The sequence below is a fragment of the Aulostomus chinensis genome, chromosome 12 (genome assembly GCF_037954235.1).
Source record: "Aulostomus chinensis isolate RoL2024-O1b breed Wild chromosome 12, RoL_Achi_v1.0, whole genome shotgun sequence".
NCBI lineage: Eukaryota > Metazoa > Chordata > Actinopteri > Syngnathiformes > Aulostomidae > Aulostomus > Aulostomus chinensis.
The window spans coordinates 15,773,011-15,845,099 of NC_141331.1; the positions used below are offsets into that span (position 1 = coordinate 15,773,011).

The 72,089-nt window shown below is 42.7% G+C and overlaps 4 protein-coding genes across 4 annotated transcripts in view; 3 read left to right on the forward strand and 1 right to left on the reverse strand.

Annotated features, from left to right (window-relative positions):
- The window catches only part of gja5a (gap junction protein, alpha 5a), an 8,467-nt gene extending 842 nt beyond the window's left edge, over nt 1-7,625 (reverse strand). Inside the window, exons 1-2 of the mRNA XM_086220476.1 lie at nt 7,527-7,625; nt 1-1,937 (exon numbers count right to left, since the gene is read on the reverse strand). The exon at nt 1-1,937 is cut by the window's left edge and continues 842 nt beyond it. Of these exons, the coding sequence (XP_086076602.1) occupies nt 711-1,862 (1,152 nt within the window). The 5' untranslated portion in view covers nt 1,863-1,937; nt 7,527-7,625 and the 3' untranslated portion in view covers nt 1-710. The remainder of the gene's footprint in view (nt 1,938-7,526) is intronic.
- A 20,166-nt stretch (nt 7,626-27,791) lies between these two features.
- On the forward strand, nt 27,792-31,855 carry gja8a (gap junction protein alpha 8 paralog a). The gene is made up of 2 exons (XM_086220477.1): nt 27,792-27,943; nt 28,473-31,855. The coding sequence occupies exon 2, from the start codon at nt 28,488-28,490 to the stop codon at nt 29,754-29,756; it is 1,269 nt and encodes a 422-aa protein (XP_086076603.1). The 5' UTR covers nt 27,792-27,943; nt 28,473-28,487; the 3' UTR covers nt 29,757-31,855.
- A 6,917-nt stretch (nt 31,856-38,772) lies between these two features.
- On the forward strand, nt 38,773-59,603 carry fstl1b (follistatin-like 1b). Its single transcript, XM_086220478.1, has 11 exons — nt 38,773-38,891; nt 39,011-39,067; nt 50,854-50,955; nt 51,056-51,185; nt 52,822-52,854; nt 53,176-53,306; nt 54,744-54,862; nt 55,343-55,455; nt 56,368-56,478; nt 56,588-56,682; nt 58,206-59,603. The coding sequence occupies exons 2-11, from the start codon at nt 39,011-39,013 to the stop codon at nt 58,245-58,247; spliced, it is 933 nt and encodes a 310-aa protein (XP_086076604.1). The 5' UTR covers nt 38,773-38,891; the 3' UTR covers nt 58,248-59,603.
- Nucleotides 59,604-60,574: 971 nt separating this feature from the next.
- Nucleotides 60,575-72,089, forward strand: part of lrrc58b (leucine rich repeat containing 58b) — a 12,685-nt gene continuing 1,170 nt past the window's right edge. The window contains exons 1-4 of the mRNA XM_086220479.1: nt 60,575-61,290; nt 69,748-69,876; nt 70,002-70,279; nt 71,118-72,089. The exon at nt 71,118-72,089 is cut by the window's right edge and continues 1,170 nt beyond it. Of these exons, the coding sequence (XP_086076605.1) occupies nt 60,833-61,290; nt 69,748-69,876; nt 70,002-70,279; nt 71,118-71,311 (1,059 nt within the window). The 5' untranslated portion in view covers nt 60,575-60,832 and the 3' untranslated portion in view covers nt 71,312-72,089. The remainder of the gene's footprint in view (nt 61,291-69,747; nt 69,877-70,001; nt 70,280-71,117) is intronic.

The window sequence follows — 72,089 nt, forward strand, 5'->3', positions numbered from 1 at the left end:
CTCACACACGCTTTCTTTTTGGGTTTTTACACTTGAACTAAAAACATAAAATGTGCATTTGTCAGGCGTTACACCCGTAACCCTCTTCTGATTTCTCTTTGTCCGAGCAGGTTCCCAGACATCGTCTTTGTCAGAGGGCCCAAGCATATCGATGATTCACTCATTTGTCTCTGATGTGGACGCTTTGTCTGTCCCCTACAATCACATGTCAGAGATTGCATAGTACTTTGTAACCCCACCATTTATTCCACAACACTCCTACTTGCTCCTCTTTAAAGGGATAGTTCTGATTTTTTGAAATGGGGTTGCATGAGCTAATCATCCAGTCAATCAGTCATCAAGAGTCTTTCCTTCAGTAGATTTGGACCATCGTGTCTTCTGTGCAGAGAGGCTGAGGAGCAGAGCGATAAAGCGTAGGGTGTGAAAGGCCCGTCGGAAGGGAAAAGTAAAACTGGGAATACAGCATTAATGTAAACAGATGTTGATTTTTTTATGTGGGTGTTTAAAATGAGCTGCTGCCATAGTCTGTGTCTCTGCGTGAAAGACGCACTGACCATCTGCTGAAGGTAAGACCCTTCCTACGGATGACCACCCCATACAACCCTACTTTGATAAATCACAACAAACCCTTTCACGGATCTTTCTATCCCTTCTCTTTGGTTCTGAAGGTCCAGCCCTGCCCACATTAGCCACTCTCTCTGCTGTTGAATCTACACCGCCAGGTCATCCTGACGAACCCGACTGCTGCTGCCGCTTGTCTTGCTCAGGCGGCGTTTGTCCTTCACGAAGGCGGAGTGCAGCAGAGGTGATGGAGCGCAGCTATTGGGCAGCTCTGTGGGTGCCTGATTGTATCTCATCCTCAGAAAGTCCTCCTCATCCTCCAGGTTGTCACAGCTGTGATGTCGCTCGGTGGCCAAGTTGACCGAGTTCTGCTGCAGCGCCATCCTGTTGTTGAAGGGGTGAGAGGCCATGGAGGTCATTGGGTTCATAGGGCTCGGTGCAGCCAGGCACTGGCTGAAGTCAGGAGGAGGGGTGCAGGAGGCTGAGGGGAGCGGTGGGCTGTTGGGCTCCAAAGCTGTATTCATCGGCACCATCACAGCTTTGTGGTTGCTCCCTTTTTCCGCCTTTTCACGTATGCATCTTTTGGCGGTTTTCCAGCCCAGGTGGTAGAGCTCCAGCACGGAGAGCAGCAGGGACACACCGGCCACCACCAGCATGAAGATGATGAAGACGTTCTTCTCTGTAGGACGGGACATGTAGCAGTTGACAGGGTTGGGGCAGGGCCATGCTTTGCATAGGTACAACGCCTTGAGGAACACGCCATAGATCATGTACTGCACCACAATGAACGTCACCTCCATCACTGTTCGGATGATGATGCTCAGGACATACGTTTGAAGCAGCGCGCCCTTTAGGCGAACACGGTGAGTACCATCAGAATTCACCTCCCTCGCACTTTCCTTCTGCTGCAGGTACTCCTTCTCCTCCTCCAGGTCTCCCCCACCCTCCCCTCTTGCCTCCTTCTCCTCCTGCTCCAACCTCCGGCGCTTCTCCTCTCTGCGCACTGTGTGCATGGCGTGGCCCATGTAAATCAGGGATGGCGTGGAGACAAAGACAATCTGCAGCACCCAGTAACGGATGTGGGCAATGGGGAAGGCGCTGTCATAACACACATTGGTGCAACCAGGTTGTTGCGTGTCACACAGGAAATCGCTCTGCTCGTCCCCCCAGGAGGACTCGGCTGCCGTGCCCAGCACCAAGATTCGGAAGATGAAGAGGATGGTGAGCCAGACCTTCCCGACTGAGGTTGAGTGTTCCTGTACTTCCTCTAGGAAATTTCCCAGGAGACTCCAGTCCCCCATCACTGCTCAGGGGTCAAAACTCAGACACAACGACCGGAGAGGGAGGACAGAATGGGTACGGCAGAGGAGAAGTCACTGAGGAGGACAAAACAAGGGAGAAGGGGGACAAAAAGAACCACAGATGATCAGTCAGAATAGAAAGATTCCTGGCAATGAAATGACCTGAGTATGTGTGACAGGCATCATACACATAAAAATAGCTTCTCTGCCTGTGAATTGCTTAAGGACTGGACACCATGGCATGAGAAACATTTTCCCATGAGAGAGTGACAAAATGAAAAAGGAAGTTTGGGAAAACCAAATAACAAGGTTGTTTTAAGAAAAAATAAATTCCATTCCTACAATATCAAATTCCAATTTTTATATGTCGGACAGGAAGCGGGGTTAGAGAAGCACCACTGGGCAAGTCAAAGCGAGGAGAGTCCGTCCTTTTAATGCTGTGACATGGCCTCTGCTGCACATCTCGCCTGTGGCACATTTCACTCACAGTCCAGCATCCTCTTTACATTAAACCCTCCTAGAGGCACTGGATCTCAATCAGATTTCCACTCTGCTTTCAACCCTTTGACACCAACATCAGCGAGAGTTTGGCTGAGACCCAAACATGGCAGCGACAAAGTGGCATGTCTCGGTGGAAAATGACCCTATAAGGCGGTTGAGCGGACAGCTTTATGAATGCTATAAATGACCCCATCACCGAGAGGTTAAGAAAACCCATCAAAGCCCATCAAGGGGGCGACCTTCGGCACGTACGCGCTCTATGTATATACTTCCAGCTTGTACTATTCATTTAGAGATCAAAGGCAAATGAGTTACAGCATAACTCTGGAAGGGTTGTCAGGTTTTTCCAACAAGTTACTGCCCTACTTGGCAAGGTTCTAGAATACATATACATTGCTCAAAAAGCGTTAGAAATGATGCCATTTTTACGGGGTGTCAAAGGGTATGATGAAAAAAGAGAGCTCTTTCTTACCATGCGTCCTTTTCCTGAGAGTAAAAATGTTTCCATCTCCTCACTAAGATGCTGTGTACTCCACCCTACAAGGCTTTGAATTTGCCTGGCTGACACTGACACTGTGAGCGATGGTCTAAATGACCATGACCATCTGTCCCTCTGCCCCCCCCCCCCGTCTCTCTGTGAGGTATATATATGGCAATAGGACGGAAAACCAGAGTGTTGCGCTCTTTATCTTTAATATGTGTAGCATGGCAAGGTAGGAAATCTCTGAGAGAACATGTGGCAGAGGAAATGTTCAACCTTCATCCGAGCCTGAAGCTGATACACCAGTGTGGGAGAGTCTCTGGTCTGACACTGGTTTTCCAGTAAGGCGGTGAATACCTCTTAATGTCAGACCGGCCAGAGTTAGAGACCGTGTTGGATCACCAGTCGGTGCGGCAGACACACTCAGTGAACTGGCGCAAAGCCTCCCTTGGATGAAGTTGATGATCTTTAGTGGAAGTAAATCACAAACAGGCTGAGGAAGGGAGTCAGACTCCTGGCGGGACAATAGCAGGAGGTTGCACATTAAAAACGGCCATGTTCTTATCAGCTAACACTGACAACAGGCTTCCCTCACCTGCTAACGACACATCTCTGCCTGCGCTAATATCCGACTGAAAACACATTTTTATCAAACCTCGTTGGTAAGATCAACATGTTTTAATAGTCTTGTATTATTTAAAGGACCAGGGGAGTCTTTGGGGATGGATCAGAAATGCTGTTTTGGTTCGCCGTGTCATTATCCTGCCTGCCAGAGTTGTCTCCACAAAGTCTGAGATGTAGAAGACGGCCTCAAGGGTGTGAAATGACTCCGCTATGTTATGCACTTCATAAATGCAGTAGAAGTATAAAGTCATTTGAACGAGTACACACTTCAAAGTTATTCTCTTCTGTTGGTGGTGGGAATGGTATCCCTACTGTATGTGAAAGGCAGCAATCTCTTCCTTCAACTAGCTCTTCCTGTTCTCAGAGGAAGCAATCTCAAACAATATGATTTCCGACGGACAAAGGGAACAAGGTATTAAAAGCATGAGGCGGGGGGGGGGGGGGTTGAACTTGACTTAAAGGACCCTTTACTACTGGTGGTCTAACATACGTCTCTCGCTGGTGTTCTGGATGCCCAGTATGTGATATATTGTGCCCTATGCTGCGCTGCTTGCTCTGCCTGTACACCATCATGGCTGTCATATTTGTTTATAATCTCTGTGGCAGACTAATGGAGAAGTAATGGACAATCCGGTTATAAAGTATTTCGAGCAGATAGCTGTGCAAATTAGGTATAACTCACCCTTGAGTTTGTATGTCTCTGACGTCAAGCGTCATGGGTGTTCTCCCAGTGCTTGTGTGCGCGTCTGGTTTATTATGTACATCAAAGATAGGTGATATGATATATTGGGCTCACTCTGCAGCCAGGAACTATACTTAGAAGAACTGGACTAACGATGTGATAAATTAACAAACGCAGCATCTATACTTCCGGTTAAATGTGTGATTTGTTTACTGCGAAAGATCAGTTCTCTGACGCATCGGCTGCAACTCAGACATCGAATATTTCTGTGCAAATTAGATGCTGTTGCTGTGTCTGCAGCTGTCGGGCTAGGAAGTTCATTCAGAACGACTGAAATCCTGTAATAATTCAATGTTTTTCAGGTTGCTGTTGAGTTGCTGAACTCATCTCCCAGTAGCAGCCCCCTCTCACCCCTGCAGTGTACCAACCAGGCAGGAACAACAGGGGGCAGGGTTGATTTAAATTCCTCCGGCGATGTGCACCTTTCAGCAGCCCTGTTTGACAGATTCTGGATCCTCATAGAAGACCAGGATACACTGCCTGGTCCGCACTGTTCTCGTAAACATGACAGCGATTGCACGGTGGCTGTACATTTTCTTAGCCTGCTTCCCTTTAATGGGACATGTTTAAACTAACATTAGTGGCAGAAAAAAACCCCGTTGTGCTTTAAGTGCATTTGTGTTATTGTGTGTGTCTGAGAGGCTTTTCTGGAAATGAAGTAAAACACGCCGGCTTAAAAACACATCACATGACACGCTAATGTATCATTTTTTTGTCACAGAATAAAACACAGTTGAAAGAACTCATTCATTGCCTACTTTATTTGACATTTTCTAGTGCGACAAGTCTGCAGAGACCATCTAGATAATCACATGACCTTAGATAGAAAAAAAAAAACCTCTGTATTTGTGGTCAGACTTTACAAAACTTTTAAGAAAAAAAAACATTGACCCCCCCCCCCAATTTAAACTGATTATGAAAACATTAATTTCAACTGATAGATTCCTACTTTATCCACATTTGTTACTATTCCTAAATTGCAGTTTGAGCATTGCTGATGATCTGATATTTTACTGCGTCTCAACTGAATTTCCTCTTGAACGAGCGACTCAGTAACGACGTTAAAGCTCGCACAGGAAAAATAACGAGAATTTTACATTTTTCGTCCCCTCACAGTTCTTACAGGTACACTTTTTAACACATCTCTTTAACCTTGAAGGGCTTTCTTTGAGTGCTTTACTCTTTAAAAGAAACGCGTTTCTATCTATCACGGTGATTATTATCTCAGTTGGTTTGAAAATGTGGAACAGAATTCCTTTTTGGAAAAAAGCAAAATTAATCTCATGATATTCATAGATAAAGCTCAACTGTTTCAACTTCTAAACTGCCTCTGTTCTCCTCTCCCCCTTAACCCCCTTACACCATCTACAAACTGCACTGGTGTCTTTAGAGAAATAGTGTGAGGTCATTTTGTTCATCAGGTTGCAAATTAGCAGGAAAATCTCTTAATTTAAACAGAGTAAAGCCTTTAATGGGACCATTAAAATAAATCAGCTCTTCTAATTGAAGTGTGCTTCTGTGTATAACAATAAAATCCTGCTTGCATGGCTGTTGTGTGACATCAGTTTTATATGAGTTGCCTAACCGGGAGCACGTTTGCAGCTCTGAAATGACGAGCAACAAGCTGCTGCCGGGAGCTCGTCACCTAAAATATCTTTGTGCCGGTAATGGTTCACTTTGCGGGTGCAGAGTTGTGACAGCTCAACAATGTTTCAGCAGAACAGCTGAGCATGAAGATGCCACACAAATCTATCTATTCAGTCTCAATGGAAAAATGAAATGCTGCTTCAAGATTTTGGTTTAACCGTTTAGGCTCATAATAACTCATTGTACCAGTCAAAGTCAAAGTTTTAAACATGGATTTGGAACTTTAGCACGTGCTAAGAGTCGCCCCAGTGCAGCAGCTGTCTAGGTACAGGGCCGCAGGGGTGGCGCACATATTTCTCCCATGAGTGCCAGGATTATGATCAAGGATGAGCATGTGTAAGTTTAGCTGTATGGTTGGTGGGGTGAGTAGGGGAGAGGGTGACCTACAAAGATGAAGGGGGGTCTATTTCTCAGTCCACTGAGTCACCTGTTGCCACCATTTACTGGCCAGCACAGATCCAGGCTGCCGTTTATCAGTCGCACCAGCAGGAGCCGGCAGGCCGATGCGCTGCCTGCTACCTTACATGGCTCTTCATCAGCCCACTACTGTACACAGACCCACAGGCCGGTGATGATCTATTGTTTAGCTGCATATGGCATTACAGAAGAACCCTCAGGCCAGACAGCTGCGAGATGTTTCAGAGAGGAAACCTCTCACTGGCACTCCTGACTGGAATTCCACGATAACTGTTGTTTTGGGAGGATGTCAGATCAGACGGCAGGCTTGTTGTCCTCATTTTCTCTTTCGATTTTGCAAGTGATTTGAATATTTACCAGTCTACCAGATGAGTGAGCAAGCCTTTACACCAGTCACACCTGCATTTTGAATTTATTCCTGTGAAATAAAAAGGCTGGACGTTGGGATTTGCACGCGACAACTCTGAGTATTTTTCAGTTTTAATGTGGTTAAAAATACTGACAGCAGTCAAGATTACATGTCTTGGCTAAAGAAACACACACACACACACACACACACACACACACACACACACAAACACACGTTCAGCACAATGGCTGGTTTCATACACATCTTTTTCATCTGCCTTCTATCAGTAGAGTTGATTCATTGAGGCATATATATATAAAGATTAACAGCTTCATGAATTCCTGCCTTTGTTGAGACCAAAAACATTAAAATACGTCATTCAAAAACAGTAGCGGCTTCTCATGAGTGAATTTTGAAAGCTCTGTTGTGTGAAAAATAATTTGAACTCCCACTGATATGCACTGTATGTGTATATATACATGTATGAAATTACTCAAAGAAATTTTTGTCCCCAGGAGAACTTTTCTTGAAAGTCTGAAGACAGAATGTGCTCATTGCTGGTGGCTGTTTTTTCTTTATTTTTGTATTTTGTCTGCGCTGTCTTTTCCGTCTCATGGGAGCTGATGAGACAGGGAGAGGGAATATAGAGTAGAGAGAGAACGGGAAGGATGACAAGTGTACCTGCCTGGGATGACAGGATAGACCTGTCCCCCCTCCTCTTTACTGCTCCTCCTGTTTTCATCCTCCCAGACTCCACCTGACTGAGACGCTGATAATAATCACCTGTTATAGCTCATCTGATGTTAAATTCAGTGTCTTACCCGCTGTTCTGCTCTCAGACGACACGTGTGTGTATGTGTGTGTGTGCGTGTGTGTATGTGTTTGTGTGGGGGGGAGGCTCACCTTCAGCTCTCAGATGAGGTGGGGGCTCCTGAGTCAGTGAGGATGCTGCTGCGGCTCTCTGGGATTCTGAGCGAAGACTCGTTCCAACGCCAAACTGTTAGTCCACACAGGGGGCATGAGAAGAAAAGCAGGGGCATCACGAGTGAGTGTTTCCCCTCATGGCCCTCCCTTCTTTCTCTCCTCCTCCTCCCCCCTCCTCTTCCTACCCCCCCCCCCTTACATCCCTGGTGCTCTATTTTTCCTGGGAAGCATTCTTCGGCAACAGGAGGGGAAGTGGGATTGTTTTCTGGGATTAATGGCAATTCCGCTCAGAGTGAACTTCCAGAGTGGCTTTATTTACAGAAGGTTCCTTCACATTTAAAGCTCTGTTGTCAGTATTGTGTGCAGGACTAGACACAGTGAATTTTCAACAAAGCAATATTTAATAGGAAACTGATAAGATATAAAAACAATGGTATGCTACTTTATAATAGAAAAACTGACATGATAGATAAATGGAATTATCTTGCAGCAGTCACAACTGTTTTAAATAAGTCCAACTTTCCAGCGGCTGAAATGAAGTCCAGTAGACGCAATCTGATCCGGTCAGGTGCTTTCTGGAAATATCTGCTTGGCATCGCTCTCATTCTTCTGCTCAAAGCCTGACTGAAACTACTCAAGGTATGGATGCAAGTGAAGAATCCTTCCTCTTTCCTTCCTTCCTTCCTCTCCTCCTCTTTTCCACATTTGCTTTATTTTAGCCCGGGACGGTCTCCTTGCTCTCTCTGCAGCCTGCCTGCACTTATATATGTACGTATATAATGAGAAACTTTTCGGTTTGGTTCCTTTTTACTGCAGGGCCGGCGTGAACTCAAAGGCGTTCCGATTGTACTCGTGCAGAGAGACGACACGTCACTTACAGTATAGTAACAGACGTGTAATTATTCCTACGTCTTCTCTAAAAGAAATATCAGGTTTCCTTTAAATTCAGATTTTAATCTGCGTTAAAGGGAAATAAGGGATAGCCTGGCATGTTATGAAATATTTATATTTTAAGTGAGAGTTACTGCCCTCTCCGGATAAACTATGTTACTCTGTAAACTTTAGAGAAACCCACTAAACACCCACTAAATTTAATCTAAGACAGAATCACTTCACAAGTAGCTTCACGGTTAAACGAGGGGTTTGTTTTTAAAATGATATCATCTTATTTCGAGACTTCTTGAAAAGTACATAGAAATATAAAGGGATTCAAATGTCTATATGAGGGACATTTACAAACAAGCAGCAAAATATGCACTGAAGTGCCAGTATTCTCAAAAATGAGTCAGTTTAAAAGGATTTCTTTGTCTGTTTAAATAGACGCAACAGCCACCAGCATCCACGACACCAACTCGTGCAGAAATCAAACATTCAGTTAAAACAAGAAGGAAACAGTCTGAATTAACACAAACAACAAACGACTCAATGATGAATTCTTCTTAGTGCCGTGGTAGATTATTTTAATCGTCATAAGAAAAAAAAAAAAGTATGAGTTTTTCGGCGAGATGAGATTTTGCGTTTTGCCGTGCATCAGTTGCCTGTCTGACGCTGGTTAATCTTGTAGCAACTCATAGTCTTCAGTTTTTGAAGTTAAAAAAAGCACAGACAGCTCTAATGTTCGTACTTGTATCGCTACTTAGTACCTCATTAGTGTTGGGTACTTACTGTCAGTTCAGAACAACTGGAAAAAAACCCTCTCTCCTGTGTGCAGCATCAACACCTACGGATCACCCTATAAACAGTAAATATGAAGGATGATATAAAATGGTGAACGATCAGTGAAATACTGTTCAATATTTAACCAATTACCCAAATGATAATCTTCAAATCAGATCGGTAATTACCAGTATTGGTAAGTAAGTTAAAAAAAAACTTCTGCCAGCCGTAACAAACACTCGCCTCCTCGTCAGGTGAATACGTGTATTTATATTTCTGAAAAAGTCAAATTACTCTTCATAAATATAAAAAACAAGACTTTATCAGCATGTCTGTGACAGAAAACCTATACAGTGCAGTCAAAGAAGCACATCATTGGTCTTCGTGCAGCCAATGTCATGGCCTAATCAGTGGTCTGAATAGCTAAATTCACATATTAAACAACTGCTCCTTTGACAAGGGAGAAATGTTTGTTGCATGTATTAACAGTGGAAACTAAGAGACGAGGATCTCATGACAAACCCCATAACTCTGGCCAGGAGCTGACCCCACAATCCTCCCTCAAATGATTTCTCTGTTGAATGTATTATTATTATTATTATTATTATTTTCTCTCGCACGCACTCATAATAAATACATAACACCCCTTTCTTTCCCTGCATGTGAATACCCTTTGTGGGGTGTGTCAGCAGAGACTGATCCAGTATCTGGAGAAGGTTGCGGGTTCCAAAGTCGGTAGGATCTGCCTGTGAAGCGCTCGACATTCCCTCGGGACTCAGTCAGCCCAATAGCGCGGTGAAATGGAGAATTGGAAGGGATGGAAAAGCTGCTGCTAATTCCTAATTACGAAGCCTTCCATCGTCTAAAGGCTACTCCGACGTTTCCATTGTGCTGCTCATCAGGATGGATTTAGAAGTGGAACAGAGAAACAGGATGAAATGATTTGGAACAAAGACGTGATGTTCCACGACTTCACTTAATCTCATCACTTACAGCTCTTCAGCAGTGTCAGGACGAGGTCCGAACATGTGTGTGTGTGTGTGTGTGTGTGTGTGAGAGTGAGCGAGAGAGAGAGAGAGAGAGAGAGATAGTGAGACACAATAACTGCTTGTATTTATGTGTGTGTAAATGCAATACAAGTGTACTTGAGTGTTTGATGGAAAAAACCCACACTGCCAGGATGCATTAGTGTAACTCTTCCTCCAGTTGCCCAGCAGCCTGACCCCTAACTGCTCTTCAGTCCAGGCCTACCTCGCCGCACTTGATGGACACGTGCTCATTTGCACTCCAACTCATCTGTCCACTGCTGGCTGCTCGTCGTGGAGTGGAACTCCAGAGTGGGAACATTGAGCAGGCAAACTCAAGGTTGTTTTAGTGCAGGAGAACACATATATCCTCATGCATATTACTCACGACTGCAGGTCAGTGCCAACCTCGTGTAACGCACTGACAGGAATGAACCACAGCGTGGCCACGCTGCCGTCCATCACACGCCTTTACTGCTCTTCCTGTGCTCTTCTTATACATCAGCTAAGGGCTCTCGCGAATATGTTGCCGGATTAAATTCAGTTGAATAGAGAAATATATCATACATCTGTAACTACTGGCTCTATGAATGGTTATCAATAATTAATTCAACTGTTAATCATCTGTAATAAGCTATTAATAAGCACAAACTTGGTTTAAAAAAACAATAATCAGGAAATTATCAGTTTATTAGTTTTATTTGCAAAAAGCAATTGTTCCAATGGATTACAGAAAAATTCCAGTACAATTAAAATCAATGTGTGACTATATTTTACATTCTTTACATTCTTTTGAATTATTTTTCATTTTCATTTATTTATTTTATTCCATAAAATGATTTCCATCCATCCATTCATTTTCTACTGCTTATCCTGTTAAGGGTCGGGGGGGGGGGGGGGGCTGGAGCCTATCCCAGCTGCTTTCGTGCGAGAGGCAGGGTTCACCCTGGACAGGTCGCCGGTCCATCACAGGGCCAACACATAGAGACAGACAACCATTCACACTCACACTCACACCTACGGTCAATTTAGAGTATCAATCAGCCTCGTCCTCTCTTGATGTCTTTGGACTGTGGGAGGGAGCTGGAGTACCAGAGAGAACCCACACAGGAACAGGGAGAACATGGAGACTCACACAGAAAGATCCTGTGCTGGAGCCGGGACTCAAACCTGGAACCTTCTTGGTGTGAGGCGACAGTGCTGACCACTGCATCACCGTGATTCCTTATAATATTTTAATCATATTAAAATATATTTGTTTAATCAATATTTTTTGCATTTGTTTTTTGCATTTAAAATGACTTTTATCTGTTCTTGCAATGAACAAGTTTAGTCTACAACTAAAGGACTATTAGAGGGTCAGTAATGTTGTCCAAGGAAACGGCTTCTTGGTCAATGAAAGGACGGGGCTGCTGTTCTTCTTCTTCCTTTTCTTCCTCTTGTTCTTCTTCTTTATTTCATATATTGCAGACATCTGAGGAGATTCAAACCACCAATGCATCTTTCAATATCTTCGCATTTCCCTTCGCTGTTTCTTCTGGGATTTATTAATCATACAAAAAATAATAATAAATTCAATTAAGTTAAATTCTGATTGATAAGGCATCAATGACATTTATCTTATCATCTTTATTGAATGCCCTGTTAATATCAAACTAGCTTCTCTTTGCCTGTAGGGAATTCGAGCAGTAAGTGATTAGCTGAGCTGTTTACTCATTAAAGGGTGACAAAGCCGTGTGAGACAGGTGAGGGACAACAACAAGCTCAGATATATTTTTGACTCCTGTCATTCCAGACTCCATCTGTTCCTTGTGAGTCTACAGATTTAGACAGAGGCTATTCTTACCAGCTGATCTCTGACCTCACTACTGACTGAATTACTGTCCCAGACTCCAGTCATTGATGGTGAATCACATGTATACATATATATGGGTCACGCATGTATTATGGTTTGTGTCAAGGAGAATGGTTTCCTTGTTTATCTCTGTTTGTCTGTGTGCTCTAGGATATTTGGGATAATGTAAGTGAGGCTATGTAACCTTTGTTGAACTAGCAAACCATGAGGATCTACATCATTTCCCTCCCTTCGTCTGACATCATTCGTAATGACCTGATTGACCTCATGGAAAATATATTAAGTGACCTGGACACCACTTATCGCCTGGTGTTGGCAGATAATGTGCTGGAATTATATGGTGTCTCTGCAGAAGCAATACCGACGTAAAGGAAAAACAAGGAGCTGTGTGCTGGTAAGGACAGGTCCAACTTGGAACCCATCAGCTGAGTCTTATGACTTAGCCAGGAAACATCATCCAGTATTTCAGGGTTGTGGGGTAGCCAGCAGATATCTGAACACTTCCTTGTTCCGTCTCATTGTTTACAGTTGGTATTGCGACCCTGAGATGTTGGCATGGAGATGAAAGATGTTGAATACGGGTGGATTGTTTCAAAATTAGCCAGTTTACACTCTTTTAAAAGTTCATAACCACAACAGCAGCTTTGTTTATTCATCAGACTACAGCCAGTAGTCCAACCGCATACTTCGGCTCTCTTTTACTCTTCACATGGACTGTTGACGTGGATGCAACCACGGCCTGCTCAAACAAGATTGGTCAAAGCTGCTCAAATGGAAACCAAAAATCTTGCCTGATGCAACATTTTCTCTCTTGCAGACAGATTCTTTATTCATTCTGTGTTCTGTCCCTGTACTTACAGAATCGGTTTATAGAGATGAGGTCAGCTCGTCGCTGTGGAGGGTTCAGTCAGAACTCAGAGGTGTTCCTTTTGGTCTTCAGCTGTGCTCCTGAAGCCTGGATCCTGTTGAGTTTATTCTCGGACTGAGCTCCTGAAGTCCGAGTCTCTTACCTGACCAGGGTCTTCAAATACTGAAGACCTTTTTTATCTGGGTCACTATAGTCAAAATCTCTTAGTACCTCCAGCTATTCTAGGTTTAGGGTTAGGTTGATGACTCTGGGAGCTCTGACAATCTGGTGACTTGCTGACTCTCCAGGTACACTCAACTTACTCTCAGGGTACCAGTCTTGGTCCTGGTGAAGGACTGCTAGACATGGAGCTTCTCAGCTACAAATCTACTTGGAGGTCTAACTCTGACAAGACCCGAACTGTTATAGTGGTCAGTTTAAATCTCTCTTGCCTTGCGACATGGACTGAATGTTTACCTCTTTCAAAAATAGTCTTTATTTATCATTCACCCATCGTCTTTATTCTCTTAAGCCTGCAAAAGGGGTTGGAAGTTTAGGCTCTAGGGACAGTTTGAAATCTTGAATGACCCTCTTATGGCCACTCGTATGTTGTCCTCTGGCTCTTCTGGCCTGCTACGTTCAAGTGTGTGCTTCAAGAGTACTTCCTGGTCTCACAGCCAACTCCTCGCATATCGGAGGCCAGCAGGTCACTCCCCATAGCTTAAGAGTTGCACTGGTGACTCATGCTAGTGAACAAAGGTTTAACCTCCTTGCTAGTGTGTCATGTAACGCAGGTTACACTCAATGTAATACAGTGCAGTGAGTCTGTCAGGAAGCTCAACACCTTGAGCTGAGCCCAATTCTGGGCCATCCACTCATCCATTTTCTACTGCTTATTCTGTTAAGATTTTCGGGGGGGGGGGGGGGGCTGGAGCCTATCCCAGCAGCTTTCAGGTGAGAGGCGGGGTTCATCCTGGACAGATCACCAGTCCATCACAGGGCCAACACATAGAGACAGACAACCATTCACACTCACACCTACGGTCAATTTAGAGTATCAATCAGCCTCGTCCTCTCTTGATGTCTTTGGACTGTGGGAGGAAGCTGGAGTACCAGAGAGAACCCACACAGGAACAGGGAGAACATGGAGACTCACACAGAAAGATCCTGTGCTGGAGCCGGGACTCAAACCTGGAACCTTCTTGCTCTACTGTGCGACAGTGCTAACCACTACACCACCGTGCTGGCCGTTGGTACAGATGTTCATGATCCCCGAAGAATGACTTTTGATAATTTTGGTGATGGCATCCCAGTTAGAGAACACAGGTTTGATCAGGTGTGTCGAGCAAACATAATAGGGTTGACACTCATATCAGAACCAATGGCTCAGTAATTGACAACTGGCTGTCTCTGTTCTGCTTCCTTCAAACAATACATCAAGGCATGTAAGTCTGTGCTGGTGTTCACGAGCTTGACAGGTAACTCCACCTGGACCTAAACCTCCTCCATCATCCTCAACTACTTTCTCCATGACGACCCCTCCGGGCTCAGGCCCTAATTATAAGCTTTCACGCTGCTGCTACTGTGCAGGCGAGCTTCCTGTCATAACAGATCATTAATGTTATTAGCGACGTTTATGATGAGTTAAAGCTTGAACTTTCGGCCCTCAAAATTAATTTAATGCCTCAGTTAAAATACTGGCATATGTTTTTATTGCACACAGTTTTCATATGATTATTGCCTGTGTCTTTGTGGCATGGATAAACAAAGTGAATGCAAACAAAACTCACGCTGTGCAGCTTGTCAGTTCCTCTCCCACCCTACTAAGAACAAGGTTATCAAGATGTGGAGAGAGTTGGAGGAAATATGCTCTCTTAATGCCATATTTTCCTCCCTGTCACCACTGCGAACTTACAGCATCCCAGTGTGCGGTCGTGGCGAAGGAGCAGCCTAACAAACACAGGAAGAATGATATCTGCACAACCCTTCACCCAAGACTACCCTCTAGCTCAGACATGAGGACAGACAGGCGCTGTGTGTGTGTGTGTGTGTGTGTGTGTGTGCGCACGTTTGTGTGAACAGACTGACTATATATGTTTTATGTGCACGCAATGACTGAGGACAGACAAGCGTGTTTATGTGCTTGCCATACATCCCTAAAAACAATCAATGAATGAAAGACGACATTGTTCATCAGTCACATGCCAAGCAGTCACCAGCCAAAGGCAACGAAAAGCCAGTCAGCCTCTTCCTCTGTGCCAAAACCCTCAGCTAAATTAGTTGAAATCAAACAAATAAACGCTGATGACACTGATTCGCTCATAATTGTCAATGCTCGGTCTGTGTTTCTGGCGAGTCTCAGCATAAATCCTCTCTGATACCCTTTACTACATCAATGCTTTATGACTTCCCTGATCGCTCAGGTCATTGTTCAAGTGACTAAGCTTTATTTGAGGAAACAACTTTAACTTATAAATCATGACTGGAGCCCACCGAGAACTTCTGTGAGAAACTGTTGTGTGTGTGTCTGGTGGTGGATGGTTGATCGTGTGTGCCGGCGTTCTACTTTCTGATAACATTGTTTTGAGCCGCCAGCTGACTGAGGGGACGTGGAGGTATGAAGTCATTCTGTGGCAAGCCGCGCGGTCCCCTGACACAGTGGGTGTTGACCTCCTCTGAAATCTACCTCCAGCCCTCATAAAGGCTATTCCTGCCTCTTACACTGCATTTACCAGAAAATTGTGTTCCTCTTCATGCACTTTGCATGTAAAGTTTTCCTCACAACTCTCTGAGTAAGCCGTGACTGATTCCCTAACCAGTATGACAAAGACACGAATGAGAAACATTCTAAAGCAGCTCAAATCTTCCATTAAAAGGTCAACAATCAATCTTTTTAATGACGATTGAATGACAGCAAGTATCATGGAGGATCCAGAAGACACAATCCCTCCACCTGGTCTCAGGTCTGCTCTGCCAGCTCCTCCCAGCTGAACCGACCCAGAACACCTTCCTAAGGACTTACTTCCTCAACTGCTGCCTCTCAGCGCAAAGGGGCAGCAGCTCAGTTCCCGGTCCTTCACAGACGACTGAACTTCTCACCTTATCCCTCAGAGAGACGCCAGCCACCCTCCAGAGGAAACCCATTTCAACTGTTTGTGCCCACCGTCTCGTTCTTTCAGTCACGACTCATATTTAATGAGAGTTGGAAAGACTGACTGACAGATTGAGAGCTTTGCCATCTGGCTCAGCTCTCCTGTTCCAACAACAAAGCAAAAATTGTTCTGATTCTCCAACCCACCACCATAGTCCCCTCACTGGAGAACAGGACCCCGAGGTACTTGAACTCCTTCACTTGGTGGGGGGACTCATTCCCTTCTTGAAGTGGATGATCCACCAGCTGCCCGCTGAGAGCCATGTAAATCATACACTCGCCCTCATCTATAAGAGCTCTTCCAGGGATCAACAGATATTTACTGCTGCTCAACAACAACAGACATCAATGACGAGAACCAACAAGTAGAGGAGGTTTTCCAAGCTGTCCAACCTGATCAACATGTCAGCACCATGAAAACAGTGCTGAGACAAAGCCAGTTAGGATCCTTTTCATGGTGGACACATGAAATTCTTGGTTTACTAAAGTAATCTCGCGGTTAATGTTGCTTATTAGTAATAATCAGCTGATGGATGTCACTAAAATCTGGCTAGTGCGAGGCTAAATGTTGAAAGACCGATCCATGATTTCCTTTCTGCATGTTCCCTTTCGTTGCAATACTTGTTTTTCGTATTTTTTTCGTGGGGACTCAAACATTGCGATGTCCAATCACACACGGCACTTATGTTGTCCATCCATAAGAGCCTCCTGCCTGCCCTCCACCCTCCTCTTCTCCATTGTGTTCACACTCCTGCTCCTCTATGGGACCCGGCATGACACAGAGAGGAAGCTGCCCTTCCACTTCCTTCATCACTGGTGTGAGAACAATTCAGGCCTCGTCTCTCAGCCGTCGCGCTCTCTTTGGTGAGGAGTACACGAACCTGACGGGTTGGCTGGCTTCCTGTGACGGGGCCTGGTCCTGAAGCTTTTAAAAATTCTGGATGCAGACGCAATATCACGCAAAACAAAAAAAACAACAACAACAACAACCACAACAAAAAAACCTACAACGATATTAAATTTCAGTTGAGGGGTTAAACACGGGTCATGGAAGAACAAATGGCAAACAACACTTTTTTTCATTCATTCTCACTGATACCAAATTCAGTCTTCAAAGCAAATGTCCTATTTCACAGATTTTCTACACAAAAAGACATTGTGCAGACTTCCACAAAATTCAATAAGATGCTTTTGAAAAGACTTTTGGCCTTCAGTACTTCATCTTCTTTGACAAATGAGCAACTGACTAATTGAGATCAAACTGTCTTTGCTATCTTAGATTAAATCAATCCCTTCAAAACCAACAGGGCATGGATTGTTCCCGTGGATACAAGAACGCATGCTGTTATCATGATTTCTCTGCTCAACGTGGACAAAGGTTTTGATTTTAGCAGTTCAAAGACTGTCTTTCCTTCATGAAAATGCTGTTCACATTTACGCAGCAGTGATTTCCTCAAATTTGCAACAAATGTCCACTTGGTGAACTTAAAAGGTTTTGATGATAAAATGGTAAAAATTAAAAAAAAAGTTGTGGATGGATTTTGATCAAAGTTGGAAGGAGATTATTTAGATAGACAGAGTTTACGTTGAGGAACAGTAGGTTCGATTTTGGAAGTGACCTATACCTGCACACAGCACCGACGACATCATCTTCCCTTGACGATGGTTTGCACACTTTTAGATCATGGCCATGACCTAACCAGCTAATGGAGGTCAGCTGATTGATGTGCCAGGGTTCTCTGATGTCAGTGGTTACCAAATGTGTTGTATCATTTTGGTTTTAATAAATAAAAATAATTAATTAATCTTTTATCCCCACGAGTCATGCCTCATGAAGACAGCGCCGCCGGTTCGATGTCAGTCAAGCAGTAAATGCAAAACTAATGTTTTTGCCCAAGTTTCATTCAAGGAAATTATCACAGTCTTCTTCTATGCAGACACAAGACTTCTGTCTCATATTTATCTCATAGATGTGAGGCGAACGCTTCACCTTCCCAAGAAAATCCATCCACTTGGCAGGTGTGTGGGCTGATTAGCGGTGAGTGGATCAATCCCTGAATATCTCTGCTCGGATACAAGTTCTTGCTTTTGACAGAATGATTCTGGTGCGATATGGCTGTCACTTTCCCTCCTCTACATTGAACCCATTTCATCAGAACTGTCGGTTAGAACACCTTCCCGTTGTTGTGGACACGGAAGTGTGAACTCCTTGCTTCTCTACACTGTTTTCATATTTATGTGCGATAGCAAACACTGTCTCATATTTTAACATGCATGTGATTAAATGATACTGGACAGCATAAAAGACTGAACTGATTCACATCATAAATTATGACGTGCTACTCTCTCCTACGTGGAAGCTGCTTTTAAAAGCAAACCAATATCTTGCAGTATCATGCACCACAAAGGCTGATTATTTTACAACTTTCCCCGATAAGACGTACTTTCCCATTTGGTCGGTAAACAAATGATTATTTCTTCTCTGTCACAAATGTTAAAATATAAAATAATACATTCAGTAAGTTTCCCTGGAGGAACATCAGAAGCATCTGAAAAACCAGACTCACACACCCACTGGCCCAAACACACGCTGAAGACAATAGCGTCCCATTCAACCACCAGTTCCTTCACAGACACAGGAGGGCGGTGAGTGCTGGAGCTGCAACAGGACATGGAAGGGGAAACCTTAAGCACAAATGCAGGTAGTGAGTCCAAACACTCCAATCTTCTCACTATTTAAACGCATGGCTCCCCTGTAATCTTACCAACCATCAATCTGTATTTAACTCTCCAACAAACTGTCATACAATAGCCGGTGAAAAATATTTACGGAGGAACCAAACTTGAATTTTTCACCACCACTTTTGCTCCATGATGACGTCTTTGACTTTCTCAGCTCGGGTGTGCAAGTGCATTTGTGTTTTTCTCATGCGTATTCATGTAGTAAGTGTTTTATCAGCCTGGTAATTTACTTCCAATCTCCTATTCATGACCCGTCCCTGAGACTTAGTGTGTGAGAGCACAGGAGCGATGGTAGACTAGTCCAAATTCAACAAATCTGGCCTCCCAAACACAATGGTAGAACCCAAGTCCAGCTGGGCGACAAGGACACAGCCCTCAAAAACACAATGTTATAAGGGCTGGGACCAGATGTGACACATGCTGTCGGCTTGTGTGTGTGTGTGTGTGTGTGTGTGTGTGTGTGTGTGTGTGTGTGTGCGCGCGCGTATAAAAATTCAGAAAACATACAAACATGAATTTTAAATCATTCCAATGAACTGATTCACATTTTGTCTCCAATAAAAATCACTCATAAACAGCAGTTTTATCAGCCTCGTCACCAGTTTCCGGTGGCCACAACTGACGCGAGCGGCCACGCCGTCACCGCTCGGTGATTAAATATTTTTTATGCCTTTGTAAATGACTTCAAGTTTTCATACCCTACGACAGGAAAGAACGCAGCGCCTGGTTCACAGAGGAAATGAGAAATAGCTGGCGAAGAATGTTCACACATGAAAGTGGGAAAGAAAGTTATGCGTTATAGTCCTTTGTAAAAATTGTTGCCATCTAATACCTTCATTCCAAACAAAAGCAAGTGGCTGCAAACAGATGACTCATGAGAAAAAAGAAAAGAGAGAGAAGCAGAAGGCTTTGGCAGAGGCAGTAGGTCACTAAAACACAAAGAGAAATGGCGGGACTCACAGACATAAGCACAAATATGTTTGCAGACTAAAAAAACAAGTGTTTAGAAACAAGCGTGTGTCTGTCTTTAAGCGTAAACCTTATACCATTGAGGTCTTAGTGTTATGCTATGTCATGGGGCTCAGCACCGCCCCCAGGTCACGTCGTATCTATGAAGGGCATCGTTGATTTCATCTGCTTAAGCCTGTGGTGAAAGCCTCCTTTCTGTGCATGTGGAACAACGCATGACATAGACAATTCATGTGAAGATCATGGTCATGAATGAAGGAAATAAAAAGACTCCAGAAATTGCATGACCTAGTAAATATTATTGGTGATGTGGACTCCTTTGTATGATATGTTTTTGTGTTCGAGGAATATCCCTGACTGTATGTTTTTCATCTCAGATTGCGGTTTTGACCACAATCTTAGGGCGCGTTTCCACCGGCTCACTCCAGCTCGGGTGGGGTCGGTTTGACCAATTTGGTCCCTGCTCCGCTGGGGTTCCAAGCGAGCTGAGCGGGGACTAAAATATGTCGTAAACACATAGCGGGGTGGTGACTGGGTAACCTACCCGCTTACGCTGTCTTCTTTGTATCATCTTGGCCTTGGCGGAATGCTGGTCGATCGCTTGGTGGAGTCTTATGCTCTTCTTGGGCGTTCTGTTTCACCACTTGAAGCCTTGCCTGTCTGTCGCTTCTTACTTTTAGTTCAAGCAAAAACCTCTGACCGAGCAACAGGCGTAACGCTGCTTCCATGTCCTCCGCTGTTGTTGCTGCGTTGCACACACATTACGACAGGGAACTCTGGACAGTGAGTCCACCCATGCTGACGTGGAACCCAGTCCTAGCGGAAACACACCTGTACCAAGCCGATCCTACCCGACCCGAGCCGAAGAGAGCCAGAAGAGACATCATCAAGTAAATGCCCCACGCAGAGATATCCCAAGCTGGATTCTTTAAGTGCAGGAGGACGAGTCAACAGGATGTAAAGACACTGTACACAGGAGGCATGAACTTGTTTAGACTTGTGTGTGTTGTCTGTACAATACTTTCTTTAATTCATGTCAAAGTAAATATTAACTACAAGTCCTTTTCAATCTCGTAGCTTGTCACAGTCACCTCCTCGAAGGCAGTTTTGTTATTTGGTTTGTCTTTTAGCAGGATTCGATAAAACTGATCAGGTGGAGGAGTGAAGCCCGGAGAGAACTCATTCCACTCTCAGCAGATCCTCATTGCTGTGTCTTAAAAATTGTTTTATTTATCTGTTTTTTCATTTAAACCTTCTTTGTCTTTCTTTGTTTTACACATATTTAACTTTTAATAAAAAAAGACACGTATTTGTCTCCATAACCGTCCAAGAAACTTCAACTTCTTCAATCAGTTTCGTGAATGTAACTAAATAATGGACTAAAAACAACAACAAAGTCTCCTTATTTTCTATGTTTTTGACATCACAAACCAATCATTTATATCACTTTGTAGGACCTTTCAGATGCTTCCTCCTGTCAATATGAAATTCAAGATGATAGCGGTTGAAGTTCTTTGAGTTCGAGAGGCAAGACTCATTTGATATAAACTATGCAGTTACCGTTACCATAGCAACCTCTAAGTGCAGTTGAGGCCTCTCAGCTGATTCAGAGCGGCAAATAGGACCGTTTCTCTGATGTCTTTGATCTTTATCATACACTTGACCATAATTGTTGGAAACTCAAATGACTTTTTTTGTAATGAATAACATAACATATGAATTATGCAAGTGGTCCCACATTAAGAACTGTGGGCGGCTCAGTTTAAATTCTGAAAAGAAGGGAATGAAAGTGCAACAGTTCGGCTTATCACAAAACCAGTTTACCATCAAAATGGTAGTGATACCGTTAGCTTCAGCTAAAAACAAAAAAAAGCAACATGAGTCGAATGTCGAAATATGTAACGGGTTCAAAATTAATGGAGAATAAACATTAAGACACGCAAACTGAAAACGCACAAGTGTGTCAGGACTGAAGAGCTCAACATCTGCATAATTTACTCAATCTCTACCACTGTTAGCACAACAGCACAACTGAGCACGTTACTGTCATCGAGACGGAAGTTCACACGTCTTATACTTGGTTTGAACCATAGCAAATTAAAAATACAGAGAATGCAGTGTACCTACTCATTTCTTCTTATGTTGCTCCACAAGTTTAAAACTTGATTTTGCAGCCATGAAGAAGATAAATGAGCAAGTGAAGAGATATTTGTAGTATCATGAGCAAAGCCCTGCTGCGCCAGCATCATTTCAGCTGCTCGTTGACAGTGAATCGACTCCTTTTGTCAGCTCAGCTCGGAAGGATGAGAGTTCACACAAGCTTTAATGAAGCAGCAGGGAATTACTTTGACTTCTCCGGCCTCGCTCTTCTCATTTGATACACACAAGAAATTTGAACTCTTATTTGGAGGAGGCTGAAGTGGCTGAGCCTCCTTTGCAGCTGGCAGGCACAGATTTGGTCGGGTGTTGGTCTTCTTAGTGAAGGATGCCCCCTATCAGTTTCAATTAAAACTTTAAATCAAATGTGTGATGTGCGAATATGAGTGTTTCATGATCGAAACTTTAGTGCTGACTGTTGACCATTTAGGAAATCTACATTAAAAAGAAAATATGAAAGCAGAAATGCATCAGATGGGGCAGTGTCATGTATTAAACCATGAAACTGGTGTTATTTCTCAGTGTTTTCATTCTTAAATATGTTAGTCCGTCATTGATTTCCTTACAGTTTCCCTACATTGTCTGAGTCAGTCAGGCTGAGACACAACAGCACGTTGCGCCGCGGCTTCTCAAACACATTATCAAAATAAACCCTATCAGTCAGATAATATTCCCAGATGAACACTGATATGGATCAGATGGCAGCAGGAAGGTGAATGTGGGACCGACTCAAAATAAATGCAATATTCATCGCAATGAAATAACAGGAAGAAACTGCACAAGCAAAACTTAACATTAGAATTAGATAATTATTTGGTATTTAGGTGTGTTTTTTAAGAAGTGAAGTATAGAATGTCACCAGATTTTTGTTCTTCGGCAAGAGCGGTTTTGTTTCTGTCTTGAAGTACAATTGTTTCCATTTTCATAACCAAAAGGGCATCAGGCAATGCTGAAGGAGATATTGTCCCAACTTCTTTCAATTTTTTTTTCTGTTGTTCGAGGGACGACATATTTTTTGTGGGACAACCAGGAAGTTAACGTCACCAGAGGTTTCTAGGGTTTTACATTTTCACTCTGTACTTCTTCCAATTTCAGTGTGACGATTAATGTCCACCGACAACCTCTGCAGTCTCATTTAACCACCAGTTAGCAACAACAGTTATCAAGACAGAAAAGCTTCAAAACTCATCACTAAGACATTTATTAACATATTTTATGCAGTGAAATAAACGCAGACCTGATCTCAGGTATTTAACTGAGGGTTAAACAGTTAACTGGCCCCTGTTATTATATCTTTAATTATGCTGCATGTGTGTTAACATTGTTTTTGTGTGGTTTCTCTCTCCCCCTCCTCTGATTTCCTCTCTCCTGCACCTTTAACTTCTGTTTGCAGACGTATGAATGCATGATCGACTTTGCTTGCTTGCACCGCTGCCGTCGATGATAACTCCCACTGTCAACAGTAGATGGAAGGAGGAAAAAGTCAACTATGAGCCGCAACACGACACAGAAAAAACTCTGTACCTTCACCCTTGCTGCATTTGCTCATGTTTTTAGAACGAGAACACTCTCCTAAACATTTCCCTCGGGGAGTGCTGGAGACATTCATTGTGCGACGTCCAACCAGGAGGCCAAATCAAACTAAATCCCTGCCAATTTAAGTGAGTATCACATAATGCATATTGTTAGTAGAAATATATGTTTATTATCACATTGATAAGGTCATTATAAAAGTAAAATATCGGTTGCTTCCTGTCTTTCAAAGGCTCGGTGAGCAGGAAGCGCGTGGCACCATCGCGCCGTAGGCAGATCGCCGTACGATATGTTTGTTAGCGTGTTAGGATTCTGATTAACAGCCAGTTGGTGCCCTGCTTCGGAGGTCTAATCTGGCCTCACGCCTCACTGCACGTGCTCAATAGAGTCCGCACCCTACATCATGACATCATGTCTTTGTGTGAAATCCTAGCGCCATTCACGGGCCCACTGTAGGGCTTAGCATTCAAGCGTCCACTATACCAACACACAGCTCTTTAAAGGGAGTCCCCTGGTCCCCCAACTCACTGGATACACCCTGATGCCTCCACCGAACTCTTAACATGGCTTCTGTCCTCCGAAACAACGGGCCGTCCAGGGCCCAGAGGAGAGCAAGAATCTGGGCTTTTTATTGGAGACATTTTTAAGAATATGAAAGGATACCACAGGTCCTGGGCAAATGGTGAAGACATACTATTCCCCAATACAAGTGTAACACAATGATGTCCTCAGAAAGAAACACTAGGAAGCACTAGAACTAACAAGTAGTACTCCAGTGGCAGAGGATGGAAAAGTACCAACACCACACTGTAGAAAAATACTCTGTGACTAGTAAGAGCACCCCATCAAAAAGCATTTATTTTAAAAGAGTAACTCAAAGTAGGAAAATGTGACAATATATTATCATATATTTGTTTTTCTGCTCTAAATGATTGACAGATTCATTCAGTTTGTCTCAGTTGCACGGATTTGGTCATTTAAATTCTCATAAAAGGTCACATTTTATAAGTGTGTTTTGTGTGCAAAGGTGTAAGATGAATAAGAAGCGTATTCTAAGATAGGCCCTATGCCCCTGTTAGTGGTAAAACAGGAAAAGACTCAAAGTAAAGACTTGGACTGAAGTAAATGTACTTGGTTACATGACACCACTGAAGACGAATCCGCCTCCAACCAGCCGATCAGAGGGCAAACATCAGGAGGTGGACCGGTTGATCAAATCAGTGATGTCACGTAGGACAGCGAATGCCATTGGCTGAGAGACGGTGAGGGCTGGTCGTACTAAGGTGGGCAGAGTGGAAATACCTCCATAAAAGGAGTCGTGACTTCAACTGATTATAACTTTGGACTTTATCTGAAGTACCTTGACATCTAAATATGACAATAAATGACTGAAAATGTTAAATATAAAATGCCCCATTGCATGATTTAGTTGTTTTAGACTCAGTTGTTAAATAACATTTTCATGTAAATTACCCTGGCCTGTCACCCGGCCATGAAAAGCCTTTCAGTCCCTTTGAAACATTTAATTTCATTTTAGTTAGAGCCTCCAATGAGAAGTAGTTTTTCAGTCCATCTCACAATCTGATGTTTCAGAAAAAGAAAAGAATAGATTTATTCTGTCGCTTGAGTTGGCGCAGCAGCAGAGGAGGAGGAGAGAGACCAAAGGCTCCCCTCATATAGACAAGTAGTGGAGTAAAACATCGAATGCAGCCACAAAGAAACACTGTATTGTTGATTATACTTACATAATGGCGAGGTTCAACACAATATGCGTGTGTTTGCTGATGCTGCCTGCTGTCATCAGCGCCAACAAAGGCCGTGCTTGTAATTGTGTTATCTTGTGATATCTGGTTTATTTAGCACGTTATCTCGAAAATAACCACGCCCGTCATCTCGTGACAACGTGTGAATTTGAGTGTAGCGATAACAATGATAATAATAATAATAATTAAAAAAAAAAAACAAGATGATTGATTTGTTAACCCGAGATTCAATACTTTGAATAGCTGTTTATTTTTCAATAAGGCTGAAAAGGAACAGTGAAACAAAAATGGATAAAAACCTGAATATTTCATCACTCAAAGTTGAATGAAAAAAAGCAGGGAGGAATTTTAAATTGTTGGATGCACTGATGAGGAATTCCTGTGATGGATAAGATGTCTGGTATTCTAAATTTATTGCAACTATGTGCCTGTATCCAGAACAGAGTTTATCTAAATTTAATTTCGTAATGCAAATATTTTATTGAATCCATGTATATATGAATACATTTGTAGAAAGATAAGAAATTGAAAAAAAAAAAAGTCCAATCATTTGAATGATAGATGTAATTTTTTTTCAACAGAGAAAAAGCATAATATCTGAAATTTATTTAAATGTCATGGCAATAAAAATATGTCTGCGACTACTGTGTACAACTTATAAGTTGTTGTTGGCTGTGTGTGTGTGTGTGTGTGTGTGTGTGTGTGTGTGTGTGTGTACATACATATATACACACACAAAACAAGAGAGTTACACTTTTTAACATTTTCAGGCTCAAAATGAAGCTGCCAGTTGATGTGTTCCGTACGTTTCTGTGCCCTCGGTGGAAATTTTTCGGGCTTTACTGATTTATCGATGTTTTGGTTTTTTTTTCCTCTGTGAGCAGCGAAGGTTTGAACAGCCTCTCTAATAGAGACATTTCCGTGCGTCCTCTCAATCAATGGATGACATTCTTCACATTCCAGCGAATATGATACACACAAGAGCGCACAGCGATCAGGAGCCAGTGGTCTACCAGGTGGAAACACATTTTTATAACGGAATGGATTTTCTCATGAAGATTTTAGCGTTTTCCCATCATGAAAAGCTAATAATCCGTTTACAGCGTATGAAGAACTGACGAGATTAGACTCATAAAGAAGGGGAAATATTTACTTGTACAGTTGAGAACAGTTATTCCCCTCAACACATTAATAAATATCAGGAAACAGATGGAAGCTGTGTGGTTTGGAAGAAGGGACCTCCGTTTTCTTTCGTTCTGCACAAGGCCAGCAGTGTAGCAGCTCGTGTGCAAACGAAGGTACCCAAAAAATATAATTATGTTTTTCTGTTGGCTATTTTTTTCCTAGAATGTTAATTTATTGTACCATGGGGATTTCAAAGGATTTGTAAATCACTTGAAGACATAAATGTCCTAACTAACAAGGAAATATGTGAGGTATTGTGGGTGTAATTTTCTTGTAAATGTAGTGATCAAAATGACGACTGACAACACATTCACGACACCATAATGACCTGGAATCACCTTGTATGGCTGCGACAACCAGTGGATTTCTGATTGACATCCATGTCTTTGGAATTTGGAACTATGAAACATTAAGTTGTTTTATTTGGGGGGGGGGGGGGGCAAAATTAATGTCATCACAATAATGACTTGAATATTTCATTCAGGGAAAAGAGGCAAAGAGGGCGGAGTCATACAAGAACCTCAGGGTCCAAATCAGTCAAATAATGGAGACTGAAACTCTGACTAATAACATCTTTATTAAGATCAAGATTACTTTTACCATCTCAGTGACTTATTTTCTAGCCAGATGATTTTGCCCATGAATGTGGTTTTTTTTTCCTGAAGGTATGATGTCACACTGACGTTGACCTTTGACCTTTTGAATTAAAACCCTTTCATTTGTCCAGAAACCTGTGTTGTAAAGTCACCTTGAACCGCAGAAATCAAATCAATTTATCATTGATGATATTTGAGATCCTGCATGTGAGACATGATCTTGTCACTGCTGTTTCCAGTGCAAAGAATAATAAAAATTGATTCTTATACACACTGATTTGTGTCAAGATGCCAAAATCAGACCATATTTTTCAGGGGCTGACGTGAAAAAAAAAAAGCTTCTTTAATTATTAGCATGCTGGATGATAGCAGTGCCGGATAGTTGCACAAAGAACAATACCGAGTGTTGGTCCACTGGGACGTCAACTCTCCTTCATCCCTGCCCGAACTGGGGACTTACCAGCCTCTTCCATTTGGCAGCACAGCTGGAGGCACATCAGCTGCTGCTGTTGCTTCATCTACTGTATCTGTGTTTCTACATACAGAACGTGTGAGGAAATTGCATGCATTCAGCTGGGCTGCTCTGCTGTGTGGACCCAGTGCCCTGCTTGTACAGTGTCCATGTTGGATGTATGGGAGCCTGAGGCCTGCTCCCATACATCCCCGCTCTGGCTCTGTTGATCCTATTGTCTCCTGCGTCACCACACGTCGCCCAGCAAATAAAGGCCGTCTGGCTCCAAGCTTAAATATTGCAGCAAACTAAAAACCAACCATCAGAGCCGATTCATTCACATCTGCTCAGTGGGGCGACAAGGACAGGGCTTTAGGTGGGAAAGAGGGCAGACAAAAGTTCACTTTTCCCTGCCGGGTGCCAAGAGAACGGGACAGGACTCAACTTCGACGGAGCCGCAGCTGTGGCAAGTTGCCCATTTGATTACATTTAACCTATATAATACTGTAAAGAAGAGGAACTAAATATAACTGACATTTTTTTAGGGGTTTAATTTGGCTGATGGGTTGTGGAATTTTTTTTTTTTTTAGAGCTAAAGCAACAAATGTAACGGTTTGCATTTTCTGCTGATATTCAACGCGCTTCATGGCGTTTACGCTGAGCAAAAACAGCCGAAGTGATGACTAAAACTTTTAGATAAAATATTTTTCCTTTTCATTTCCTTGCATCGGAAACAGAGCGATCTCCAACGCTCCAAAATTGTTCAAGTATTCCTTTCTTTAAGGCTTTCGAATAGAGTGTCTGAGTATGTTAGCATGAATTTTCCGGCTATAATTTTTTTTTTTTTTAATTTTTGAAGCTCCACTTTTCCTCTCCTGCATTTCTTACTTTTAGCACTCTCTCTATCCCCCTCCCCTTGTCAATCCTGTCTACCCCACCCTCCCTGTCCGCCTGCACCCTCTGTGTCCCTCCCTACCCCACCCTTCATTCTGCAGTGCTACGGACCGATCATGGGTGACTGGAGCTTTCTGGGTAATATTTTAGAGGAAGTTAACGAGCACTCTACGGTGATCGGCCGGGTGTGGCTCACAGTGCTCTTCATCTTCCGTATCCTCATCCTGGGCACGGCGGCAGAGTTTGTTTGGGGCGATGAGCAGTCTGACTATGTCTGCAACACACAGCAGCCTGGTTGTGAGAACGTGTGCTACGATGAGGCCTTCCCTATCTCCCACATCCGTCTGTGGGTGCTGCAAATCATCTTTGTGTCCACGCCGTCTCTGGTGTATGTGGGTCACGCTGTGCACCATGTCCACATGGAGGAGAAACGCAAGGAACGTGAGGAAGCAGAACTTAGTCGGCAGCAGGAGCTGAGCGAAGAGCGTCTTCCTCTGGCGCCCGACCAGGGAAGTGTCCGCACCACTAAGGAGACCAGCACAAAAGGAAGCAAGAAGTTCCGGCTAGAGGGCACCCTGCTGAGGACCTACATCTGCCACATCATTTTCAAGACTCTCTTTGAGGTGGGTTTCGTGGTAGGCCAGTACTTCCTGTACGGCTTCCGCATCCTGCCGCTGTACAAATGCAGCCGCTGGCCCTGCCCAAACACAGTGGACTGCTTCGTGTCTCGGCCCACGGAGAAAACCGTGTTCATCATCTTCATGTTGGCTGTAGCCTGTGTCTCACTCTTCCTCAACTTTGTGGAGATCAGTCATCTTGGCCTCAAGAAGATTCGCTTTGTCTTTCGCAAGCCAGCCCCCGCCCCAGCCCAAGGTGAGGGCACAGCCCCTCTGCCCCCACAAGCAAAGAGCTTGCCCCCCTTGCCCGTGCCTTCCCTGCAGAGAGCGAAAGGATACAGGCTGCTGGAGGAGGAGAAAGCTCCCCCCCTTACTCACCTCTACCCCCTAGCGGAGGTGGGCATGGAGGCTGGCAGAGGGGCACCGCCCTTCCAGGCTCTGGAGGAGAAGGCGGAGGAGGTGCTGCCCATGGAGGGCATCTCCAAAGTGTATGATGAGACTCTGCCCTCTTACGCCCAGACCACTGAAACAGGGGGGGTGACATTACACGAAGAGGAGCCCGAGGAGGTGCAGCCAGCAGAGGTGGAAGCAGAGAGGCTGGAGGAGGTTGTGGGTGAGGATGCGGAGGTAGAGGAGGCAGTCGTCGGGGAGGGGGATACTCCAGCCCAGGCAGGGATTGAGGCCCCGGATACGATAGAAGACACCAGACCACTGAGCCGACTGAGCAAAGCCAGCAGCAGGGCCAGGTCAGACGATCTCACTGTATGAACCTGTGAGAGCGAGCACATGTACACCTGCACAGAAAAGATCAGACGTAAGAGAGCACACACACCTAACTCAACACACACACTCTAGTAGATGAATAACAGAAAATAAACTGGGACAGATAAAAACACAACAAAACCCAAACCAAAAAAATATGTTTGTGGCAAATAAATAGCAAAAATAGTAGAGCTTAAAGAGGGGCCCGATAGTTTTTTTTTTTTAAATAAGTACGTTCTTATATTAAAAAAAACGTTTTTACTTGATGAAAATCCATGTTCACTTTTTAGACCAATCATTTTTTTATCAAAAGAGTTTTAATCATATACAATGGAGGATTAGACATTTTTACATGGGGTTTGAGTAGATAGGGGAAGGAGAGTTATGATATACTTGTGTGTCTGCAAATCAGTAATTTCGCTGTAGTTAGGCACTGACTTTAGCTCCAATTCGAACGGCGACACACCGCAAATGCAGCGTGCAGCTGCAAATGGCGTGGGTGAAAGGGCTCTCGCATAGACCAATCAAACACACAAGTGCCGGTACATACACAGGTATATAGCTCTTTATGAAGAAGACAAGTCAATTTTCAGGTTGAGAAGAGCATACCTTTTTTTTTTTTTTGCGCATTCAGAGGTTTCAACTCTGTGCGAGGCCTTTTACCCTCAAAACACCTCATCTGTGCATCCATTTACACTGGATTCCTTCAAGTGAAGAGAGACGTGCATCAGTTTTCGAGCATTTCTCTCCTTTTCATGTTTATATACCAAGTAGCGCAGCCAGAGCTGAGTAGTGAAGAAAAAAAGAAAAAAAAAAACACACACACACACAAAAAAAAGACCACATGTTGAATGTCTTTTTCAATGTGCACCTCTTAATTTTAGATTCTCTTGTATTTTGTAGCCTTCAAGTTTAGAACTGTGATATCATTTGTCCATGGAAGAGAGCAGGGCTCATTTTGCCCTATCAGAGAATGAACTATAGTAGCCACCTCAGGCCAAATCCTCTCTTTTTTGCGCTGTGCAAACAGGCGTCCGGGTGATAAAGATCATGCACCATCAGCACAAAGTATTGTTTGAGCCGGGACAATAAAAGAAACCGCGCTCATCAATGAAAACAAGCATCCTTGACCTGGCAGTGAAAAAATCTCAACTTCATTTTTTGGACCTCCACAAGAAAATAAAAAATCTATACCTGTGACTTGCAAATTCAGAGAGAAAGAAACAAGTAGGGGCAACTCCCAATGTACATAAAGCCCCATCTTATGTCTAATAATGTACATAATGTGCAGAGCTGCTGTTTTTAGTTACTTCACTGTCTTGAGAAATAACACTTTTCAATTGTGATGTAACAACCCCATGAAGACAGAACATGCCAAGGCTGCAGTATCATACATCTATTTGAGCAACTTATTAGCGAGTAATATGATACACTATGAGATTTGTCATCCTCTCACATTCTCTGGCTTTGTTTATTGCCACTGTATGATTTCTTGTGCCTTATCTGTAAATGTAAATGCTGTAAGATTGTAGCAGGTGCTTGAACCTACGTGAATTATTTTTCGTCTCCGGCTGACATTTGAGTTCTGCATGCAAACCCCGAAGATAAACCACACCCATATAAACATGTAGCTTCCATGCAGATCAGACGCTTTCATACAGGTTTTACGAGCAGGATGATCCGATAATTTCAAGAGTAAATTTGAGCATGAAGTTGCATGTTTACATACATGGTGTGACTTGCACAGTGCAGGTTTTAGAGTCACATGTGCCTTTGTGTGCACACACACTTCTCTTCAGTGTTGGTTTTGGGGGTATGAACAAATGGCTCTAGACAAACTCTGAGAGAGAAGGCAGCTTTGACCCCTTTGTGACCCCCAGCCATCCCTTCTCCTCCCATAATCCAATGCTGCGGAACCTGAGAGCCTTCAACGAACCAACATGACATTACAGCGTTTAACATTGTTGAAGCACGACTCTGGTTCTTGTGTATTATAAAGCGATATGACTGGTAATGTATGAGTTTTTGTATTTTGTTGCATCGCTTGTATGTATGTAAGAAGACATGATTAATCTTTGGAAAGAAAAAAAATCCTTTTTACTAACTTGTAGTCTTCTTTGATAATAGATGTGTGGCAGTATCTTCTTTTGGAATGTGAACCAACGCAATAAAAAGTCACACGTGGTCAAGATGTGTCGAGTTAGTGTTTCTCTGCAAAGACACGCGCGCGCCCACACACACACACACACACACACACACACACACGCATGCATACACAGGAAGAAGAACACACCGGGGAAATGTTACCAAACATATTACGTTTTTGAGCGCTTCAGTTTTATGCTTTTGTACAAGTTTAACCCTCAACGTGTACTGGAGGATACATAGATAAATAAGGATATGAATATATTTGAATTGCTAATAATACTTCGATTTCAATCAAAACCTATCGATCTTTCTATCAAATGACTCCCAACAATGCTATCATTATGATATTCATGATATTTTGACACAAATTACTGGGTTTTATTCTTCTTCTTCTTATTAGTAGTAGTATTAATATGTTTCCACAACTTCAAATTCATGTTTAAGTATAATGTATGATTTGATTTTCAGCAAGTGATCCAGAATAAACTATGAATCACGAGTGTGAACTAGATAGTTCCTGAGGATTTGTAACACAACTTAGACGCTCGTACTTTTTCTAATAATCACTCTAGAAACCGAGTGGGGTTCCCGGCACAACTTCACCAATTTCCAAGGTTTGTGAAGAGTGAAAGAAATCTTGCAAAGGTCAACAAGCTCCAGCAACACTTGTAGTTAATCAGACAGTTTTACTCAACTGACGTGTCTCAGGGTCACCAAGAAACACATTACAGACATTATCTATCGAGATCGGTTTGGTGTTAAAAGGGGTAAAACACACTCACGCACGCACACACACACACACACACACACACACGGATTCAACAACTCGTGAGCATCTACATATATGTCAGCCAATAGTCAGTTTTTGAAAGTTTTTTTTTTGTTAAAAAAAGCACATCATAAGGGAATGTGAAAGGAGGAATTGTACTTAAAAACTAACTGCACTTATTTGAAACTGATATATGAAAAACAACTTTGTTAAAAAGTAATATCAAAATTTGAACACAATTTTAAAATGTTGAAAGTATATGCTAATGTACTGCGTGAACATTTTCCACTTGAGCTTCCATTCCAAATTACATTTTTGATATATAATTGCAAAGTAACTTGTGTTTAATTTTTTTCTGCACAAAAATGCATTTGAAACTTCCAAATTTGAGTCGTTCTCGCAGCAGATGAGAGAAAAGGTTCAACACTGGGGAATCGCTTTAGTCCTTTTCTAAGCCAGCAGGGGGTGCTGTAACCACTCAGGAGGAGGTCTGCATAAGGAGAGAGAGAGAGGAGAGACTGTATGTGTGTGTGTTTTGTTGGAGTTGAATGAATGAATGATATTAGCATAAAGCAGCATAGCACAAGGCTATGAAATGAAACTAACTCAAACTACTGAACTGTGGTTTTATTCCTCGGGTGACGTGTGTGACCTTTGACCACAAAAATCTTTGCTGTTCGTCCTTGACTCCCACTGGATTTCTGCTCCAAATTGAACAAATTCTCTGAGGACATTCTTGACATGTCATGTTAACAAGAATTGCGACGGTTCAATAATCCACATGCACAAACAGGGATAGTGGTATAATGATAAATGATCTTCAAACGACAACATTCATCCCCTCTGCTGTGCTGAGTGGATTTATAAGATGCTATTGTGAATGTTTGGAGTGCACGAGAGGTTCTGTGGAGTTCATATAAACAAGTTAAAAGCATTCTTAAAGTGGATAAGCACATAAATAAATTAAATTATTCAGTATTTATTACATGTATGATTTATTTCATTTTGTTGCTTAGTGATTTTAGGGAATGCCATTTAATTTCGATTTTGCAATTGTACTCCGGTTTTGTTTTTGTGTTTTGGTTCCAAATGCCAAGTTTATTTATGAGGTTGGTAATGGCTGTCAGGAGGAGTCCTCGCCCACATCCACCAGAGGCTGAGCCAGAAGAGGCCCGACTGGGAAGCACCGGAGGAGAATGTAGCTTTTTACTGATCCTGAAACAATGGTGAGCGTCCCGTCCTTTTGAAGGAAAATAAAACATTTGTCTTCTAAATATTGTGTTCTGAATATTTTACTGTTATGGTTGTGTTCATGATCTCATCTCCCTCATAACACACACACACACACACACACACACACACACACACACACTCACCTGAATCCATCCGAAACAATCAGGACTTGACTCCAACCTAACCTCTGTGTGTCTCAGAAAGTAACCAAACTATCCTCACATTCCCAAAATGGCCTCACTAGGTTTAAAACTGAAATCAGTCCAGTGGACGACTCTATTCTTACAAAGTTAACCTGCCTTTACCCTCTAGGTGGCGATACACCACCAACATGATGCATGTAAAAAAAAAAAAAAAAAAATCACAGCTCAGTATTAACAAGGCCGGTATTCCTGGACAGCGTTTAGAAACGGAGCCCAACTGTCTGTTGCTATGAGTATCTAATCCTCAAGACTTTGGTGCAGCACCGCCTCACTCGTTTCTTGTTTGCATTTGTAACAGCCGATGCGTGTCAGTAGTTGATGATGCCTGACTCAGCTCAGGTGACAAGTGGCCATACTTTATTTAGAAAACAGCTGAAAGCAGAAAAGCCTTTTAGCAAAGATGAGATGAGACAGAGATGCGGCTTCAAAGAAGGAGGATGAAACTCGTCTGCAACATCAGCTCATGAATCCTCCTTTATTCGACTGAAGCGTCTCCAACGTTTCGCTCTCTCAAACTTTATTTTCTCATCAACAACAGACATTTCTTGTTGTCATGTCGATGCCTTTGTCTCTTTTGTTTGTCTGCTGGTAACTGCAAGCGGTTGACTTGTCAAGAAATGAGTTCACTGTTGCTACAAACAAGCCGATCACAAGTAAACATGCAAGAACTGCTTTATGACCCTCATTACCTCCTACCTTCTATATCTGTTCCTGTGTGCCTGCAGGTGTGTGTGTGTGTGTGTGTGAGCGTGTATGTGTGTGTGAGCCAGCGTGATCTGGTGCAAACGCGACTGTTCTCTGACCCTTTCAGGCACTGATGGATGTTTGTGAATATTTGAGATGCCTCTCAGAGAGCCCCTGGCACAACGCAAAGAGACATCAGAGGAGCTAATACTTCTCCTCTCTGTCGTGAATACTGCATGATTCACCCGTACGTACAGGCGCAGCGCATGAATTTAAATCAGCGGCAGGAGAAGAAGAACACCCTCCTCCAAGCAGAACACCGATTGTTGAGGGAAGTAAGATGCACTTCTTTTTTTTTGTTGGACATCGCAGTAAGAGATTAAACAATTTGTCTGTTGAAGTATTCATCTTAAGGCCAGCTGACTGCAGAACACAGTGAGAGCGAGGGTTGCAGTGAACGTGCGTCCTCTCCTGATTCAATATTTCACACATAAGTGTATGCGGGACTGTGAGAGAGCGTGTGTTTTTTGTGCGCGAGAACTCGCTGTTCAATAGAGCGGATGACAGTTGCTGCTTCGTATCAAGCTGCTCTTTGGCATATTTTTGAAATATCTGAAAAAAAAAGGGACATAAATTGGATTTTTTTTTTTTTTTTTTTGCATAACAAAAACACAAGCTGTCTTGTCTGTTGATAGGGCTTTTGATCTCTCAGATACTCTTTTTTAACCTTGTCACACAGGAAATAAATTCATATCCTGGAGTATTTGACTAAACACGGAATGTAGTTCTAAAGTTCAATGAAAGAAGTGTTACACTTAATAAGTGGCCCATAAAGGGACGTGGCTGGGATGGATGAGGGCTGTAAAAAAAAAGAACATTTCGATGCAGAAAATTGAAGTTCACATCCTGAGTCTTTTGTGATACTGAAGTCGAGAGCAACTTTACATAATAACGACTATAATGCTTGTTTTACAGCAATAATGACCTCATTCGATTGTTGACAAGGACTTAAACATGAAGACCTAGAAAAGCAGCGTCAGCTTCATTAGACGGGACCTGATGTCAGGCCTCATCCCTCACGTCCTGCTGGCGACTGATGCAGCTGAGGAGATCGATTATAAAGTCAAGGCTGTGACACATTTGCTGTGACGCGACTGATGGCTTCGCACAGATGATCCAAACTTGTGCGAATGGTGCAGATGAAACACAATAAATCGTAAAAATCATGTCAATCATGGTTTTTCTTTTTGTGAAGATAAGACAGTTTCTGTACCTTGATCAAGTCCACTGAGTTGATCAATATTTGATGTTCCTCGCTCCGACACTTTCATCTCTAGGTTAAATGACCTAAATCCTTTTTGTTCTCCTCATGACAATGAATTAATTGAGTCCACAATGGAAATGTCTGATGATTCCGGAGTAAAAAAGGATACATCAGTCAAAAGGAATCGCACATAAAGACTTCAGTTTTTAAAAATGTTGTTAATTTGACTGAAACTAAACAAAAAAACAACATTGCTCACGAACAAACAGAGTGTCGGTACGTGTAAGGAGCACAGCAGGGGAGGCATTATCAAACTTTATGTGTGCATCAGGCGATTTGGAAGCATAAAAAATACATTTTCCCCCCAGAAGCTCCAATTTGTTCATGTTTTTCCTGCTTGTTATTCCATTTAAGGCTGTGATGCAGCATGTAAACACGCACACACACACGCGCGCGCGCGCACACACACACACGCACACACACACACACACACACGCACACACACACACACACACACACACACACACACACACACACACACACACACACACACACACAAAGCCTTAGGGTGTACCATAATCCCAGCATCTACTGTATTTAAACAGGTAGATACCCTCAGAGGGGACAGACTTATTTATAATTGATGGCTCGCAGTAGGAAATTTTCATTCATCCTCTCCTTTATATTCAAAATTCAGTGAGCTGTGGCATTCGATGCCTCATACTGTCCTTCTTAATCACGCTTTAATTACTCCTCGCTGGAGCATGCGATGGTGGTTTGTAACCCTGAAAGTCATAAGAAATTGTGAACATTAATCTTTCAGGGCATGGGGAGAAAACGTCTATAGGGCTTTTTGTGAGGAAGGGTCTGAGTGAAGGGCATGGCTAAAGGGCGGTGCAGTGTGATTTGACTCGTGTTGCTGTGTAAATCAATGATGTTACAGCCAATATTATGAATATCATGAACCGCCTGCACCCTTGTAGCAGTACAGAAGATACCAGATTGCTTTAAGATATCATTTAAATATGCATATGAAAAGAGCACTGACTGAGTGGAGAGTAAAGATAAATAACATGTATTACTCCCTCTCACTCTCCCTTTATCTCTCAATATATATATATATATATATATATATATATATATATATACACATATATATATACATATATATACATATATGTGTATATATATGTATATATGTATATATACATATATATGTATATATATGTATATATATGTGTATGTATATATACATATATGTATATATACATATATATGTATATATATATGTATATATATGTGTATGTATATATACATATCCACACATACTGTACACACACATACATACATACACAGATACAATTATATGTTAAAAATAGATATATTTTATTAAAATCTAAATGTATTTTTTATGTATTTGCATTTTTGAATCCTCTTGCAACCCTCCACATGTGTCTTGCATCCTCTCAGAGGGTCACCTGGATGATGGGTATAAGACTAAGGCGCTCTGAATTTATCAATCAACTAAAACTTGACAAAAAAAAGAAAGAAAATTCGCAATGTGAGGATGAATAAATATGATAAAATATGACAATCAGAGGAGCACCAGAATCAACACTGCAGGGAGTTCAAATCGGTGGATTGAAAAGATCTTAAGGCAATACTATGCATACAAGTACATTTTGCATTTTAAGTACTCACAATTAGATGATCCGAGCTTATGAATTTGCATTTTCCCCACATCACTTCTTTGTGACTCCGGAATGCAGTAAGAGGGAGCCACGTATATTTAGCTTGATGCTAACGGTGATTATCAGCTATCAACTGCGACAGCGACAAAACTGCCCCAAAATGTTGGTCTGTAAACTCTCATTATTCAGTTTAATTTCAGGCTTCTTCCTCCATCCGCGTGCTCAGTGTTTATCGACCCCTTTGATTTGAGCTAAAAACAAACTATAACACTAGCACTTTGGTGCAAGCGTGAGCGCGTGGGTGAACTGGAGCGCTGAACCTGAAGGGTTGTGTTTCGTTGTTTGTTTTTTTTAGCTCAAATCAAAAATTTTTTTGAATTTCTGAGACTAGCTGAAGAAAACGGAGATTAGCTTTAGACCTGAGAGTTTGTAAACTGATGTTTTTAAGCTATTAAGCTAAATATGTGTCGTTGGTTCTTTCTGCAGTCTGGAGATACAATGAAGTAAAAGAAGGAGGGGAAAGGACGTCTTCATAACCTCACTATTGTGAACTATTTGTGAGCACTTGAACTACAAAATACTTTTTTGTTTTTTTAGATGAAGTTAGTAAAAGCATAGGCAGAGGAGGATTTTCATCAATCTGGCAACACCAAAGTTTTTCCTAATTCATGGCTAAAGACAAATCAGTGGCAACACGAGGCTAATCATGGATGACTTGTCACAAAGTGGTACTCAGACTTTTTACTGGCAGATGATTTTTTTTTTTGGAAGTTGTCATGGTGATTTGGCATCCTAAATGCCGTGTTAGTGAGGAGAAGGGGTCGCTCTCTCTCCCCCCTTTCTCGCTCTCACTCACTCTCTCTCTCTCTCTCTCTCTCTCTCACACACACACACACGCACGCACGCACGCACACACAAATTCCCGCTCCTCCTCCTCCTCCTCTTCTACTCACGACATTTTCATTGGTCACATCGGTGAAAGAGGAGGAGAGAAACTGACGGACTGGCACGAATTCCTCGGCGCTTCTCAAATTTCTTGAAATCCCTCCTGCTCCCGCTGCCCTCCTCCTCCTCCGTCCCGACAAACGTCCTGACCAGCTCCCCGCTTCCGACCTGAAGACAACCGAGCGCAGCTCCTTTCTTAAAACGGTAATGAAGCCAAAGTTGAATTCCCTTCAAGTTTTAAACTGTCCAGTTACAGAAAAAAAGGACAGAAATGTTGTTTTCGTTTTACTCCTTAATCTTACTTTTCTTTACATCCTGGCCAGATGTTGCGGGGTGTCGCTGTGTTCCTTCTGCTGGCCGCAGCTCTCACTAACGCCGAGGTAAGTTTGGCTTGATTTTGTTTTTAAACCATGAAACCAAAATATTACATTTGTAGAGTTTTAAAATGATAGATTGTGGAATGCTCAGGGCGGTTTTGCTCTTTTGTTTCTCTCCTTTTTTTTTGGGAGGGTTGAACACTGTCAGAGGAGTGAACACAGCAGTTGACACAGCAGGAACATCTGGACGGGGTCGTCTAATAGCAGTGTTCTAGTGAAATGAGCCATTTTAGCTCTCCTCTGAAGACTGCGCAGTAGCCTGTTATGTTATTTATCATCTTAGAGGAGGAACCATTATTGTTGGCACTCTGCAATTACGAGCTTCATTATAGAGACAGTGAGGCACACAAATTACCTCTGATTCTTTGTCAACCATCACTCTCCATAACCACTGAGGCATTTCTGAGAGTGCTGTTAGTGTTTGTTGTTTGAACTGAGACAATGGTTTTGTTTCCTGTTGGAGCGCAAACGCAACTCCTATTCTTCTTAAGCAGCCCGGAGAGTGACACATTAATGACAGGCAGCTGGGAAAAGAAAAGGAGAGGGTAGTGTTTGTGTATAATTCACAAGTTTGACCTGCGGTGGGACGTTTTTCAATGCAAAGCTGCTCTAATGGTGCGCAAACACTGTGTTTGGGTGGCCAGCCATGTGTGTTTGAATGTCCTCTAGAGTCGTGACCCCGCTCACCTTATGGGTCTCGCACTGTGGGGCGAAGTGGTCGAACCTCTGAGTAAACGCAGGGTTAGCGCGCCGTTAGAGGAGCCGGTGTGATGGCGCAGATGGAGCACTGAGACATTTTCATCACTTGTGTAAGGATGGTGAGATGCAGTCGCTAAATATGAGGTGTTTTCCACTTAAGAAACACACATACACACACACACACACACACACACTCACAAGTGTTTGATGGCTCTAACCTCACCGGACACAGCTGTTGAACACCTGTGTTGACTCCTCTGTTGACCAGCTCAACAGTTGGGCTGAGAAAATAAACAGTTACACAGTTTTAGAAAAAGTCAATTATCATGTCAACTTTTAAAACACATTAATGCGACTCAAACCATTCTAGTTCGACCTTTTTGAAGTTGTATAAATGAAATGTGCTGTAAGAGGATGGACTTCATCGCACACTTCGTATGCGTATGTGCACACTTCAATCCAGATTGGCCTTGATGCTCGGCGTAAGTTCCCAAGGTCGCGCCACGGTATTTAACCCCGGAGTTGAACACCAGAAGGAGGTGTTAGAAGACAGGAACAACACGTCTGGACAGATGTGGAGACAAACTTGATTCTGTCTCAGCAGTCGTTTGACAGTGAACCTGCTTGCTTACTTGATTTGTATGTCGTGCAAAAGGTCAAAGGTCACAGCATCACAAAAAGTTGATGGAAACTGGAGAATCACTGCTCCCTTCTCCAAATGATTTTCTTAACCTTCCTTGAAAAGAGAGTAAATGGGCGGCTGAAATGTGAACGTCTTAATGACCTCCGACGTAGTGGACCTGTGACTCATTTGACTGACCAGCTGAAGGTTATTCGTCAACCCTTCTCCGTTCTCCACTGTCAGATGGCTCTTCTTCTGCTGTTAGTTGTAACCACATGTAACGTGCCTACGCCACCAACTTCCAAATAATGAAACACACCTAATGCGCATTTCTGAATAAATAACCTGATGGAGTTCTGTCACTGTAAACCCACTGAGTGACTGACTCCCCTGAAATGTCTTAAGAGATTTTGAAACACTTCAGCAAATGTGAAACACAAGATCGCACCTCGAAGGCTTCAGGCAGATGGATGTTAGCTTGTCTCTCTAGGAGCCAGACTGCTGACCTTCCAGCGCCGTCTCTCTACCTTTTGCCTGGTGGAAAATGAGCCATTGTCTACGTCTTTATTGCACTCGTGATGTGTGAGGAATGGCTTGCCAGAGCCAGAGCACACAGCGGAGTTTGTTGAATGTATCCACAAAGTTAATGGGGAGGTATTGGAAAGGCATCTTTTCTCCGACGGTAATTAGCCTGATAATATACGGCCTGCTGTCTGGCCGTGGGAAGGGCTTGAACTGGCATACCAGTGTGCTGTCTGGAGGAGGTCAACAAGTCGGAGTAAAAACCCTGGCAAACGATGAGCCTGGGTTAGGTGATGAATTACTGATGAGAGAGCTGGAAATGAAAATTACATTCTTAACATATGAAGCGATATTTTCATGTTCTGTTGACCTGGATGGCGAATGAGAACGCCCTAGTGCTCCATCGCCCAACATAAGCAGGTCAGAGATGTAGTATGTCAACATGGCTGGGGTTTGTGTGTGTGTGTGTGTGTGTGTGTGTGTGTCTGTGTGCGTGTGTGCATATTCTGAAGTGAGATGTGCATCTTGTTGATGTTTCCCCTTCTAACACACCAGCAGCTTGATATGCAAAGAAGGTCGAGATGCAAATGTCGTAAGAGTTTGCAGCCGCGGGGGCTTTGAGCACGCGCTCATGTTATTGTGTTATCCTGACGGGGTGGAATTCTAGAAATATACAGGAAGAAGTGAGCCCAGCTGGATGCAGGTGTTGGTTCCTTCCATAGGAGACTGTGATTGTTCCAAAGCACCATGGTGATGCATGTTATCCCCCTCATCCAAGGTGGGCTAAAAATATCTGCCCAGGTGGAGGGAACATGAGTATGAGGGGACGCTGTGTCCTCTGTCTACATCAGCCTGCTCTAATTACTGTGGCTCAACATCCAGCCGTGGATCCAGCGCGGGGCTGGTGGAGGCTGGCTGATGTAAAGCAGAAAAGGAGATGCAGCCACAGTCATGCAATTATAGCCGAGAACATTGGGGATGAGGTAAGACTTGGCCGTGTGGAGGGGTTGGGGGTTGGGGAGGGCTGGGTTTCATGTCCTCGCAGGTTGTTTTTTTTGGATTCGTTTAAAAGGAGTCCTCATTTAGCTGCTGGTGTCTTATCATTACCTGCACTCAAAGGCAAAGCACACATAAATTATCTCTCTCTTACACACACACGCAACAAAGAGAGTGAGTGGAGTCTACATGTAGGGTTAGTCGAGATAATGAGAAGATAACTTCAAGTGTTAGGGACTGAAATTATAGGTGGAGAGGAAATGAGTTCACTCTGGAATCCATGTTGTGAACACAGAGAACACAAACACGTGTCATAGAGAAAATCTCCCATTACCAGATGCAGTTAATGTCATAAAATAGTAATTCCAAAGATACTTTTTAAGAAGTGAAAAGTTTTCGGTCTTGTGTTGAAGTAAAAGTCGAGCCAAACCACATGCTTGGCATCAGGCTGCGTCTCCACGTGCATCCTGACTAACAACTCAGAGAGCGCATACCTCAGCACAGGTCATGTGACAGAATCGTATTTTGATAAGGAAATGTGGCTTTATCCTACTGGGCCCCATGTTACTCATGTTCTGCATTGGAACTCATGCCTGCACCGTAAATCGTGATGATTCATGGTAGTTTGAAAGAAACTGCCGCAAATCAGATAACTTTTCCTGTTTCACAATATTAAAAAAGAAATTGATTGAAAAACTGTTGGATCCACCTCTTTAATGGGATGAGATACAAATTAAAAACAAAAAAAAAACCCCAAATATCATCTCCCTTCAGCCAGGAAAATCATTTTAATAGTTTTAGTGTGATACTGCTCGCAGACACACAGACGACACCAAAAATGGGGCTCCCCTGGACTTTCGTCATTTCTGACCTCCTTTAGAACCGTCTGGATGCAGCAATGTGCATCTGTTAGGAATCAGCCTCGGAAACAATCCAACATTTTTCTGCAGATATGAGATTTCTGTTCATGGAGATTAGTCGCAAACAGACCACTTCTCAGCTCGTTCTAAACCCAATTACTCAAGATGTTTGACACACTTGTCATGTATCTCTAAGGGCTTTTCTACATTTTCGGGCTTTGTGTAATAATATATGACAAATGCAAATGAGTACATACTTCTTCGGGATGCTTTTTCACTCCAGCATACATATGTGGTGAAATGTGTGTCAAACTATCTGGGGAAGTGGTTTGAAGGACTGGATCCCCGTAGTTGTCCTGGGTTTGGAGCTGTCTACTCGTGATCCAGGAGCAATGCGTTAATGGGTGTATCATCACAACCCCAAAGCTTAAATGGCTGCGCCTCAGTTTACCAGATTCCTCCTTACTGAACATGTCCTTCAGTTTATAAACAGGACCTTTGCTGCTACAAACATTTCCCAACAATTAGCCCCAGCTCTGGCCTCAATGAGGAAGCAGGGGAGAGGGCAGGGAATTGACTCATTACCCCTGGCTGAGCCTGAGCCTCCCTCCCTCCCTCCCTACCTGCCAGTGGAAAATGCCCAGAACACGGCAGATATGAAGCGAGGGAGGAAAAGGTGGCAGAGCGGAGAAGAGGAGAAGATTTAGAGGGAATATGAGTGAGATTTAGTGACATGTTGAAGTGGGACAGTGGCTGTAGGGGATTGATGGGGGTCAGGTGGTGGGGACACTGTCGTCCCAGCAGTTTGACAGCGGGGTTCACCGGCGGGGGCGGGGGAGCATTTTATGTTCCCTGGTGTCGTTTTAACTGCTAGCAGATGTGGCTCTGCCCAGGCGGGGACTTATTTCCTGCTTTTCTTTGGTCTGTATCCATTACTTTCTCTTTGTTTTTCTCTTTTTCTTTCTATGTTGCACGCATTTCTTTCCCTCTTTCTTCCATTTTTCTGTTTGTTCTGCTCCTTTTTCTTTCAAGGTTGTATCCCTCTTAATCAAGAGGGGCTGGTATGTAAAGTAGAGTGGAGTGACATCACTGTCCATTGGTGCATTCCTTTCATACTGAATAAGACGAGAGGAGAAGAATAACAAGCAGATGTCTTTAAACTGGTCGTCACTCTGGTCCTCTTTGTTTCTGCAGAGTTAATGTCAGACCTGGACCCCCTATAGAGCACTAGCGACCACCCGTAGAGCTCATATCTGTGTTACACACTTAAATTTGCTCCTATTATTTCAATACACACACAAACACACACACACACACACACACTGACAACTCCACTATCTTTTCATGTAACTCATAAACACTAAGCAGGCCTTCCAGCGTAAACGAAGCATGTCAGTAGATTCTTTCAGTTTGCGGTTTGATAATGTTTCCCAGCCAAGACTTTACCATACCTCTAATCTCTGGAGGGTGCCAAGTACAGAAGAAATGACAACCTTATTTGATATGTATGAAGATACAGTCGAATAGATTCCGAAGGAAGACACGGCTGGAGGTTTGAGAACGGAGGTGCTTTAATTATTGAGGGCAGATGTTACAGCTTTGATGACTCAAAACTGAAGATAGTCGTTGGCTGTGATGTTGCTCCCTGGCGTGGCGGATTTCGCCACGAGCTCACATTAATTTCTTAAAGGAGGAAACTGGTTCATCGTTAGCAAGTGTGGTTTCATTCTTCTTGGGATGTGCACCATTTGCCTTTCGGTTATCAGCGGGGAGAGAGAAGTTTGAGTTAGGACTGAAACTCTGGAAGTGGAGGGGCTTTTCAGCTATCCCTGTCTTTTTCCATCCTGTCTCATCTCCTGAAGTGTGTCAGACAATCTAGAACTGGACAGACAAAACAGGAAAAAAAGTAGCAAATTCTGGAGAGGCGGGCACCTCTCTCTGACCTAGATACTGAGGAGGTTTTGGCTCAAGATGAACCCTGTCGGACCCCATCTGAGGCGCAACATAGCTCAGGAATGTACTCCCCCACCTCCTCATTCTCCTCACTCAGCCTCTTGTCTACAGCTCTCACGCTCGCGTCTTAGTGCGTTTCCATTAACTCCTAATTAAAAACATGCTTGTAAAACAACGGCAAAAGAATTTGCGTGTGTGAAATTGTCCTGCAGTCTGGACATTCTTCTGTCCATCCAGGTCTCACATCCAGATGGTCAGATGGCCTTTATGCTAACATCACAATGAGATTTTTAGGGATTACAGCTGTCTACTAAATTGTATAAATGGTTGAAATTTGATTTGAGGCAGTCACACGCAACGCTCCAATCTCCGCAAGCCTGGTTGATTGCAAGAGGCACACAATAGACGTCTATAGCGAAGGGGCTACAAATAGCCACCAGGCTTCATTTCCTGCCTTTAAGATAAAACAGAGCTAAAAAAAAAAAAAAAATCCTACAATGTGTGTGAGAAAATGTGCATTCGAACATTTAATTGTTAAGTCAATCAAATTTCACAGCTTTGCACCAATCCTACCTTCATGAAGATTATATTTACTTTTTTCTTTAAACAAATGTTTCACGCATTAAAAAAGAAAATAGTATTTCCTCCTGCAAGCATCAGATAGCGAAATGTGTGGGGAATAGAAAACATGAGAAAGGGGCATATGAGACATAGAATGACATGAATTATGGAAAAAACAAGTACATAAATAGGATTTAAGCAGCAATTTAAGAATGAGATAAGAACAAAAATAGATGAGATGAATTTGTGGGAAAATAATCAAAGATAATTCCAAAGCATAATACTAATTAAGAAAAACACAATTCGTGTTCCCACAAGTAGATAAGCCTATCATATTCAATCAGTGTCGATGCAAATAGAGTTGAACTTCCTTTCACCTTTTTATACAGCTGAAGATCAGAGCAGCGCAGCCTTAAGCAGAGGGCTGAACGATCAGAAAATCTGGCTATGAGAACGCTTCTATACTCAAGCGTTGGGCAGCATTAAATGAAGCCTGGCGTGCCAAATAAGCAGAACAAATCGACTGAAGTGATTCTGATAGCCAGAGACGTTCATATCCTGGGATAATTCACACATAGAAAGATAACCACCATTTCATATTCTGTTTTTCATTTAAAATCCTTGATGATATTCTTGAGTGTGTATCCAGGGCAGGCTGTGGATCCATGTTTTCTATGCTAATAAGGGGCAGGGTGCCGAGAGGGAATTGATTCGCACAGTGGCTGTAAAGTGACATCCTCAGGAGAGAGGCATTGATTGGCTGCTAGATCAATAGAGCATGGCGCACACACACACACACACGCGCACACACGCACACACACACACACACACACACACAGTGTGCTCAAAAGACAGGCACATACAGGCAGATAGCCTCCATACTGATGTGTGTGAGGAGCATAAAATACTGTATGGTTACTGTACTGCCTGCATCCTTATCAGTAGATTAAAAATCAAAGAGGATTGAAAAAAGAAGCAAATGAATGCCCCCTTTATTCTCGTCAGCCTCAACATGGAACCATTCAACATGTTGCAGGAGAGCAATGAGCACACAACTCTCCTTTCCTCCCCAACTACCTTTTTTCTTAATCGTCTGATTCTCTCCACACCCCCCTTCACCTTTTATTTTCTCTGGCTACTCACTTATTCCCTCCCATGACTTCCATTAAGCGGTACAAGTTGGTTTCGGCTCACTGGCACGTCTCCTGCAGCCCTAAAAAGGGCATGGCGCTGGGAATAAAATGACAAGACAGAAAGAATTACAGCAGAAGAAAATTGAAGTACACCAGATGTGAATGGGAAGATGTCATGCAGAGGAAGGAAGATGAGAATGATCCACAGAGGCTTTTAAGAAAAAAAAACGACTTCAATTTCATCCTCTTAAAAACATACAGATACATTTAACTTCCTGATAAAAGGAATGAAAAAGGGAAAAAAGAAAATATTTGTGGTTCACATGTATCCCAGATATCGATTAGTTTGTTGAGGCATTTGAATGTGCATGTTTTAGGAAGCTTAACAGGGAAGCTAGAGCGTATTTTTTTTTAACGTGTGTCCTCAATATGTATTTGTACACTCTATACCGTCTTAAAGGAAGAAATTATGGTGAGATTTTTGTAGAGAGTTTCAACACTTCTGCCACTTTGACTACACTTGCAGGCCTTGGTTTGGCAGAGACCACACATGAGCCAGGCTCGTATTTAGCACGCACACGGACAGTTACAGCATAATAGCTAAATTTGGAAAGAAAGGAAAACTTTCCCAAATTGACCAAATGGTTTCTCACTCTCAGTCTTCCAGCAGGAACTCCACGAAGACTGGAAAGTGTCTTTGCAATTTGATGCTATGCTATTCCACATGGCCCTGTCCCAAAATATAATGGCTATTGGCACACGCTACCCTCCTCCATCAATTTTTTATAAAAATTTGGCTCAGTAGTTTTTGTGTTATCCTGCTAATAGTCGAAACTTAAAACAAGAGCAGTCTGAGACAGCCAACCTCCTCCACAGTGAAAACAACAAAAAGTAACACTTGACCTTTAATAAAGGAACACCAAAATGTTAATGCTTCGTGATAAATTCGTGCTGACTAAGCTTTACTGAAGCATTACATTTGTTAATAACTTTTGTAACCTTTATTGTTTCACTTCAACCTAACGATAACCCCTCCACCCAACACAACCCCACATAACACACATGAAGTTAACATGAAAACCATTAGCAAATAATTAGTAGACATTTAGCTTGATAACTGATAATCAAGCATTGATTAAATGTTATTAATACGCTCCTATTGTCGTGTGGTACCAAGCACCTTGGATGCTTACACAGACTCAGAGGTAGCATGACCACGCGTCTGAGCGCTGACATGGAATACAAGAGATGTGTAAAACTTGTGTCAGGAGAAGTCATGATTCAGTAGGCAGCATGGCTCCTGAGGTACACGCTGCTCTAGTAATTGGAAGGTTATTGGCTTATCTGTCAGCTGTGTCGACATGTCTTTGAGCAAGACTCTGAACTCCCTGGCACCCTTGTTGCATTTATCTCAGTATGGTATGTGCTAATTTCTCTTCTGCTTCTCCAGTTTGCCAGTTTGGCTAAAGCGGCTCCACCAAACTGCCCCTGTTGTGGTTTACTCATCGTTCACCTCTGCAGTTCGTCCATGATGGTGCCTGCGGGGCATGTCGTGTGACTGACAAAGACTGATTGGTCCTCGTGAATTGACGGGCACCTCTCACGGCAGCCTCTTCCATCAGTGTGTCAGTGAAGCAACATTTTCAAGAATGTTGTGTACCATTAAGCCAGAAGAGGCTCTATATAAAGGAGCCCCATTTACCATAAGAATTATTCTATCTTTCAAGCACCTTGGAGATCAAAGTCACATCTGTTACTCACTTGACTGAGTCTAAATCATCCCAGCACAGCAGCAGAGGCAGCGTGGGTGGAAGCCTCCACCGCTACGACTCTTCCTAATATCGCCTATAGGTTTACACTTCAGTTTTACATAGATTGAGTCACTCCATCCATCCAGATTCAATACTGGTTTAATTTAATGATCGAGATAATATCCCCCAGTTAGTCTTACGAAATTGTCATTATTTTTGTGAAGATATGACTGAAAATATAAAATGTTGAGTTGTCACACAGAAGAAGAACCCTTCATGTAAGGGCTTTTTCTGAGGAGCCAGTTCACAGCAGCGATTCGCAATGCAACAGTTTTAGAGTGTTGCAGTGAAAGTTTCATGTGCAGCAGTTCCATGTAGGTTCAGAAGAATCCATCTGTCTGAGCTCTGTGTGCAGTTTTAGAACATTTTCAAGGAGTTTTGATGTGAGTAGCAGCCGGTCTATTTGTGAATCATTGGTCTGACCTTGACCTTATAACTCAAATAGCTAAACTGGTGATCTGGGACAATGGAGTTGATCTAGTCAACGTGAATGTTTGTCCAAATAATGTATCAGTAGCGTGACCTCATAGGCTACATTTTCATAAACAGCAAGGACTCACTTCTGCCCTTTTTTGCATATAGATACCTTTATTAGTTTGTTTTATATAACAGCATTAAGAACCTTACAGAATGAAACTAAAGAATTACACCGATTAATTTAACAGGTGTCTGTAGCTTTTGGTGAAGATCCATCTACAATGCCTTTTTGCTGACAGACCCACATACAAACGGATAAATCACCTCAACCTCTTAAAACTCCAGCACAGTGAGGCACACCAGCATCAGATCAGAAGCCCTAATCATGTTAGATGAACGACCAGCTTAGTTCATTTCCCATAAAAACATAAAAGTATAATTCAGTAATGTAATTGAACCCATGTTCTCCAAATGGTGTTGCATATAACTGTCTTGTCATGGCAACGGTGACGTGTCCAATCGTCAAACTCACTAGCCTGCTTTGCTGACAATTTGCTGGGGAACCGTCGTACAGTCTGAACAACTCATTCTCATTATGGGGCTTTGTGCCATTTACCTCATTTGATTGGCACTTGTGATCTAGAAACTACAGGAGCCAGAACATGCTCTCACCATAGCAACACCCCACTGGAATCAGCAGAAAACCAGCCTCTGTATTCATTTGCTAAATGTCAGGGATGTCAGCTGGCTGGACTTGGAGACAGGTCGACAGAGCTCTACGTTTAAACCAGATTCAGCTCATCCAGTATTCGTGTGGTCATTGGAGGTTTCTACAGGTTTCCACAGGCTTGGAGCCCATCTGTGTCCAATAAACCGGATTGTCCAACACGCTCAAGGCCAAAGGGAATCCTTTGATGATTGTCCCAAACCTCCGCTTTGGAGTGTCTTTTAATCGTGTGTAGAAATGAACCTCTAGTCACTTTCTCTCTTCTCCATATCTCACTCTCAGCTCTTTGGAGTTAAAGCTGCTTCTCTGACATGTTTGCATGTGACACCTCCTCCTCCTCCTTCATCCATCTTGGTACAATCATTAGTAAAGCTTATGAGAGTCAAGAATCAAGCTTCATCTTAACCTACATACCAAACCCTGGACTTATAAACACACACACACACACACACACACACACACACACACACACACACACACACACACACACACACACACACACAGCATCTCGGAAGCCAGCTCACGTGCACTCACACTGAAAGCCAACTTTGTGTCTCGCTCGTACAGGAAACAGCAGCTTAGAAAGGAGAGGGAGGAGGAGGGGAGACTGGAGAAACAGGGAGGAGAAAAGATTTCTCAGAGCATGGGAATGAGCCCAAAGGAAAACACAGCTCAGACTCCAGATGTGGAAACACCCTGTACACACACGCAATCTCGCACACACATACAGAGATATAGAGGGAAGGAGTTACTGAGGGTCTTAAAGCAGTTCTTGGATGCTTGCTTGTGATTGGCTCTTCTGTAGCAACGGACACAGAAATATTGAAGACATTTCAGCTGAATAAAGGAGGATTTATGAGCTGATTGTTTTGTTATGGACTGTTTCATCATTCTTTGAAGCTATAGCCATGTCTTTTTTCATTTTTTGTTAAAGGAAAGTGAATAAAGAATTAGACATCACTTTTTTTGTAAAGCAGACAATCCTGCTCGATGTCTGTATACCCAGGAATACAGGCGCTTTGTAAAAATCATTCCTATGGAGCTGGAACTATTTAAGTGCATCATATTGGTGAGGTATCGCCACCTAGAGGGGAAAGGCCGCTTAACTTTTACTGCTCCAAGTATGATGGGAGTCCTCAACGTATGGCTGCAGTGAAAGTTTCCCTCAAACATGAGGTCAGATACGGTCGCCCACATATGTCACTCTGAAAAAGTTTTGTGCCAAAGTTGAAGAGGAGGATTTGGTGAATGTTGGAAATGATCAGGACAAAGGTTAACGGTTATATACCTTCATATGTCTCACACAAAGGAAGGCTTCCTGAAAAACAAGACAGATCTTACTTTAGAAAGAGGAGGAAAAACTTTGCTCTTAAACTGGTTCAATGTGCAACTGCTGTACGTGGTGGAATGTGTTTTCAGATGGACGTTAGTTGAGCAATAGCTCCGCCTGTGTGTGGAACCTGTAAAAAAAACACTGTTTCTTTTCAGGAGCTGCAGAGCAAAAGCAAAGTGTGCGCCAATGTGTTCTGTGGAGCCGGCAGAGAGTGCGCGGTCAACGAGAAGGGGGAGCCCAGCTGTCTGTGTATAGAGGTGAGGGGTCCTGCACCACAAGAACAGCCATGGAGGAAAATCAGGTCTCTGAGACAAAAGTTCTCCCAACTTCATTGTCACTCTCTCTTTCCCTCTGCAGAGCTGTAAACCCCACAAAAGGTCAGTGTGTGGCAGCAATGGCAAGACCTACAGGAATCACTGTGAGCTCCACAGAGACGCTTGTCTGAGTGGCCTGAAGATCCAGGTGGCCCATGATGGACACTGCCAGGGTATGAGCTGAAACATGCAGCAGTTTAACGCAAGATTCTTTCAGGGGCCCTGGACCTGTCTGCAGTGTCACATGGTGATTTTTTTTTTAAAAAGGTGTTTTAATAGGGTTTCTCCTTCATGCTGACTTCAAAGATGACACTGACAGGCACTGTTAACCTTTTCCAGGATGATTTGATTTAAAGAAATGAATATAACTACCCCTGTCATGTTTGTGTTTAAAGGGTACATTTCAAATCTGTCTCAACACAACAGTCAGGTGTCCATGTGAAGATTAATAGAGGTTGTACTCCTAACTTACCATTAGAGGTTCCTTTTCTTATCTTGTATCAGTGTAAGTGATAGGTAACATAATTCAAAGCCATATCAAAAAGTTTAAAGCTATAAAGAGGCCGGAGCAGTGATAGCCTGATAAAGAATGTCTGTAACCTGGAGCTCAGCAGCTCCTGTAATTAATTTGTGGATGCAGCAGAACTTGAGTGTTATGCTGCATCCACAGAGTTTGCATGGACAATAAAATTAGAAGATATAAGCAAAAAAGGAGGACAAATATGCAGCAGTCCAGAATGCATGACCTTCTTTCTGTATTTACTTTGTGGGAGTGATCGAATGTCCCTGTGCAGGATTTAGCTTGTGCTAAAAAGGCTGCACCTTTGGAAGATGTCCACATTTTGTCCTCTGTCACTATGTACTGTAAGCAGATTAGGAAGGGAGCTTAAATGAGCAGGAGGACATAGGAGACAAAAGCTTGGGCACCTGATTATCTTTATTATACAGAATTGGATTAATGTGAAGCTATCTTTTGAAACCATAATATCATTATTCTGAATTTCTGAAAAACTGAGCAGTAGCTGCTCTTATTAAAGGCGATAACCAGTTCTGATTGTCTGGGGAACTTTGTGTATAACAGGTGCCAAGACATGGACAAAGAAAGTGTCTTAACTGTGCTTTATAGCTACCAGGACCATATAATCATTAAATAAGTACCAGTCAGGTGTACTGGATTGTCCCACATGTGATGTGTGGATGACTGTCATTAATCGTTAAACTGTAACAAACCAACAAAAAAAGAGTTCTCAAGTTGACTCTGTCTTAAAGCATCAGAGCAGCATTTTAGCATTTCATCATTTTGACTACATTTTGGCTTTGAATTGAATTTGGTCACTTGGCAAACGATGCCATTAATCTGCATACTTAAGATTATCTACTAACTGATGAGTGCTTGATCTGAACTGGCCACACTTATGGAACTAACAGAAGGGTGGCCGGTTTGACAGTCAACCACACTCTACAATGTTATGTTCCCATGACGTTTTAGAATATGTGAAGCGGTGAAGGGTTCGCCATGTGGACAAAGCCTGGCTTGTTCCCTTGACTTATTGATTAAAGCATCTAATAATAGTATCTTATCTTGAGTGAACGTTCATGTTTAGCCATTTCATCTCCATGCGTCCCCGCTGACCTGAACATTGATCAGATATCTGGGCAGTCATTGACACTGGCTGTGACACTCTGTCCTCTTGCCACATAAGTAAATACGTTAAGCTCCATTTAACTGGATCAAGGTCATGCCTGGAAATATTATTATTATTATTATTATTTTCACACGATGTGTTCTCTCTCTTTTTTAAACATTAGAGAAGAAAACAGAGCAGGCTGCTGCCAGCCCAGGTGAGTGAGAAACTATTTTGGTGTCAGTGTAAAAGTGTTTAAAATTTGAGTGACTTGAGATACTTTGGATTTTTTCCCATGTAAATTCTCTTTTTATTATTATACTGTGGATAATGGTAAACAGTGTTAAGGTTATGTCCTCTATTATGATGGATTTTTTTCAAGTGGAATAATAATTCATGGTCTAATGGATGAAAGATGGTGAAAATGGAAAACTGATGCAAGATCTAAAGGACAAGATCACCTCAGTAGCAACATCGATTTTATCTTTTGGACTATTTATCAGTGGTGTTGACCTGTGTTCTGCTCCTGCTCCTGCAGTGGTGTGCTACGCTGCAGACCGCAATGAGCTGAGGAGTCGAGTGATCCAGTGGCTGCAGACAGAGGTCATCCCAGACGGCTGGTTTGCAAAGGGATCTAACTTCTCTGACATCCTGCTCAAATACTTCAAGGTGGGTTTCTCCTCCCTGTGATGGTGCAGACTCAAGTCCTGGCCTTGGTTATTATTCTCCACTGCTCAAAAGGACATTGTCCTCTTTTACGAAATGGTAGTGTTTCGCTTTGTGGGCCCCAGCCAGCCCCACAAATCTCTAAAGGTTTGTCAGACTGCGTCTGATCATCGACATGACAAACCTCTCAAGCGTGTCAGCTGATGGCTGTAATTCTGTTTAATGAGGATCTCTGTCCTGCAGAGGAGGACCCGTCCACCCTGTGAACCCACATGAAGGGGAGTGAAGCAGAACAGCAGATGGTTCTTAGAACAGTTAAAAAAAAACAGCATTTATTTATTTATTTATTTATTTACTCTCCCTTTAATGAAAATGAACTCTACATTCTTGTAGTAAAGGGTTTTCAGATGGTCTGTCCTCCACAAGCGGCCACAGCTGTTTCATTGAAAGACACGTGCAAAATATGACCCTATGATTTAAATATTAAACGTGGTCCTGCATTCACTCCAGCTCCACTTAAAATGTTACTATGGTGATATGGGCTATTTGCAGTGTGTTGGGAGGCCATCAAGTTTGAATTCATTTAACATCCCATTTAAGCAATGATCGTCATGGCAACTGTTCTCTAACAGCGGCCTGAAATTACAGACACAACAATGATTTCATTCAGAAGGATGTTTGTGGTACACTTGGGCACACGACACTGATCAATGACATGAGTAATACCAATTCACGTTCAATCGATCAATAGATTCTGGTTGAGAGAGAAAAGTATGTGCTGACATATCCATAACATATGTTTGGTGATGGCCTGAAACTCCACTGTGACAGCCACAGCTAAAGTTAGCAGCCAGCCAGGAAACAGACATGTCTGAACTCTTTTTAATAATTATAATTGATAATTTGATAACTCTTGTTATCATAGTGAATGTTGATTACCACAAAAGTACAGTTACAGTATGTCCATCCATCCATCATCATCTTCCGCTTATTCCTACACATTAAGGCGGGGTTCACCCTGGACAGGTCGCCAGTCCATCACAGGGCCAACATACAGAGACAAACAACCATTCACACTCACAGTCACACCTACGGTCAATTTAGAGTATCAATCAGCCTAGTCCCCAATTGCATGTTTTTGGACTGTGGGAGGAAGCCGGAGTACCCGGAGAGAACCCACGCAGACACGGGCAGAACATGCAAACTCCACACATAAAGATCCTGTGCTGGAGCCGGGACTCGAACCCGGAACCTTCTGTGAGGCCACAGTGCTCACCACTGCACCACCGTGCAGCCCCAGTTACAGTATGTATCAGGACTATATTTAAGGTCCCCAAACCTATTTATCTGTGTACTGTAAATATTTTACTCTGTGTGTGTGTGTGTGTGTGTGTGTGTGTGTGTGTGTGTGCGTGTGTGTGTGTGTCCTTTTCTCTTCAGTCATATGACAACGGTGATTCCCAGCTGGACTCCTCTGAGCTGCTTAAGTTCATCCAACACAATGACTCTGTTGTGGAGTTGCAGTCTTACGCCGATCAGGAAAGCAACAAACTTCTCAGGTTAGTGAGGGTGTTTGTGTGTGTGTGTGTGTGTGTGTGTGTGTGTGTGTGTGTGTGTGTGTGTGTGTGTGTGTGTGTGTGTGTGTGTGTTTTTGCACGAACACATGATGGCTCCTGGAAAATGCTGCTGTAGGCACTTATTTTGTCTTGTCAGTATTTCAGCTTCTTCCAGACTAGTTCAGACTAGTTGAACATATCCTTCTGTGGTCATGCTTGTACATGCAGAAACACATATTTGTGCCCAGGTGCTTTTTTAAGGGGTGTGGTGTCATTTATCTCTATCTGGGACAGTGACAGTGTCAACTTTACTGAGGGCTTCCCTATGGAACCTGCCCTGGAACCCTGGAATAACAACTGTGCTATACTTATTTTGCTGCTGCTGCTGCTGTATGAAGCAGCTAATATTTGTCTCTACTTGTGTGTATGTGTGTGTGTGTGTGTGTGTGTGTGTGTGCGTGCGCGCACTTGCTCGCGCCCCAGGAGTCTGTGTGTTGATGCCCTCATTGAGCTCTCAGATGAGAACGCCGACTGGAAGCTGAGCTTTGATGAGTTCCTCAACTGCCTGAAGCCTGGCTTCAATCCACCAGAGAAGAGTGAGCTCAGAGTCTTATTTTTATTATTTTACTTAATGTAAAGTACATTTACACAGTGGTAGGGTATACTGACGCTATGATAGTCATATCAGCCAAAAAAAACCCAGCAGAAATGAGTTTCAAAATGTACTTCTTTTCTGAATCGTCAACAAACCCTGTTTGTGGTAGTTTGCTTTGTCATCCTATTCCAAACTATCTGGGATAAAGTTCACTAGAACTGGATGCCTTTCTCAGCCACAAAAACAACTGACTCTGGGGCACTGGAAGTGATTCAAAGACACACGCACGCACGCAGACACACACACACACACACACACACACACACACACACACACACACACACACACACACACACACACACTGCTAATCTTTTATGCCTGTTGAAAAACTTCAGGGTTGCTGCATATACAAGACTAATTGCTAACATTTTACAAATGTTGATATTTTAGAAATGGTCAAAGGTCAACTTCAAAGTCATACAGTATGTAAGATGTTAATCATACAATTCTTATTTCTAAGTACATTATTTATTGTTTTTGTACTGTCACATTGATCTGAATGTGATGATTTGAAAGGTGCTATAAATATAAAGTTTATCATTATTACATCGTTTATTCTGATCCGGACCACTGCAACAGGACTGGACTGGTTGGAGGAGGCAATAGGTGGTAATTGTAGTTTATAAACAATCAAACACAGTTTTATCACTTACACTGAAGACAGATTAGATGACCTCTGATTCACAGATGAAAGCAACCGCAGCATGTCGCGCAGCTTCAAAGATCAGATAGTGGAGAAATGATGTGGCATTTTGATTGCGTCATGGACATTGATCAACATTGATTTTAAGAAAAAAGATTACCTGCTACAATCACCGGTCTTTTCTGAATGTTGTGTTGTTTTTCTCTGCAGAATGTGCCTTGGAGGACGAGACGTATGAGGACGGTGCAGAGACCCAGGTGGAGTGTAACCGCTGTGTTTGTGCGTGCGGCAACTGGGTCTGCACTGCTATGACCTGCACTGGTAAGATCAAGTGCTAAAGATGACCTTTATTCTATTTATTCATTTGATGACTTTAATTAAAAAAAAAAAAACACAGAGAGAGCATATTTGACCATCTCTCTCTCTCCAGACAAGATGGCGGCTGTAGATGAAACAGCAGATGCTGGCACAGAGATGACGGAGGAGGAGTGGAACCTCCGTGTGGCAGAGCTCAACAAGCACCAGGTCTGTGTTTGGGATCACCCCAGCATCTGAGCTGTTAAGATTTCTTCTGAAGATTTTTACCAGGGAGAAGCATTTGAAATAAACCGCTAGGAAAAAAGCGCAGTTCTAAATTAGAACAATAAATCTATGAACTGGAGGCTAGTCGCAGAAAGAAAATGATAAATGACACATTTCTTTACAATCAAAGTAGCAAAGGAGTTTTCTTAAGCAAAGCAGCCTGCAGACCTTCAACACTCCCTTTACCGGGGGGAATAATTCAGTCACTACCATTTGCCTCGATGTTACTGATATGATAATGAGGGCCCACAGGGCTTTGACTTCAATGTGACTATTTGACTCCAGGAGGAAGCACATGCGTTTGTGTGTGTGTGTGTGTGTGTGTGTGCGCGCGCGCAGTGTGTATGTACAGTAGTAAAATCAACAAATGGTGATTCAACAAGTGATTAAAGGTCACGAAACTTACAAAACTAACACAAGAACCCAGATATACTACAATGTAACTATTATATCTCTAGCAGCTGAAAAGCATTTTTTTTTAATTCATGGTGTCCTCAAGTCACCTCAAGTCTGCTTTAATTCATAAAATCATCTGGTAATAATTTAACTCCAGTGTGATGTCATTTAGTTTAACGCATCTCCATAACAAAATTGAATCCCTGGTTCCTGCAGTCCAAACAAAGGTAGTTCATCTAAAGGCTCCTATTCCTGTGGGGAATCCTCATGGTTGAAAAAGGGGCTTGATTAAATTAAATTGATAATAATTGTCATTCATCCTTATAGCTGTTTGCTTGATTGTGTTAAATTACTCACTACTAATCCGTTTTAAAAATACATAATAATTCCTTGAGCTGAGAGAGTGTAGAACATCTGTCAGATAGCACCAGAGTCTCCTCCCAGCACAGATGTAATCCTTCACCCGGAAACAGATGTTGGCAGTTGTCTAGCAACTACAACAGGACAATCACAACCTTTCCTGACGTTCTAGAGCCTCATCAGACAAACAATAACAATGGGTAACCATTGTAGATGGTTGTTCAGTAAACACTATAGAGTAAAAATACAGTTCTTGAACTCTTCTAGCTCATGTAATGCGGTTCTAGCACCTTCAATTTCATAGTGTGCAAAACAATACAGTAATAAATCTAACTGGCCTTGTGATGTGTGTGTATGTGTGTGTGTGTGTGTGTGTGTGTGTGTGTGTGTGTGTGTGTGTGTGTGTGTGTGTGCGTGCGTGCTTGCTTGCTTAGATGTTTGTATGAGGGCATGAGGCTCACCAGGTAGCATCATGCCTCTGGCTTGAGGCCATGGCTGAATCAGCAAGGTCTTGTTGCTTCTAATGCCACAGTAAACAACTGTAACTCTGGGTACTTTACTGTCATTCCAGATATAATCAGGCATTATTTTTATATAATGTTGCATCTCTTAGATATTTCCGGGTTATATTTTTACAACGCTGCATACTAAGCATGTCATGTTATCTCTAACCCTCCTTTATCTCTTTTTAAAAAATATATTTCATACAGGAGACGGTTGAGAAAATGAAGAGCAGCACAAAGGAGGTCTAGATAAGGATGCAATGAACGAGAGGATGCACACTACCACCCCTCCTCCATACTTGATTTACCTTACAGCCGTGTGTTGTTTCAATACTGACTTTTTTCATGTTTCTCTGCTATGTTAATTATTCTTCTTCTTCTTTTTTTTTTTTTTTTTACAGTGTTTAAGTGTTTGTGTTGATACTTGGTAGATTCAGGGGCTATCAAAGATTATTGTAGGATTCCCTTGTGTTCAGTACTGTCATGTTTGATTGTGTTACTACGCCCCTGCACTAGCCCTGGGGCTTCTTTTTTAAACTACAAACCTTATATTTTTACAGTTATTAAGGAAAAGATAAAGAGGTCAAGTTTTATGGATTTGTTGGAGACGGTAGAAAAGTTGGGAGAACCGTTGAGTGGAGGGGGACATTAGTCGGAGGAGCTGGAGCGGGAGCGTCAAACTACTCATGATTGATTGTGTCGCCATATGTAACTGCCATAGTGGGCCAATACTTCAACGCACTTTCTTTTTCTTTCCCTCCAGCTTCATTAGGTTTTAGTTCATCACCAGCCTGACTTTGTATCCTACTGCTAAATTTATCATTTTTTTGCAAATTAAAAAAAAAAAAAGCTTGCTTCTAGTTGGAATTGGCTTTAGTTGGACATCATCTTATTCCCATGGTATGCTCAGGAAGGAGTCTCCGGTGCTTTTTGGATTAAACGTTCCTCCATCTTTGTTTTATTATATTTACAAATGCACAATAGCACCGCGGCGAGACCTGATTTGAATATAGCATGGGGAAATCTGAAACCAAAGTGTTGATGAAAATGTTTGAATAATGTACGTCTTCAATTCTCCAGGTAAAGCATTACTCTGGACCCAGCAACAACACTATACCTGTGCTCTCAGAATCACTCTTAACAAAAGGACTAGCCTCACTGTCAGCTAAAGTAGTGTAGTTAAAGTAGCGTCAATAACTGGGTGAAAATTAATTGTGTGCGTGTGCGTGTGTGTGCGTGCGTGCGTGTGTGTGTGCGCAGTGAAAATGTGATGCTATCGATTTTTATTTAGTTTGTTAAATGTGTTAATTTGTTAAAGTCCTGTGTCTAAATTGGGAGATTTGACGATATAAATCAGTGCCTTAGACCTGCAACCATTACAGCTCTCTACCTTTGCCTGCATGTAGGTTATAATACCACATGGCATCGCATCGAATGAGCATCTCTGACGTTTAGTAGTAAACCAGTGCTTTGTGACTCTGTTCCTAACAATTGTCTGTGTGAATGTTACAATAGTGGGTTCACGCTAAATCTTTATATTCCACTAAAAGTGAAGATTGTGTAAGGAATACATATGTAAGCCAATAAATCCCATACACCGTAAAACTGATGTCCCTTTCTATGATTTTTTTTATGTTTATTTGTCTGTGTTTCGATCTCAAACTCTGGCGGATGGTTGGAAATGTTCCAGCCGTCTTGCAGGCTGCAATAACACAGAAAAGTGCATCTAAAATGACAAATGCAAAGTGAGAAGAGAAATACTGCAAGAAATGCAAATCTTGTCAACACTGTTTTGTAAATTTTGTGTCTTGATGGACAATCAAACCTTGTAGGTTAGTAAAATAATTTTTGTTAAAGTAAAATTATAGGTAGATGTTTCTTTTGTGCAATGAAAAATATGTGAATATGAACATTTTCTACCGCTTATCCTGTTAAGGGTTGTGGGGGGCTGGAGCCTATCTCAGGAGCCCAGTCACACCTACAGTCAATTTAGAGTAGCAATCAGCCTCGTCCCCTCTTGATGTCTTTGGACTGTGGGAGGAAGCTGGAGTACCAGAGAGAACCCACACAGGAACTGGGAGAACATGGAGACTCACACAGAAAGATCCCGTGCAGGAGCTGGGACCTGGAATCTTCTTGCTGTGACGCGACAGCGCTGACAACTTTTTTCATATCATAAAGATGTAAAAAAATATATATACTCCATACACCATACGTTTATGTAATAGTCCAGGAAGATATTAATTTGGCATTGGCATTTTCAATGCCGTTGTGGGAGGAACCTTCTTTTTTCATAGTCAGCAGTCTTGTCCAATGTAACAGAAGTGTGGTGTTGCATAATACACATCTGGCCGGTCGGCTTGGCGGTGGACCGTCGGGCCGCCGTCATCCGGGTCGTACAGGTTTGAACTAATTAATCTGCTCGAATTGTCTCACTGGCATGGCTTTAAACTGACAATAAACCGTACAAAGACCTTGTGAAAACCCTTTCCTTTAATCATCAATTTATAACGTTATCAATCTCTGGCCAATCACAGCCCGGGGAGGAGGGGCGGGGCGGGGCTACTAAACCGCACAGTTACTCAATAATGGCCCGTGCAGCTCGAGCTCGCTGCTAAATTAGTGAGCAAGATTTTTCGAGCGACATGCGGGTCCATGTTGCGGGAGAGAGCGAAGCGAGAATTCCCTTCCCGGCGTTAACGGCAGACGGTAAATCCTGGAGCTAGCTGGCGGTTGACGGGGACGTCCAGCCTAAAGCAGACAAGCAAACAAACAAACAACAAAAAAACCTTCCACGCAGCTTTTGAGATCAAATCCACGTTAAAATAGTCAAAATGGAGCCCTACGACGGGTCGGTTGCAGCCGGAGACGGCGTGCTGGACCTGTCCCGCACCAGCATGAACAATTTCGACACAGAAGGCTTCGGCGACGAGAAGAGAAGAGACACCAAGCAACTCTACCTGAACTACAACCGCCTGCCGTCGCTCCCCTCGTCCCTCAGCTGCTTCTTCAACCTCGAGTTCTTAGACATCAGCAACAACGAACTCTCAACCATCTGTGAAAGCATTTCACGTCTGAGCAAGCTGAGAACTCTCATAGCCAAGAACAACCGGCTGGATGAGTTCTCACTGCCCAAGGAGTTCGGCTCTCTGCAGCTGGAGGTGCTGAACTTGAGTGGGAACCGCTTTGAGGAGATCCCGCTCCAGTGCACCAAACTGACCCGGCTACAGTCGCTTTCTCTCGGGGGGAACCGACTGAAAAGTATTCCTGCAGAAATAGAAAACCTTACCAGGTAAGACACACACACACACACACACACACACCTCAGTTTTTAGTTCACATACTCGTACGGTAAAAAAGAAAAAAAATAGGTCAGGTAGCTGGAAGAAGGTCGGTGCCCCTAAAATCTTGGTGAGCTGGAAAATCTGCTTTTCATGAGAGACCTGGCTAAGAAACAGAAGAAAAAAACCCTCCTTATTCCAGAGTGAACTCAAAATCTAGGTCAACAAGCCCGTGATAACAAATACCCAGCTGGAATTCGATGCAAGAATATAATTTAAACCAAATTAAAATGCACAGTAAAGGCCAAATTTTCATTGTAAGATTAATAAGTATTGATGCAGACTCACTGGCTGATACTGAGATTGTTGACTGGTTCAAGATGTTGCTGAACAAAACTCAAGGCAAAAGAAGGTTCGGTTAAATTTTTTATAAATTTGTGTGACTGAATTTGTTGTAAGCTTCAGTGCTGAAGGGCTCAGCGAGTTAAAAACATGTTGTTTTTAGGGGTTGTTGAATATATGATCTTAATCCACAACTTAGCCTGCAAAAGTCTAGAAAAAGTCTTTTTTTTTTTTTTTACTGTTATTGGGACATGAATTATTTGTACACACTTGTTTTCAACAGAAGCTCCCTTGACTCCGCTGACTCTGATTTCAAGCTCTCATTCATCAGTAACGTTCCACAAATAAAGGCCAGTTTGTGGAATGTTCTCCCCCCCCCCTCTATTTGTGTACTAAATGTAACGTAAAATACACAACATGTTAAAATGTATTTATGTATTTATTCATTTGTGTAACCCACCCAGTTTTATGCAACCAGTTATTTGGAGTTGACCTCAATTTGGGTTTAACATAGTCAGGATTTCGACTAATCCTGCTCTCTGAAGTAGAGCCCCGGATTTTCAAGGAGGGAAACTAAAGTTGGTCATAACTCGGTGATGAGAATTGAAATTCACTTCATGGTTGGAATTAAAATTGATACATTTTGAACGAGGGTCAACTCACTGGTCTGTTGGAGCTGGACGCAGCTGGTTATTAACAGGAACCTGACCACCAAATAATATCAGTCCATCACTCACATTTATATCATCATTAATAATATTTATTTATATCGCTGTGTTCACAACAGGCTCCATCCTCTTCTGCAGTAAAAACTTAGGCGATAGCAGTTATGGTCTTTGGAGTAAACCAGATTTTGAGAGTTGTGTGTCAGTCGTTTCCAAAAGCACACCCTCAGTGTGTGAAGTGTTGCTCTGCGTACTTCAGTACACGTAAACTTCTTTCACATCACTTTCTGAGAGCATCCGTGCCAGCTTGAGGCATGTTACCATCGTAACTGGTGACAATTTTACTCAGACCGGTGAAGCTGTTGTCACGGTCTGCCAAAGTCCAGTCTCATCGCTGTCACTGCATTGCATTGTGGGATACATACACTTGCATACTGTTCACATTTCCCTGGAAACAGGATGGTTCTTACTTAAGAGTGGAAGCCTGCAAACATTTTGGATGTACCAAAAAAGATATCAGTCACGATCTCAGCATGCTGGAGAGAAAGTTAGTCCTGAGTCCTTGAGCTTTTGTCTCAATCAAGAGAAACCGTCTCCATGGCAACCTCAAACTGCAGCTGAACCCTCCAAAATCAGCTTATTAGAATACTAATCTTCCCCTTGTGTATCCCGAATGCTGTTTCGAAACAGGATGTACTCAAACATGGATGTGTCAGTCAAAATGTTAATTTTCCAAAAGTAAACTTAACACCTCCTGAGTTGCGTTCTGAATGGTTTGGTGACATTCTCTAAGCTTATGTAATGACCTTGGAGTTTTAGAATGGTGTCTTTGTTTGTGCAGCACCAAAGGGTAAAAGAAAAACCACCAGTTGCATGAGAACACACACACTCATAATTGGATTTCAACCTTTAAAAGGACCTTCATTGCCATTATGCCTTCCCTCTGCCCCTTACCTGAACCAACCCTAACCCTAAAGACGATCTCGCTCTCACCCTGACCCTAAAACCAAGCCCTGACCTCTTCAGACATGTAGGTTGTGAGGATCGGCCAAAATGTCCTCAGTGTGCGTGTTATGCCAAAGTTTGGTTCATCTCATTTGGACATTCAATTGATTTCTATTTATGTGGACAGCCTAACTCAAGCCTTAAGTCCTAACTCTAACTAATTCACTTTTTGCATAAGCCCCGCCCCCCTGCTGCCCAGTTACACATAGCAACGTTACTTCCTCCGACATCAGAGGTACGAAACACTGACAGAACACTGTTGTTCCAAAAGCAAGTATCAGTTAGGGGTGCCTGTTTTGAAATAGCTTTTATTTAGGCTACCGATATGGTCAAACCTTGCGCCTGGGCCAGTAGTGACACACATTACCCAGAGAGGTTGAGAGGAGGTGTACGATTCATTCCTTTTCCCAAACACAAATCCAACCCTGATAAATGCTTGTAGTAGATCAAACTGTGTGGACGTCAACTAAAACAAAAGAATCCTTCCACAGTCCACAGGCACGCCTATGTCTGCTCCAAGGTAAGCGAAGCTAATTAGTTTCATTAACCTTAAAACAATGGTATGCTGTTGCAAATTGGATGATGAGTGGGTTAATCTATATCATAGTAAAGCCTAGCCAGCTAACACAAGCTTTAGCTAGCTAGTGGGTACTTGTAGCTAGTCTAAATGTCCGCTTTGTCAGCTATAAACATTATTGCTAATATTGACCAAAGCAATGTAAGGTTAGCTAACTTCCTTGTTTGAGAAGCGTGAGCCTATGTTTGTCAGTCGATGGGTCAAGTTGGATATAACGTACAGCTGATGTCAGAATATAACTTGTGTTTGTACTGCAAACATTTATCAGGGCTGGATTTGTGTTTGGGGAAAGGAATAAATCTTAAATCTCCTCTCAACCTCTCCAGGTAAGGTGTGTCACTATTGCATGTGGCCCAGGCACAAGGTTTGACCATATTTGTAGCCTAAATAAAAGGTGTTTGATCAAAACAAGCGCCACGGACTGATATTTGCTTTAGTAGCAACAGTGTTCTATCAGATTTTAGAACCCCTTATGTTGGAGGAAGTAACGCTGCTATGTGTAACCCAGCAGGGGGCGGGGCTTACGCAAAAGGTGAATTGATGCCCTAACCTGAGCCGAACCTACATTCACAACTGAACTCTTAACTTTAACCAGAAACTCATAAATCACACTGTGCTGCAGCAGGACCGGTCTTTGGTCCCTGTAAGGACTTAAGGTCCTGATAAGATGAGTGTTTAATACCCCCCCAAAAAAAATCTCCAATAGGAAACAAAAACCACACACACACACGCTTAAGTGTTATTTTAAAAAGTTTAAAATATATACACTGATCACAATTTAAACTTAACTTGTTCCTAAATCCATTGAATTGACTCAAAGCCATCAATGGAGGGTCTGTTTCTTTGCTGCGGGAGTCCATATATGTGACAGCTTCAGAACATGAAGGAACATGTCCATACTGGTTTGTTTGTGCTCAGGTACAGAGGAGGAGGAAATGGTGAAACTGTTCAGTTCCTCTGTCCTTTGTTTGAGTCATTTCATAAACAAGATGAGCCAAGATGGACTAAAAGAGAAAGAAGAACAACGTAAACTCGTCCGACCTGTTAGGGATGTTCATTCACATCATGCAGGATAAAATCTTCACGATCTTACGGATCAGTATGAACTTAAGTTTGTGCATTTGAAGACAAACATTAATAAGAACTTAAATTAATAAAAAAAGCCAAGATCATTTCAGCGTTGTGTTCTTGCACAGAAGAGCCTGGGGAGGTTTTAGGATAATTGCTATTTGAATACTGCATGACTTTGGGTTTGTCCTCATTCACCACCACGTCTAGTTCAATAATGACTCCACATCAAAGCCTGACTGCTGTTTGTTCTCCTAATGGACGGATGAAAGAAGCAACAGACGCTGATATTAGTTCATTAGAATCTCCATTAGCAACGCGGTGACGTTCACTTGTCTTCAGCTTCTGTTTTCTTGAACCCAGCTCTTGCTGGAAGTCTCGAGAGATTTCTGTGCGTTTGAAGAATTTTGATTTATTTTCAACTAGCAGCTTTGACCTAAACACGTCCTTATGAAAGAGGGTTACCAGACATCCCTGATTTTTTTGGGACGGTCCCTGACTAAAGCCGACCCCACAAATATCCCTTATTATAATGGTGAATTAAAGAAAACTGCTTGGGATAAAGACCCATAAAGCCCAATTGCTCTTCAGCCAGCAGCAGTGCAGCCGGCGTAACGGCTGTTGGTCTAGTCGGACGTGCAACAGTCGCAGCTACAGCACGTTAGATGGTCCTAAGGAGGCAGCACAAGCAGTTTACATCTCAGCTCCTCCAGGGTTTGCTAATAATATTAAGTTGAACCACATAAAGCCATACTTGTGCCTGTTTTGTATTTCATAATGATAATTTTCAATAGTTTTCGACTGCAGAAGTGGAAACATCCCTGGTTTTCATGTCAGAAATCTGGTCCCATTCTTTTTAAGATCTTTGTTGAGCCGTACATGGAGAAATATGTTGATCCTCCAGTTACCCTGGCAACAATGCTTTTATTACAGTTTTCAAAATAATCCAGCTGCAGATGTTGAAGCTGAGCCTTGGCGCTTACACGACCACTATGATGCAGCACACCATGACTGTGTAACGTTACGTCTGGGCTGTGGAGAAGTCTAGTTGTTGTTTTTTTTAACTGATAATTGGAGCCACGTGTGAAGTTCTTCTCTCTTCTTCTTCTCTATGAAGGCTTTTTACATTCGTCAGTATGTGTCACGCTTATTTCCTCTTCCTTTTTTTTTTATCCCAAAAGAGTAATTGTTTACGAGGAACTGAAACTTAACTAATTTTGGGAACAAAAACCAACTGACTGTGGTTACTCAATCAAACAAGTAGTGGGACACGTCACACACATAGTTGCTTCACAAAAGAGGAGAAAAATAGTCTCAGATAGAGTGTGTGTGTGTGTGTGTGTGTGTGTGTGTGTGTGTGTGTGTGTGTGTGTGTGTGTGGGCCCCAAATTGGAAGACAATTTGCCAAAAATCAGCAGAAATGGGAATTTGTGCCGATTCTAATCTGCTACTGTTAACATGAATATCAGGAAATGCGTCATCAAATAAAGGAGTTGGCATGCTTATTTGCTCGTACAGCACTTTCTAACTCCCACTTGCTTCTAAAAGATTGTGAAAGCTCTTATATGATATCACCCCCCCTTCCTCTCCTCTCAGATTATTCAAGATAATCAAAAAATATTTCGCCAGAGCATGAACTACTTATTTTTTTCCCAATTTGAGGAAGTTTTTCTTTTCCTTCATAATGCACAGATGGCAGGTGTCTTAGCTTACATAGGTTTTTCAGGTAACTGTACTTGGCTATGTTTTGTTTTGTTTTTTTTCCTTTGGTAGCTATTTCCCCTTCTTGAATGTGTGTACTTTTGTATGTTTGGCACCTGTGAATACTTCAAAAATGTTGCCAGAAACACGGCTTCCATGTGGTAATTGAAGGGTACTCAACCTCCACGAGGCCTGAATAGAATACACAGTTTTTATTTTATGTGTCCATTGGTTTTTATTTTTGAAGTGAAAGGGACTGGAATGCTAGACCTCCTCCGGGCGATGCGAAAATCAGCGCTGTAGACGCAGCTGACACAGACAACCGAGATTCTTGTACTGACGAGACAACTTTTGAAGAACACCAGTCAAAAATTAACCCATATACATAATCTTATCTTATCTGTTGCAGCTACACTTAAACAAAAATTGTATCAAAATGCAAAGGTGCATCACATTAAAGAGTATCAAAAATGACTAGACTGCTGAACTTAGACATAAATCATTAATCTGAGCGTATTGAAAACTCACCCGTCAATCAGAGACATACATACAAACACCAGTGAAAGACCTTCATTAAGTAACTAATTAAGTGAGGAGGATGAGTCCCATGAATCTTATCAGTTTAGGGACAAAGTTAGACACACTTTCACCTTGATATTCAGATCTCAAAGGGAAAGTTCACACAGAAATGAAAGTTCAGTCATCAGCTGTTCACCCTCACGCTGATGGAAGGTCGGCTGAAGTTTTTTATTTGGTCCACTAACACTGCTGGGATGTCACTGGGAAGGCGTTGCAGAAATCTCCCAAACAATTGAAGTGAAATGGAGACCAATTTTTAAACGTAATTCAGTTCTGAGTAGCAACCGAAATAAATTTAGTGAGTACCGGAGGACACCCATAAAAAGAAATGGTAATTTCGGTTCTGCTTATCGGTTCCTAGTTGCGCTCATTTATAACAGCTGCCAACGGAGTTTAGACATCTGCCAGAAGGACCTGTCTGTTGCGTGTCTACGTTGCGTGTCTACGTTGCGTGTCTACGTCACGTGACGCAGCACGCTGTCAACACAGCACACAGAGGAGCTAGCAGCAGATAGCCAGCGAGCAACGAGAGATGAACCTGGGAAAGCAGTCAAAGGTGTGGCTTTGTTTCTCTAGAGAGAGCAGCAACTGTGGGAACTTAATATAACTGGTAGTTTTGTGTGAAATAAAGTGTCTTTAGTTCATATATATTTGGCTCCCTGTTTTTCACCTTTTTTGAGGGGAATCGGAATCATTAAGCAGAACCGACATCAGAATCTGATCCATAAAAATCCTAACAAGGCCCATCCCTACTGGGCACAGACGGGCTAAAAACCAGCAAAGACATGCAGCAGCCGAGCCTCCATCGGCGTGAGGGTGAGCAGATAACTGAATTTCCGTTTTTGTCTCTGAAAGTATCTGGAGCTCGAGTAAGTGCTTAACGAGAGGAGCCGGTGATTTAATATTCTGCCACAGATTATTTCATAGCTAAATGTCAGAAGTAGTCTTATTTTGAATAAGAAAAAACAAAATGAAACAAGCAGTCTTTACCCGTCTTAATGTAATAGTTAGCACCAGGCTTAAGGAAATAGTTGTTACAAAAATCTACACATGATTTCCAATGTCTCCATATCCAGGGAGACTGGTCCTCCTAACACCCCCTCCTCCAGTTTCTGAACGTTCTGGAAATGCCGCTGTCTCAGATCAAATCACAGCACAGACGCAGAAAATGATTTGTGTATCTGTGCTGTGATTCAGATCTGCTCTCACTGACCAGCTCAGCCTGGGAGTTCTGGTGTGATCCTGCAGGCCGAGGGGCAAACAAACCTCACCCCCTCAGGGACGGCGTGTTTGTCAGGAATGAGCTTCAGCTCCATTTACTTTTCTGTGGGGTCCACCTGTAACTCACCGTCATCAAACCTCTGGAGGCAGGGGGTTGGGGGAGGGGGGCTGATTTTTATCAGGGCCTGCATGTCTCAGTGGCCATCACAGAGAGGGGCTGCTCAGTGCTCAAACGCCAAGGACAGTGTAATGGCTTCCTGTCTCGCAGTCGCTGTGTCATCAGTTCTAGCGGGCAGATGGCCTGACAGCTTACTATCTCTGACCAGCCATCCGTGCTGCTCCGGATGCTGCACCAATTATCTCCTGTGTTCTCCACCCTTCCACTAACCTATTAAGCTCCTCTGGTGTCTTCGTAAAAAACATTTAGTTTCCTAGTAAACTTCCACTGCAACTCCTTGAGAAAATAAAATGAATTAAAGCTTCCACCTCGACTGATCTGTGATCTGTTTGTGTTATATAAACGTGTGCACACCTCAACAATGACTGTTTAACCAGATGTTTAACACACCTTCTCTTTTGTCCTCATGTTTTGTAAGCTTGGCCACAGGGGCTGTATTTCGAAGCACAAACACATGCTGTTGAGCATCAGAATATGCAGCTTTAGCTCCCCCTGGTGGTGGGCTGTTTTTTTTTCTAATCTGAGGTCACTGTCTTTAACCCTCTGAAATCTAAATATGATGACAGTGCAGCTAATGTACAGATGTTGAAGTTACCTGTATCGCTTTATTTGTGGTTCATCTGGGTTGTGACTCTCCCTGAGTCAGACATTCCTCAGGCTGCATCACTCAGCTCTCTGCGGCAGTTAGCTGTGTAGCGTCTTGACAGGAGACGCCCGCATCTGAACTCCTCCCCTGCTGCTTGTACGCCGTGAATCACCTCCAGTATACAAATAAAATCGACCTTCAGTCGCCTGCCATCTCCCTGCTGCTCTAAAGTCAGTCAAGGTTGATGAATCTGTAGAAAAGTTTTAGCTTTACCACAAATTGGAACAAGGTTCCCTTTAGGGTTTGCTACTTTTTTCTCCATACAAAATTAAAAAAAACTAACATTTCATCAAGAAAAAATAGCAGAGGCCTCAAGGAGAGCCACAGAGGAGGGATGGTGCAGGTCAGCAGAATGACTAAATATAATATTTAAATGACAAAACAATAACTGAGTACGAAGACAATTAAACAAATGATTCTTTACAATTTCTTTTAGATCTTTTCACAAATAACATGCTTTTACATCTCTTCCTGTCTTTCCTCCAGTCTTGAGCTGTTGTATCTGGGTGGGAACCTCATCTCTGCCATTCCTCCAGAAGTGGCTAACCTGCCTTACCTCAGCTACCTGGTGTTATGTGACAACCGCATCCAAAGTGTCCCCCCACAGCTCACCAGGTAAGCTCGGCAGCACACCTGTGTGTGTCTGTGTAGATGTGTCCCTTATAATGAATGGAATCATTTGAAAGCATCTCTCTCTGTCTCTGTCTGTCTCTCTTTCACTCTCTCTTCTCTCTCTCCAGGCTCCACTCTTTGCGATCTTTAAGTCTCCACAACAACTTGCTCACTTACCTGCCGAGGGAAATCCTCAGCCTGGTGCACCTGCAAGAGCTCAGTCTCCGCGGAAACCCATTGGTGGTGCGCTTCGTCAAGGAAATGATCTACGACCCCCCCTCCCTGTTGGAGCTAGCGGGACGTACCGTCAAGAGCAGAAATGTTCCCTACTCCCCACGTGACCTGCCCTCCAACCTGCTGCTCTACCTGGATCTGGCCAGCAAGTGCCCCAACCCCAAATGTGCTGGTGAGAGACTTTTATTTGTCTCCTCACAATGCACATATGTGAAAGCATCCATTAGTTTTTGCAGTAAATGTTTTGTCTATTTTGATTAATGAGTTTTGCAGCTGTGACATTTTCTCTTCAATATGTGAAAACAGACTTTAATCGCTTTACTGCAAAATCATACTTTCTTCGGGGTCCAGGCCTGAGTGGGCCGGGAGCAACTCATGGCAAACGAAAAACTACTTTTTTCAAACTCCTCCAAATTTGTCCAGATTTGGCAAATCTTTGCTCCTACAACATATTTACACTGTAGATTAAGTTATTCAAAAATAATTCTGATATTAAATGTATGAAAAAGTTCTCACTGAATGATTTTGCAGTCAAAACGGGATTCACTGTCCATTTTTTCTACCTTTAGTGCCAATCCATCACTAGGTGGCGATGTTACAATTAAACAGTATGTCATAGGAACTTTTTCAAACTCCTCTTAGACTGCTTGTGCAAATTGGACCAAACTTTGTCCATACACACGTAAACACTGTTCATGAAACAGAATGAAAAGAATTTTGGTAACCCTAGAAATGCAAAAGTTATAAATCGGATGAGGTGTTGCATATCTTATCTAATTGGTTCTGTTGACGTTAAAGGAGGCTCAGTTCCTTCTCATCCCCTAATGAGTCTCAGGGCAAAAATTGCATGAGGTCCTGCTTGAGGTGACTTGTGCAGCGCGTGGACCCTCTCAAACCTCCTTGCAGCCTTGCAGGTTGTTGTTCTTGTCGAAATCTTGTCCAGCTGTTATCTGTTATGTCGGTCTTAACCTCTGCACACGCCACTGACCTTTACTCTCAACATTCTCCAGGTGTTTATTTCGACTCCTGCGTGCGCCAGATAAAATTTGTGGACTTCTGCGGAAAGTACCGGCTGCCCCTCATGCACTACCTGTGCTCCCCCGAGTGCACCTCTCCGTGCAGCTCCAACCCCCAAAGCGACGCCGAGTCGGAGGATGAGAGCAGCGTGCCTGTGGACCGCCTGCAGAGGGTCCTTCTCGGATAGAAGAGTAAAATGTTTTAAAAGAAAAAAGATAGACTCACGACACACAAACGCACAGGTGCTACACACACAGATTCTATATAGTTGTGTGTAAGTGTTTAGATACTAAAGCATTAACAGTACTCCTAAAAACACGCTAACTCCATCTAGTTGAAATGTTTGGACTGAGGATTCCTGCTTCTTCTCGCCATGTGATCAGTGCTGTCTGACAGGATAACGAAACAAACAACAACAATGAAAAACACCATTAGCCTGATTTTTGCCAAACTAGGTGGAGTAGTGAAACATGGATCAAGGACTGATCTGTGCGACACAGCAGAAGAATCTTTTCTTCTTTTTCTTTTTTTTTTTAAGTGGGTTTGGTTTAGTTCCTTAATCTCGAAGTGCCTGTCTGTTAGCTGGATCACAACCACCCCTACTCTCCCATGTAGCCTTGCAAATCTACAGCCGCGCTTGGTGCTGGTGTTAAGGTGAACATTGGAGGCCAGTCAGATTAAATCAGCGAATGACTGACTTTCTGCTCTCCTTTCGGGGACAGTGTACTTTAATGTCACATGACACTTCATGCATTTTATTAGCTACAGCACAATATTCTGCATTCTCTCAAACTTTGGATTGTGTTGTTGCTAAAAACACTAATAACCCTCTCGCCCTGCACCTACCCGTGTGTTTTTTGAGCCTGGGTAAGCCTTTTTAAAAAGCTGATTGATCCTGTTCACACTGGAAGCAGATGAGAAGTTGCCTTTGTGTTTTCTTCTTGTGCATCACATCCTACATCACC

What these genes read in the sequence shown, in the direction of transcription:
- gja8a (XM_086220477.1), top strand. Translation starts at nt 28,488, where the DNA reads ATGGGTGACTGGAGCTTTCTGGGTAATATTTTAGAGGAAGTTAACGAG.
- fstl1b (XM_086220478.1), top strand. Translation starts at nt 39,011, where the DNA reads ATGTTGCGGGGTGTCGCTGTGTTCCTTCTGCTGGCCGCAGCTCTCACT. An exon ending in CCAGCTGTCTGTGTATAGAG is followed by an intron (nt 50,956 to 51,055) that starts GTGAGGGGTCCT and finishes TTCCCTCTGCAG; the next exon opens with AGCTGTAAACCCCACAAAAG. An exon ending in CTTCAATCCACCAGAGAAGA is followed by an intron (nt 55,456 to 56,367) that starts GTGAGCTCAGAG and finishes TTTTCTCTGCAG; the next exon opens with AATGTGCCTTGGAGGACGAG.